Here is a 62,456-nt window from a genome sequence, read left to right as displayed (position 1 = left end):
TACAGGAAGATGTGGTGAGTCTTTCCTATGATCTATTCCCAAGGATCTTGTTACTCTGCTTAGACTCATTATCTTCTGAGTGAGGATTTTTCTCCAAGGGTGAAGGTCAGAAAGTGGAATTTTCTTTCCCTTGTTCCGCGGGATGAATGCACTTTCCTGGCCAGAGAACTAGTATGAAATACCGTGTCATCTTTTGATGTTGTACCCAAATTCATATCAACAGCATTATCACTTTAAAAGCCATAGAAATCACCTTGTATAAAAAGAAAGCCAACAAACAATCCTGAGAATAGCCCCTACCAACAAAACACAAACCAATTTCTCCTACACAGGGAATAGAATCCATTATGGTGTTGTGCTTGTGGGCGTCTTGGTTCTGATCTGAGTGCGTGTAATGAGGTGATGAGTGTCATCTTTGTGCACTCGATTTCCCCTTTTTGTGAATCTTGTATAGATGGTGTGTCCTGTTGTCACACATGGCTTGTTTGCTCTGCAAACCCTGCAGAGCATCTCAGCTCAGGATTTCTACTGTACAAATCCTCCGTGTTGCTGGAGCACTTGTGCTACGTTATTTAGTGTGGTTGTCTTGAAGAAAAAAATCCACACATGCTGATTCCAATGACCTTCTGATCACAGAATCTCGAAGAGCTCTAATGTTCAGCTCTGTGCTGTTTCCATGTGAGATTGCTATAAAGCAGCAAAGTATTCATGGTGAAGCTCATGCAGGTAGGAAGAGCCTGCTGAAGGCTGTGTAATTTTGAGGAGTTTCACGTGTTCTTTGTGGTGATCATGAGGGAAGGTGAAGAAGTGCCAAGGCCTAGATCCTCTGCAGAGTGTGATTTTCAGATGGGGCATATTGCTGGAGTTGAGACATGTTTGATATTTTGTGGTGATTCTTGGAATGGCATCAAGTGTGGCCTGGACCTGTACATTGGGGTGGAGCAGTTAGAGTGGGAAAGAGTGTTGCCTCATGGAAATGCTGAGTAGAACGCAGTCTGTGTCATTGATGAAATGGAGAATGTCTGCTTAGGTGTAGAGCTCTCATTTCCCATAGCGCAGGATAGAGGATGCCAATGGAAAACATTGAGAAAAAGCCCAGCACACAGGGCTGCTCTTCTGGGATCTTCTCAGGATCTCCAGCAGTTCTGCACGTCCTTGATCTCTGTTGTTTTATGTGATGTTACTGCTTTTAAAAGGTACCTGCAGTACCATGTCTTTCATTACTGGTCATGTTGTTTGAATATCGTTGGAGAAACAAAAGGTTTTTGAAATTTTAATTGTGCTAGTCCTCTCAGAATGTTGCCGAGGTAATTTCTCTGATCACGGTGTTACTAGGGAGGGGAAGAAGTGGTCTGTGCATTCCAGATCAAACCTAGCATTTCAGGTACAGTGACACACGTTTCTTTGGTTTCTTCTCTTGTCTAAGAGAGAACACTCACCCTTCATTCTTCTCTGATATTGGAAATGTTTGACAGTGAATGAGATGCAGATGTTGAAATGGTTGGACACTGTCAGGTGGCAGATGTTTAGACAGTAATCCTTTGGTCTTGGGGAAAGTTTTTCCACTCTCTCGAGTTGAGGCTGCCTTTGGGAGATTATCACAAACTTCCAGGCGTCCCTCCTCCTTCCCCAGTGATGGAAGTGCAAAAGGAAGTACTATTCACTCTTCTTGTTTTTCAAAGCTCTTGGTGAATTTAAGTTTGGGGTCTTTTCCTATCCAGCATGCTGCAAAATTACTCATATAATATCATTAGGAGTCCATACTCCTTAAACTCCATGCTCCTGTTCTGAAAAATTTTCTTTTTTTGCGAGATGCTACAGGTGAGTTGCTTGTACCTTAAGAGGCTGTGTATGAGAGACAGGTGTACTTTGGTTGCTGTTCAGTTGTGGTATCTTCATTTTGGATCGACTGAATTGCCTGGATTGAAATGCCTGTAGGTTTGGAGCACCAGTGCCTGCTCTCATTCCTTTCATGTTGCTTCTTTGCATACGGAGAACACGTGGAAGGAGGGAGAGATGGAGAAATTACCTCCATGCCTTTCTTGAATGAGATGTGTTTGGCATAGAGCAGATTTTCTCAGTGACAATGCCGTGGTGTCACACGTTTGGTTTTCAGTTGGCTGTGCAGCTGCAACATGAGTCATGAAGAATAATCCTTGATGGTATTGGAAGAATATATGGGGTATATGAGAGATTGGTATGCTAGGCTGTGACGGCTTTGCGTTCCCAGATGAGAAACTTCCTTGGGTTGTTTGTAATATTTGGTGCACTCTTAAATTTGATCAATTTAATATCCAAATAGTTGGAGTTTGGGATTCTGTTCCAGGTGGTAGGCAGTGACGGGTATAAAGGAAAAAAAAAAAAAACAGAATTAAAGAAATCGAGGAATCAAACCATAGCGGAAGAGAGCCCCTTCAAAAAGGCATTTACATCCTCATTACAAGCAAGCTGCAGATATTTGGAAAGTCTTCTGGTGCACGTAGAAAATATGAATAGAGACAAGGATGAAAATGGAAGAGGATGTGAAGAAAAAAAGAACAGGAAAGAGATGACATAGGGAAGGAGAAGAAGAAAAGATAATAGAAAGAAAGAATGAAAAGGGAACAGGTAAAGAGAATGGCATAAATGAATGAAGATTAAAAAGAATGGAAATAATCCGTGCAAGACCAAACCAAGCAGGCAAGCAAGAAATAAGAGAAAACACTGTAATGGACCAGCACCCACCGAGTTCTGCGCCAGACGCTGAATGGAGCTGGTCCTTAACATCCTCACTGCTGGTGAGAGCAGCGCGTTCTGGAGCTAATGCTCCGTAATTACCTTTACTGATAACTCCGGTTTGATGATCTCAGAAAGGACATCGGAGGCGACCGGAGACTTGCCAGCGAGGGTAGAGACGAGAGAAGAATGGAAAAAGAAAAGAAAGGGAAGAGAAGAAAGACAGTTATAAAAGAGCACAGAGTACAAAGAGCGAAAGATGCAGAAAAGCGAAGGGAAAACAAAAAGGATCCAATAGAGAAAATTGAAGGAAAAAAGAAATATATTGAAGGAAATTCAGTCGAGAAAGAGGAAGATAGAAAGAAAGAAATAAGTATCTACAAGGAAATAGTAGGCGATTAGGAAAACGAAGTAAAAGAAAGAGGAGCACCGTAAGACGGAAAGGCAGAAGAGATTGCCTTCCGCGGGGCGGCGGCGCGGACACTGCCGGGGATCGGGTAAGGCAGAGGAGCAGCGCACGGTGTCGCTGCAGGCTCAGGAACGGCGTGTGGGCGGCTCCGCCCCGGTGCGGCGGAGAGCCCGGCTGTGAGCGCGGGGGGGCGGCGCGGGCCGGGCAGCAGAGCCGGTGCGTCCGGGCGGCGGCGGGGAGCCGTGCGGGACCCGGGCCGGGGCCGGCGGGCACAGCAAGAGCGGCAGAGCTGCAGCGGCGGAGGCGAGAGCAGCGGCGGCAGGGATGGGCGAGCGTTGTTGTGCGGTGCTGCGGGTGCTGGTGCTGCAGGCGGCCTGGGCTCTGGCGGGCGGGCAGGTGCGCTACTCGGTGCCGGAGGAAGCCAAGGCCGGCACGGTGGTGGGCCGTCTGGCGCAGGACCTGGGCCTGGAGGCGGGCGAGGCGGAGGCGCGGCGGCTGCGGCTGGTGGCGCAGGGCCGGCGGGCGAGCGTGGAGGTGAGCGGGGCGAGCGGCGCGCTGCTGGTGAGCTCGCGGCTCGACCGGGAGGAGCTGTGCGGCAAGAGCGCGCCGTGCGCGCTGCGCCTGGAGGTGCTGCTGGAGCGGCCGCTGCGCGTCTTCCATGTGCAGCTGGAGGTCACCGACATCAACGACAATGCCCCCATCTTCCCCGCCGCCCGAAAAAACCTCAGCATCGCAGAACTGACAACTATGCCAGGATCTCGTTTCCCGCTGGAGGGCGCGTCGGATGCGGATATCGGAGCGAACGCGCAGCTCTCCTACACACTCAGCCCCAGCGAGCATTTTAGAATGGAGGAAGATAACAGTAACTCTCGCAGTAAGTCCCTGTTTTTGATACTCACGAAATCTCTGGATCGCGAGACGATTCCCGTGCACCGGTTGGTGCTGACGGCGACTGACGGGGGCCGGCCGTCTCTGACAGGCACCATGGAACTGGTGATCTCGGTGCTGGACGCAAACGACAACGCGCCCCAGTTCAACCAGTCCGTGTATAATGTACATTTGTCCGAGGACGCCATAGAAGGCACGCTAGTTGCGCGAGTGAATGCTACGGACCTGGACGAAGGAATTAACAAAGATATGAAATATGAAATTGATCTAATTATTCCTCCATCTACCTCAGACTTGTTCAGCATTGATGCAAATACGGGGGAGATCAGACTGATGGGCGTCCTGGACTTTGAGGAAGTTAATTTATACGACCTTAATGTTAAGGCGACAGATAAAGGGACGCCCCCCCTGTCGGGTCACTGCCGAGTGTTGCTGGAGGTGCTGGACGTGAACGACAACGCGCCGGAGGTGTGGGTGACGTCGCTGTCGGTGCCGGTGCCGGAGGACGCGTCGGTGGGGACGGTGGTGGCCCTGCTGAGCGTGTCGGACCGAGACTCGGGGGCGAACGGGCGCGTGCGGTGCTGGGTGTGGCCGGCGGCGCCGTTCGGGCTGGAGGCGACGTTCGCGGGCTCGTACTCGCTGGTGCTGCGCGAGGCGCTGGACCGGGAGCGGGTGTCGGAGTACGAGGTGGAGGTGCGTGCGGAAGACGGCGGGGCGCCGGCGCTGGGCGCCAGGCGCGGGCTGCGGGTGCCGGTGTCGGACGTGAACGACAACGCGCCCTTGTTCGCGCAGGCCGTGTACACGGTGCTGGCGCGGGAGAACAACGCGGCGGGCGCGGAGCTGGCGCGGCTGTGGGCGCGGGACCCGGACGAGGCCGGCAACGGGCGCGTGAGCTACTCGGTGTGGGAGGGCGCGGCGGGCGGCGTCGGGGCCGCGGCTGGCAGCGGCTGGCGTGCGGCGTCGAGCTACGTGTCGGTGGACGCGGAGAGCGGGCGCGTGTGGGCGCTGCAGCCCTTGGACTACGAGGAGCTGCAGGTGCTGCAGTTCGAGGTGCGCGCGGTGGACGCGGGGGAGCCGCCGCTGTGCGGCAACGCCACGGTGCAGCTCTTCGTGCTGGACGAGAACGACAACGCGCCGGCGCTGCTGCCGCCCGCGGGCTCGGCGCCGGAGGCGGGCGCCGTGGCGGCCGAGGCAGCCTCCTCATCGTCGTCGTCGTCGTCGTTTGTGGGGCCGGTGTCGGGGTCGGGCACGCTGTGGGCGTGGGCGGCGTGGGGGGCGCCGGCGGGCCAGGTGGTGGCCAAGATCCGCGCCGTGGACGCCGACTCGGGCTACAACGCGTGGCTGCGCTACGAGCTGTGGGAGCCGCGGGCCAAGGGCCCGTTCCGCGTGGGGCTCTACAGCGGCGAGGTGAGCACGGCGCGGCCGCTGGACGAGGCGGACGGCGCTCGCCACACGCTGCTGATCGTCGTGCGCGACCACGGCGAGCCGGCGCGCTCGGCCACGGCCACGCTCAGCGTGTCGCTGCTCGAGGCCAACGAGGCGGCGCTGGCCGCGGGATCTTCATCGGCGTCGTCAGGGTCGCGGTCTGCGTTGGGCGTGGATGTGGGCGGCGGTGCGGCCAGCGCGGCGACCAACGTGTGGCTGGTGGTGGCGATCTGCGCCGTGTCGAGCCTGTTCCTGCTGGCGCTGGTGCTGTACGGGGCGTCGCGCTGGGCGCCGCGGGCGGCCGTGCTCTCGGGGCCCGGGCCCACGACGCTCGTGTGCGCCAGCGAAGTGGGCAGCTGGTCGTACTCGCAGCGCCACAGCCGCAGCCTGTGCGTGGCGGACGGCGCGGCCAAGAGCGACCTCATGGTTTTCAGCCCCAACTTCCCTCCGCTGCCGCCCGGCGCCGCGCCCAAGGACACGCAGCCGGAGCCCTCCGCTCTCCTCCACACGGTCAGTGATCCTTCCTTCGTTCCCTTTTCTGCTCATTCTCATCCGCTCTCTTGGTATTTGCTGTTTGAAGGGGCCTCAGTTCCCGCGGCTTAGGAATGTTGTCTGCTTAGCGGGTGTTTAAGGATGGCAATGGCACCTTTGCGTTTGTCATCGCGTCCTTCACCAAGCCCCCTACTCATTCTGATGGGCCGCAAAATGTGGATGTTTCAGTACCCTCGAGCCGTTAGGCAGATTAGGTTTGGTATTGTAAATGGGTGTTGTTCTGCTTTAGCATTAAATTAGTGTCCTGTGCGACCAGAGGTGCTCGGAGGTGTGAGATTTGCAGACGATAAGGGGGGTCTTATACTGATTTGTGGCATTTCCAGTCACATTGGTGAAGGTGTTTGAGACAGCCGGGCTGTGGTGAGAGACTCGCAGGCGCTCCATACCGCCTCACTGCCTTTGCTGGCAGTTTATCATGCTGGTATTTTTTTGTCTTTTTATTGAAATCTCCCCTCTTCCTCTTTAATTGTGGTCATGTGAAGCTATGATGTGAGGTGAAAAGTGGATATTCAAGGACTAAACTTCTCTATTGTCGTTCTACTATGAGACTCATTTAAAAGATAGGGTAGTTGTGGCAAAGATTTCCTATGCTATACCTGCGATCTTCCAATAATCTTTCTGCAAGTATCATATTGTTCAGGTTAGTAGTAGAAAGAATTCAAGGAGAAAATGTGACCTAAGGTGTGTGTGATTTAAAAGCAAAATTTTTGTGTTGGTTTCTGGCTGGACACATTCTGGTGAATTTACATTTCTGACAGAAACCTGGTATGAAACACACTGGCCTGTTCTCGTGTTCTTTCAAAAGCTGCATCAACGGTGACATCATTGGAAATACCTTGGCAATCTCTTCTGTAAAGAAAAACAAACAACCCCAAAAATCAAAGAACCACCATTTTCCACCATGTCTCATATAATATTCCCTTACACAGTAATTGTCATGTGTTAGATTTGTGCTCTCGCCAGTGCTTCGAGTGTTTTCTCAGAGTGTGACATCAATGGCATCACCGTGTAGAGTTTTCCCAATATCACATTTAGGAAGAGTTTTGCTCCCAGCTCTGCCACGTTTCTATCTGAGATAGCTGCAGCATTACAAACATGAACTGTCAGCATCAGATGTTCTGCTGTAACTGCACTGATGATGTCAACCCTCAGTTTTTTATGGTGGTGTCATTGGTGAGAAGGAGAAGAAAAAGCCATGTTGAGCCTTGAGATGGCAAAGGCAGCTATGGTCTTTGACAATTTTTGACAACTGAGTAGGGCCTGGCAATTTGCATCTGGAGGGTGACCTTGAGAAGCATGAAAATATGGTTTGGGGGAAACTGCAAAGCCATGAGAAGGCCGTGGGTCAGGATGTAAGAAAAGACCATGAGATTATATGTTTGTCTTGAGAACATGTCTCAGAGTGGTGAGTGGAGGATGCCTAAAGAGAAGTGTGAAGCAGGATGGGCACAGAATGCTCTTGCCAAGGATCATTTCCCAGGCCCTAGGGGTGTGGAGTGGGACACCTTCCTGATCATGAGAATATATGATACTGAAATGCTCACAAATGGTGCGTTGAGGTTCTCAGTGTCTTTCATCAGAGACAGACCCTTGTGCTGCTGCCTGCCTGGTGTAGCCATGCCTTGGTGAGAGCTGGTGAGATGGAGAGTGCTGGATGTTGTCTGATGAGCTGCTTGTTTCAGAAATGCTGTTGTGGAAGGGGAATGCTTCAAGCTGCTCTCCTGGTGTCCAGGTGGCATTCACAGTCATTTTCAGAGCCATTGGTGTTGCCACAATGGTTCCTTGCTCCTCCTCAGGTGGGATTTATAAGGACACATGATGAGGCTGTAATCTTTATGTAATCTCAACTTGCCTTGCTTGTGCACTGCACAGGTGGCCTCAGGAGAGATGATTTGTCCTGATGTCACCCAGAGCTCCTTCTGGTATTTGCAGGCACAAACCTGCACTGCAGGCCAGCTCTGGTTTCATGTGGCAAAATTCTCCCTCTGAACTGCCCTTGTGAGTGCTTTTGTGCTTTGGTATTTGCTGTGGTTCTCTTGATGCTATAAAGATGTGTGGACTGGGATCAGAGCTGTCATAGCTCTAGTTACAGAATCTTAATGAATTCTAAATGCAACTTCATGGTCTTTCCAGCTGAGATTGCTAAAAAGGAGCAAAGCCTTGGTGGTGAGCAGGGAGGTGGGGAGAGCCTGCCAGATGCTGGGTGTAGTTGCTGCCCTCAGTGTGTTCTCTATGTCCAGTCAGGAGGGAAGGTGAGGATGTACAAAGAATTGAATCACACACAGGGCAGAATTTACAGCTGGGTCATCTTGCTGGGTTCTAGCAATGTTTGATATTTTGGCAGTGATCCTGCCTGTGGCACTCAACAGGGCCTAGACCCATGAGGTGGGGAGGGTGAGTTTGATTGGAGAAGAGTTGCTGAAAACAAATGTGGGTACTGGGTAGAACACAATGTGTGTCATTGGGGAGGAGTTGTGGAATTCTCATTGCACATGGCATGGGATAAAGAACAGAAGTAGCAAACCTCGTGAAAAGCCCAGGTGCCTAGGGCTGCTCCCCTGCGATCCTGTCAGGACCTCCAGTAGTTCTGCATATTCTTGTGCTGTGTCCTTCCCTGTGACATTGCTGCTTGTTACGCTACATGCCATACATGCCTGATAATGCTTTTATTTTGTGTGGAATGTTGTTGGTCAAACAGAAGGTTTTCCAAATTTGTATCATCATGCCAGCCTGCTTGGAACATTACCTCGCTTACTTCCCTGGTCTTGGTCTTGCTAGGAAGCCAAAGTTTCTGGTAACATGAATGGACACGGTCCCTTACAACCAATACTCCTGGAGTTTCTTGTTCTGACAAAGCGCACATCGATGCTGCAGGTAAGTTGCTGGTAGCTGAAGAAGGCGTGTGTGAGAGGCAAATGTACTTTGGTTCCTGTGCAGCTGTGGTATCTTCATATGGGATCGACTGAATTGCCTGTGGGTTTGGAGCAGCACTGCCTGCTCTCTTTCCTTTCCCGCTACTACCTGGCACAGGGTGAACACGTGGAAGCAAGGCCAGATGGAGAAGTGACATGAATGCATTGTTTGGGGTAGATGTTTTTGGGCTTGCATAGATATTCTCATTGGCAGTACTGTGGTGTTACATTTGTGGCTGTGGGTTGGATTTGCATGTGGAACATGAGCCAGGAGGAAGAGCTCCACGAGGACTGCTCGGTATTTGTGATGTCATTGTGCTTTTGTGACGCTGGAGGAGCGTTGTGCTGGGCTGTGATGGGTTTGAATTCCCGAATGAGAGACTCGTCAGGGCTGTTTGGAATCGTTGGAGCCTCTTTCATTGGATGCTTCAGCAGCTTCTTTGGTTGTTTTGGCAGAGGTTGGTGGAACCTGTTCTGATGTAGCGGAGCTGTTCCTTGCCATCTGGCTGCCTTGCTGTGCTATTGCAGGTTGTTGAGAGGACTGGAGGCTGGAGGGCGTGGCCTTTACTCTGAAGGGAGGGGAATTTGCAGGTGCATGGGCGGGAGGTAAGCAGAAATGTTCCTTGTTCCCTGTACACAGGGATAGGAGGTTGTCGGGATAAGAAATGGGTGCTCTAGGCCAAGGGTATGTCCGTGATAGGTGGCAGGAGTGCTGTAGATAGCTGTAATATATTTTGTTGAAGGTAAAAAATCAACAAAGTTATAAACAGAAAATTTGGAAGGCAATGTCAAGGCGCAAAGAATGAAAAAAGAAAACAAAGAGAAAGCAATATAGAGGGGGAAAAGGGCAAGGAAGTAGAAAGAATGCGATGGAAAAATTAAATATGTAGTTTAAGAAATCAGTGTCAAAAAAAGGAATGAGATCTTTTCCCAAATGACATTGATATTGTTCATTGTGAGAACGTGTAAAACCTTTTGGTTTATGAGAGAAACGAGAAGAACAGACAAGGTGGAATCAGAAGAGGAGGGGGCAAAATAAGACAGGAACGAATATGAAGGAGAAGAAAAGAAAAAAAAGAACAAGGAAATAGAGACAACAGAAAGGAAAAAAGAAGTTGCAAATGGAAGTAAGAAGAAAATGCAAGAGAAAGCAAGGATTTTATGCAAGTATAAATAAGGCCAGAAGGAAATGAAGGAAGAAAAGTACAGGAGAGAACAATAGAAATGACAAAACAGGAGATGACCACAACGCGCCTACCTCTGCCGACAGAGCTGTAGTCGGTACCAAACAGGACTCCATCATGGCCAGAGCATCGGGTTCTGGCGCTGATGACTCCGATTTTGATGGTCTGTGGGGCGGCGCCGAAGGCAAGTGACACCAATCCAGTGAGGCTGAAAATAGTGGAGGATGGATAAAGAAGAGGAAGAGTGTAAAGAATGTAGAACGACAGGACAAAGACGAAGAAGAAAGAAAAGGAAAAGGAAGATAGAGAAGAAGAAAAAGACGGCGGAAAGGACAGGGAAGGGAAACGACACCATGAAAATAAGGGAATTGAATTTTAAAAGAGCAAAATTAAATAAAAACGATGAAATTAGAAGAAGACATGGAGAAGGGTCTGCAAGCGAAGGGCGAGTGATAGGAAAAATGATTAAGAAAGAGAATCAGAGAAGAAAAAAACTGCACAAGAGATGACCATCCACGGAGCAGAGGGAGAGGCGATGTGGCGGATCGTGTGAGGCGGCGGAGCAGCGCACGGTGTCGCTGCAGGCTCAGGAACGGCGTGTGGGCGGCTCCGCCCCGGTGCGGCGGAGAGCCCGGCTGTGAGCGCGGGGGGGCGGCGCGGGCCGGGCAGCAGAGCCGGTGCGTCCGGGCGGCGGCGGGGAGCCGTGCGGGGCCCGGGCCGGGGCCGGCGGGCACAGCAAGAGCGGCAGAGCTGCAGCGGCGGAGGCGAGAGCAGCGGCGGTAGGGATGGGCGAGCGTTGCTGTGCGGTGCTGCGGGTGCTGGTGCTGCAGGCGGCCTGGGCGCTGGCGGGCGGGCAGGTGCGCTACTCGGTGCCGGAGGAAGCCAAGGCCGGCACGGTGGTGGGCCGTCTGGCGCAGGACCTGGGCCTGGAGGCGGGCGAGGCGGAGGCGCGGCGGCTGCAGCTGGTGGCGCAGGGCCGGCGGGCGAGCGTGGAGGTGAGCGGGGCGAGCGGCGCGCTGCTGGTGAGCTCGCGGCTCGACCGGGAGGAGCTGTGCGGCAAGAGCGCGCCGTGCGCGCTGCGCCTGGAGGTGCTGCTGGAGCGGCCGCTGCGCGTCTTCCATGTGCAGCTGGAGGTCACCGACATCAACGACAATGCCCCCATCTTCCCCGCCGCCCGAAAAAACCTCAGCATCGCAGAATTGAACACCCTGCCGGGGTCTCGTTTCCCTCTGGAGGGCGCGTCGGATGCGGATATCGGAGCGAACGCGCAGCTCTCCTACACACTCAGTCCCAGCGAGCATTTTTCTGTGGATTTACAAAAATCCGACGATGGAAATATTGAACCTGAACTGGTATTAACGAAATCTCTGGACCGCGAGACGATTCCCGTGCACCGGTTGGTGCTGACGGCGACTGACGGGGGCCGGCCGTCTCTGACAGGCACCATGGAGCTGGTGATTACGGTGGTGGACGCAAACGACAACGCGCCCCAGTTCAACCAGTCGGTGTATAAAGTGCAGCTGCCGGAGAACGCTACAGAGGGGACGCTGGTGATGCGGGTTAATGCCACAGATGCGGACGAGGGAATTAACAGTGAGGTGACCTATGCCGTGACGAACTTCATTCCTCCGAGTGGAAAAGATGTGATTTCCATCAAACTCAAGACAGGGGAAATCCGCCTCACGGGCGCCCTCGACTTCGAGGAAGTTAATGTATTTAATTTTCGTGTTGAAGCGAGAGACCAAGGAACACCTTCGCTGTCCGGTCACTGCAAGGTGGTACTGGAGGTGCTGGACGTGAACGACAACGCGCCGGAGGTGTGGGTGACGTCGCTGTCGGTGCCGGTGCCGGAGGACGCGTCGGTGGGGACGGTGGTGGCCCTGCTGAGCGTGTCGGACCGAGACTCGGGGGCGAACGGGCGCGTGCGGTGCTGGGTGTGGCCGGCGGCGCCGTTCGGGCTGGAGGCGACGTTCGCGGGCTCGTACTCGCTGGTGCTGCGCGAGGCGCTGGACCGGGAGCGGGTGTCGGAGTACGAGGTGGAGGTGCGTGCGGAGGACGGCGGGGCGCCGGCGCTGGGCGCCAGGCGCGGGCTGCGGGTGCCGGTGTCGGACGTGAACGACAACGCGCCCTTGTTCGCGCAGGCCGTGTACACGGTGCTGGCGCGGGAGAACAACGCGGCGGGCGCGGAGCTGGCGCGGCTGTGGGCGCGAGACCCGGACGAGGCGGGCAACGGGCGCGTGAGCTACTCGGTGTGGGAGGGCGCGGCGGGCGGCGTTGGGGCCGCGGCTGGCAGCGGCTGGCGTGCGGCGTCGAGCTACGTGTCGGTGGACGCGGAGAGCGGGCGCGTGTGGGCGCTGCAGCCCTTGGACTACGAGGAGCTGCAGGTGCTGCAGTTCGAGGTGCGCGCGGTGGACGCGGGGGAGCCGCCGCTGTGCGGCAACGCCACGGTGCAGCTCTTCGTGCTGGACGAGAACGACAACGCGCCGGCGCTGCTGCCGCCCGCGGGCTCGGCGCCGGAGGCGGGCGCCGTGGCGGCCGAGGCAGCCTCCTCATCGTCGTCGTCGTCGTTTGTGGGGCCGGTGTCGGGGTCGGGCACGCTGTGGGCGTGGGCGGCGTGGGGGGCGCCGGCGGGCCAGGTGGTGGCCAAGATCCGCGCCGTGGACGCCGACTCGGGCTACAACGCGTGGCTGCGCTACGAGCTGTGGGAGCCGCGGGCCAAGGGCCCGTTCCGCGTGGGGCTCTACAGCGGCGAGGTGAGCACGGCGCGGCCGCTGGACGAGGCGGACGGCGCTCGCCACACGCTGCTGATCGTCGTGCGCGACCACGGCGAGCCGGCGCGCTCGGCCACGGCCACGCTCAGCGTGTCGCTGCTCGAGGCCAACGAGGCGGCGCTGGCCGCGGGATCCTCGGCGTCGTCGTCACGGTCAGGGTCGCGGTCTGCGTTGGGCGTGGATGTGGGCGTCGGTGCGGCCAGCGCGGCGACCAACGTGTGGCTGGTGGTGGCGATCTGCGCCGTGTCGAGCCTGTTCCTGCTGGCGCTGGTGCTGTACGGGGCGTCGCGCTGGGCGCCGCGGGCGGCCGTGCTCTCGGGGCCCGGGCCCACGACGCTCGTGTGCGCCAGCGAAGTGGGCAGCTGGTCGTACTCGCAGCGCCACAGCCGCAGCCTGTGCGTGGCGGACGGCGCGGCCAAGAGCGACCTCATGGTTTTCAGCCCCAACTTCCCTCCGCCGCCGCCCGGCGCCGCGCCCAAGGACACGCAGCCGGAGCCCTCTGCTCTCCTCCACACGGTCAGTGATCCTTCCTTCGTTCCCTTTTCTGCTCATTCTCATCCGCTCTCTTGGTATTTGCTGTTTGAAGGGGCCTCAGTTCCCGCGGCTTAGGAATGTTGTCTGCTTAGCGGGTGTTTAAGGATGGCAATGGCACCTTTGCGTTTGTCATCGCGTCCTTCACCAAGCCCCCTGCTCATTCTGATGGGCCGCAAAATGTGGATGTTGCAGTACCCTCGAGCCGTTAGGCAGATTTCGGTTTGGTACTGTAAATGGGTGTTGTTCTGCTTTAGCATTAAATTAGTGTCCTGTGCGACCAGAGGTGCTCGGAGGTGTGAGATTTGCAGACGATAAGGGGGGTCTTATACTGATTTGTGGCATTTCCACCACATTGGTGAAGGTGTTTGAGACAGCCGGGCTGTGGTGCTGACAGACTCGCAGGCGCTCCATACCGCCTCACTGCCTTTGCTGGCAGTTTATCATGCTGGTATTTTTTTTGTCTTTTTATTGAAATCTCCCCTCTTCCTCTTTAATTGTGGTCATGTGAAGCTATGATGTGAGGTGAAAAGTGGATATTCAAGGACTAAACTTCTCTATTGTCGTTCTACTATGAGACTCATTTAGAAGATAGGGTAGTTGTGGCAAAGATTTCCTATGCTATACCTGCGATCTTCCAATAATCTTTCTGCAAGTATCATATTGTTCAGGTTAGTAGTAGAAAGTATTCAGGGAGAAAATGTGACCTAAGGTGTGTGTGATTTAAAAGCAAAATTTTTGTGTTGGTTTCTGGCTGGACACATTCTGGTGAATTTACATTTCTGACAGAAACCTAGTATGAAACACAATGGCCTGTTCTCATGTTCTTTCAAAATCTGCATCAACGGTGACATCATTGGAAATACCTTGGCAATCTCTTCTGTAAAGAAAAACAAACAACCCCAAAAATCAAAGAACCACCATTTTCCACCATGTCTCATATAATATTCCCTTACACAGTAATTGTCATGTGTTAGATTTGTGCTCTCGCCAGTGCTTCGAGTGTGACATCAATGGCATCACCATGTAGAATTGTCCCAATATCACGTTTAGGAAGAGGTTTGCTCCCAGCTCTGCCACGTTTCTATCTGAGATAGCTGCAGCATTACAAACATGAACTGTCAGCATCAGATGTTGTGCTGTAATTGCACTGATGATGTCAACCCTCAGTTTTTTATGGTGGTGTCATTGGTGAGAAGGAGAAGAAAAAGCCATGTTGAGCCTTGAGATGGCAAAGGCAGCTATGGTCTTTGACAATTTTTGACAACTGAGTAGGGCCTGGCAATTTGCATCTGGAGGGTGACCTTGAGAAGCATGAAAATATGGTTTGGGGGAAACTGCAAAGCCATGAGAAGGCCGTGGGTCAGGATGTAAGAAAAGACCATGAGATTATATGTTTGTCTTGAGAACATGTCTCAGAGTGGTGAGTGGAGGATGCCTAAAGAGAAGTGTGAAGCAGGATGGGCACAGAATGCTCTTGCCAAGGATTATTTCCCAGGCCCTAGGGGTGTGGAGTGGAAGAGCTTCCTGATCATGAGAGTATATGATACTGAAATGCTCACAAATGGTGCGTTGAGGTTCTCAGTGTCTTTCATCAGAGACAGGCCCTTGTGCTGCTGCCTGCCTGGTGTAGCCATGCCTTGGTGAGAGCTGGTGAGATGGAGAGTGCTGGATGTTGTCTGATGAGCTGCTTGTTTCAGAAATGCTGTTGTGGAAGGGGAATGCTTCAAGCTGCTGTCCTGGTGCCCAGGTGGTCATTCACAGTCATTTTCAGAGCCATTGGTGTTGCCACGATGGTTCCTTGCTCCTCCTCAGGCGGGATTTATAAGGACACATGATGAGGGTGTAATCTTTATGTAATCTCAACTTGCCTTGCTTGTGCACTGCACAGGTGGCCTCAGGAGAGATGATTTGTCCTGATGTCACCCAGAGCTCCTTCTGGTATTTGCAGGCACAAACCTGCACTGCAGGCCAGCTCTGGTTTCATGTGGCAAAATTCTCCCTCTGAACTGCCCTTGTGAGTGCTTTTGTGCTTTGGTATTTGCTGTGGTTCTCTTGATGCTATAAAGATATGTGGACTGGGATCAGAGCTGTCATAGCTCTAATTACAGAATCTTAATGAATTCTAAATGCAACTTCATGGTCTTTCCAGCTGAGATTGCTAAAAAGGAGCAAAGCCTTGGTGGTGAGCAGGCAGGTGGGGAGAGCCTGCCAGATGCTGGGTGTCTTTGCTGCCCTCAGTGTGTTCTCTATGCCCAATCAGGAGGGAAGGTGAGGATGTACAAAGAATTGAATCACACACAGGGCAGAGTTTACAGCTGGGTCATCTTGCTGAGTTCTAGCAATGTTTGATATTTTGGCAGTGATCCTGCATGTGGCACTCAACAGGGCCTAGACCCATGAGGTGGGGAGGGTGAGTTTGGGTAGGGAAGAGTTGCTGAAGACCAATGTGGGTACTGAGTAGAACACAATGTGTGTCATTGGGGAGGAGTTGTGGAATTCTCATTGCACATGGCATGGGATAAAGAACAGAAGTAGCAAACCTCGTGAAAAGCCCAGGTGCCTATGGCTGCTCCTCTGCGATCCTGTCAGGACCTCCAGTATTTCTGCATATTCTTGTGCTGTGTCCTTCCCTGTGACATTGCTGCTTGTTACGCTACATGCCATACATGCCTGATAATGCTTTTATTTTGTGTGGATTGTTGTTGGTCAAACAGAAGGTTTTCCAAATTTGTATCATCATGCCAGCCTGCTTGGAACATTACCTCGCTTACTTCCCTGGTCTTGGTCTTGCTAGGAAGCCAAAGTTTCTGGTAACATGAATGGACACGGTCCCTTACAACCAATACTCCTGGAGTTTCTTGTTCTGACAAAGCGCACATCGATGCTGCAGGTAAGTTGCTGGTAGCTGAAGAAGGCGTGTGTGAGAGGCAAATGTACTTTGGTTCCTGTGCAGCTGTGGTTTCTTCATATGGGATCGACTGAATTGCCTGTGGGTTTGGAGCAGCACTGCCTGCTCTCTTTCCTTTCCTGTAGCTGTGTGGCACGGGGTGAGCACGTGTAGCCAGGCCAGATGGAGAAGTGACATGAATGCATTGTTTGGGGTAGATGATGTTGGGCATGCACAGATATTCTCATTGGCAGTGCTGTGGTGTTACATTTGTGGCTGTGGGTTGGATTTGCATGTGGAACATGAGCCAGGAGAAAGAGCTCCACGAGGACTGCTCGGTATTTGTGATGTCATTGTGCTTTTGTGACGCTGGAGGAGCGTTGTGCTGGGCTGTGATGGGTTTGAATTCCCGAATGAGAGACTCGTCAGGGCTGTTTGGAATCGTTGGAGCCTCTTTCATTGGATGCCTCAGCAGCTTCTTTGGCTTTGTTGCCAGAGGTTGGTGGAACCTGTTCTGATGTAGCGGAGCTGTTCCTTGCCATCTGACTGCCTTGCTGTGCTATTGCAGGTTGTTGAGAGGACTGGAGGCTAAAGAGCATGGCCTTTGCTCTAAAGGGAGGGGAATTTGCAGGTGCATGGGTGGGAGGTAAGCAGAAATGTTCCTTGTTCCCTATGCAAAAGTATTGGAGGTTTTAGGGAAGAGAAATGAGAGCTCTGGGCCAAGGGTGTATCCGTGATATGTGACAGGGGTGCTGTAGATAGCTTTAATATATTTTGTTAAAGGTAAAATATGAACAAAAATATATAGTGATTTCACGAGTACAAGCCGCACTGAGTATAAGCCGCATCTCTGGGTGTTGGCAAATATTTCGTTCTTTGTCCATAAATAAGCCGCACCTTAATATAAGCCGCTCTGTCGTTCGCAGCGAGGACCCGTGTGCAACAAAGTTGCCAAATAGTAACAGAACCGCAGCATGGCGGGGTTTACTGGCTCAACTAAGGCTGTGCAGGCTCGGCCCCCTCGGGGCTGCTGACAGGGCCAGGTGGCCCAGCTCGGTGGGGCCGCTGGGCGCGGCCTCTCGGGGCTGGCCGCTGCCTCTGGGGTCACTCGCCCTGGCCCCGCTCCCACCGTGGTGGCGGTGTGCGAGCACGGAGAACACCCCGCTCCTGCGGCGAGCGGGCACGGAGCACCTCCTGCTCCCGCCACGGTGGTGGAGGGCGGGGGCGGAGTACACGCCCTGCTCCCGCGGCGAACGGGCACGGAGCACATGCCCAGGTTCCGCGGCAGGCGAGCACGGAGCACACGCCCCGGTCCCGCGGCGAGCGGGCACAGAGCACACGCCCCGGTCCCATGGCGGGCGAGCACGGAACGCCCCCTGCTCCCGCCACAGCTGCGGAGGGCGGGGGCGGAACCCCTCGCCTCCTCTCCGAGCCGTGGGGATGTCAGCATAGAGCCCTCTGCCTCTCCCCCGCCTGAAGTAGGGAACTCCCCTGCCTCCCTCCCTCCCCCCACGCTGCCGGCGCTGAGCTGGCCCCACCCGCCGTGCAACACAGCAACCGATTTGTAACAATTGCGAAATCCTGGGTTTTACTGGCAGGCACTCGGCTCAGCACCCTGGCTGGCACTTCTGGGGTTGTAAATGTCAGAAAATTATTAACATATTAGCTGCTCCTGAATATTAGTCGCATTTCCGGTTTGAGAGCAAAATCTAAGTCAAAATGGTGCGGCTTGTATTCGTGAAATTACTGTAAGCAGAAAATTTGGAAGGCAATGTCAAGGTGCAAAAATGAGGAAAGAAAAGTAAGAGAAATGAAGAGAGAGGGGAAGGAGAGCATGAAAGGAGAACGAAAGTAATAAAAAATCAAATATGAGTTTAAGAAATCCGTGTCAAGAAAAGAGGAATGATATCTTTTCCCAAATGACATTGATATTGTTCATTGTGAGAACGTGTTAAAACCTTTTGGCTTATGAGAGAAAGGAGAGGAACAGACAAGTTGGAATCAAAAGAGGAGAGGGCAAAATAAGACAGGAATGAGTATGAAGGAGAAGACAGCAAAAAAAAGAAGAAGGAAAGAGAGACAACAGAAAGGAAAGACGAAGTAGCAAATGGCTGTAATGGAAATTAAATGGAAGAAAATTAAAGAGAAATCAAGGAGTTCATGCAAGTATAAATAAAACCAGAAGGAAATGAAGAAGAAAAGTACAGGAGAGAACAACAGAAGTGACAAAACAGGAGATGACCACAACGCGCCTACCTCTGCCGACAGAGCTGGAGTCTGTACCAAACAGGACTCCACCACGACCAGAGCATCGGGTTCTGGCGCTGATGACTCCGATTTTGATGGTCTGTGCCGCGGCGCTGGAGACAACTGTCACCCTTCCAGTGATGCTAAAGAATAGTGGAGGACGGATAAAGAAGAGGAAGAGAGTAAAGAATGGAGAACGACAGGACAAAGACGGAGAAGAAAGAGAAGGAAAAGGAAGAAAGAGAAGAAGAAAAAGACGGCGGAAAGGACACAGAAGGGAAACAAAACCATTAAATAAGGAATTGAATAAAAAAGCAAAAAGAAATAAGAAAGACGAAGTTAGAAGAAGACATGAAGAAGGGTCTGCAAGGGAGGTGCGAGGGATAAGAAAAATGAATAAGAGAGAGAATCAGAGAAGGAAGAAACTGCACAAGAGATGACCATTCACGGAGCAGAGGCAGAGGCGATGTGGCGGATCGTGTGAGGCGGCAGAGCAGCGCACGGTGTCGCTGCAGGCTCAGGAACGGCGTGTGGGCGGCTCCGCCCCGGTGCGGCGGAGAGCCCGGCTGTGAGCGCGGGGGGGCGGCGCGGGCCGGGCAGCAGAGCCGGTGCGTCCGGGCGGCGGCGGGGAGCCGTGCGGGACCCGGGCCGGGGCCGGCGGGCACAGCAAGAGCGGCAGAGCCGCAGCGGCGGAGGCGAGAGCAGCGGCGGCAGGGATGAGCGAGCGTTGCTGTGCGGTGCTGCGGGTGCTGGTGCTGCAGGCGGCCTGGGCGCTGGCGGGCGGGCAGGTGCGCTACTCGGTGCCGGAGGAAGCCAAGGCCGGCACGGTGGTGGGCCGTCTGGCGCAGGACCTGGGCCTGGAGGCGGGCGAGGCGGAGGCGCGGCGGCTGCGGCTGGTGGCGCAGGGCCGGCGGGCGAGCGTGGAGGTGAGCGGGGCGAGCGGCGCGCTGCTGGTGAGCTCGCGGCTCGACCGGGAGGAGCTGTGCGGCAAGAGCGCGCCGTGCGCGCTGCGCCTGGAGGTGCTGCTGGAGCGGCCGCTGCGCGTCTTCCATGTGCAGCTGGAGGTCACCGACATCAACGACAATGCCCCCATCTTCCCCGCCGCCCGAAAAAACCTCAGCATCGCGGAATTCACCACCTTGCCGGGGTCTCGTTTCCCTCTGGAGGGCGCGTCGGATGCGGATATCGGAGCGAACGCGCAGCTCTCCTACACACTCAGCCCCAGCGAGCATTTTAGAATCGAGGAAGAAAACAGTAAGTCTCGCAGTAAGTCCCTGTTTCTGATACTCGCGAAACCTCTGGACCGCGAGACGATTCCCGTGCACCGGTTGGTGCTGACGGCGACTGACGGGGGCCGGCCGTCTCTGACGGGCACCATGGAACTGGTGATCTCGGTGCTGGATGCGAACGACAACGCGCCGCAGTTCAACCAGTCGGTGTATAATGTACATTTGTCCGAGGACGCAATACAAGGCACGCTAGTTGCGTGGGTGAATGCCACGGACCTGGACGAAGGAAGCAACAAAGATGTAAATTATGAAATCCATACTATTGTTCCTCCATCTGCCTCAGATTTATTCAGCATTAATGCCGACACTGGGGAGATCAGACTGATGGGCGTCCTGGACTTTGAAGAGGTTAATTTATACGAAATAAATATTAAGGTAACAGATGCAGGAACACCTCCGCTCTCCGGTCACTGCAAGGTGGAGCTGGAAGTGCAGGACGTGAACGACAACGCGCCGGAGGTGTGGGTGACGTCGCTGTCGGTGCCGGTGCCGGAGGACGCGTCGGTGGGGACGGTGGTGGCCCTGCTGAGCGTGTCGGACCGAGACTCGGGAGCGAACGGGCGCGTGCGGTGCTGGGTGTGGCCGGCGGCGCCGTTCGGGCTGGAGGCGACGTTCGCGGGCTCGTACTCGCTGGTGCTGCGCGAGGCGCTGGACCGGGAGCGGGTGTCGGAGTACGAGGTGGAGGTGCGTGCGGAGGACGGCGGGGCGCCGGCGCTGGGCGCCAGGCGCGGGCTGCGGGTGCCGGTGTCGGACGTGAACGACAACGCGCCCTTGTTCGCGCAGGCCGTGTACACGGTGCTGGCGCGGGAGAACAACGCGGCGGGCGCGGAGCTGGCGCGGCTGTGGGCGCGGGACCCGGACGAGGCGGGCAACGGGCGCGTGAGCTACTCGGTGTGGGAGGGCGCGGCGGGCGGCGTTGGGGCCGCGGCTGGCAGCGGCTGGCGTGCGGCGTCGAGCTACGTGTCGGTGGACGCGGAGAGCGGGCGCGTGTGGGCGCTGCAGCCCTTGGACTACGAGGAGCTGCAGGTGCTGCAGTTCGAGGTGCGCGCGGTGGACGCGGGGGAGCCGCCGCTGTGCGGCAACGCCACGGTGCAGCTCTTCGTGCTGGACGAGAACGACAACGCGCCGGCGCTGCTGCCGCCCGCGGGCTCGGCGCCGGAGGCGGGCGCCGTGGCGGCCGAGGCAGCCTCCTCATCGTCGTCGTCGTTGGTGGGGCCGGTGTCGGGGTCGGACACGCTGTGGGCGTGGGCGGCGTGGGGGGCGCCGGCGGGCCAGGTGGTGGCCAAGATCCGCGCCGTGGACGCCGACTCGGGCTACAACGCGTGGCTGCGCTACGAGCTGTGGGAGCCGCGGGCCAAGGGCCCGTTCCGCGTGGGGCTCTACAGCGGCGAGGTGAGCACGGCGCGGCCGCTGGACGAGGCGGACGGCGCTCGCCACACGCTGCTGATCGTCGTGCGCGACCACGGCGAGCCGGCGCGCTCGGCCACGGCCACGCTCAGCGTGTCGCTGCTCGAGGCCAACGAGGCGGCTCTGGCCGCAGGATCCTCGGCGGCGTCGTCAGGGTCGCGGTCGGCGTTGGGCGTGGATGTGGGAGTCGGTGCGGCCAGCGCGGCGACCAACGTGTGGCTGGTGGTGGCGATCTGCGCCGTGTCGAGCCTGTTCCTGCTGGCGCTGGTGCTGTACGGGGCGTCGCGCTGGGCGCCGCGGGCGGCCGTGCTCTCGGGGCCCGGGCCCACGACGCTCGTGTGCGCCAGCGAAGTGGGCAGCTGGTCGTACTCGCAGCGCCACAGCCGCAGCCTGTGCGTGGCGGACGGCGCGGCCAAGAGCGACCTCATGGTTTTCAGCCCCAACTTCCCTCCGCCGCCGCCCGGCGCCGCGCCCAAGGACACGCAGCCGGAGCCCTCCGCTCTCCTCCACACGGTCAGTGACACTGCCTTATTTAAATCTGTCCCTTTCCTCCGCCTCCTCTGTTCTCCTCTGCTCGTTCTCTCCTACCCCCTGCCTAGTTCTTCCTCGTGACGAGGCTCCGCCCCTGCTATCTGAAGGCAATGTGTGTTTAAGGGTATAAAGGGACATTTGCATCTACCGTCGTGTCCTCCCGGATTTCGCTATTTCTTACTTTGTGGAAGCAGAAATAAAGTACCGTGGCATCCCAGAGCACTCACCATGCACAGCTGTGTGTAACTGCGTTGGGCAAGAGTTGTACTCTAGAATGAAATCAGTGCCAGTTTCAGTGAGGGGTGCCCCGAGGTGTCAGATTTGCTAGCAACTTTATTGTATGTATTGTTTCACTGTGAGCTTGATACAGGAATACGAAACACGTTGTTGTGTTAACAGTCCCCCGATCACTTCGTATTGACTTAATGGCTTTGCTGACTTCTGATCATGTTGGTATTAGGTGTGGATTCATATTGAAATCTGTCCTGTTTCATTTTCCTTGCATGAGATGAGACAGAAAATTACACTTGGGACTTCAAATACTTGGTTCCCTGTGGAACCAACAATTCTGCATTTAGGTTCTATCATCAGACTCATTAAGAAAATATGAAATGCAATATGGACCTTTAGTGTCATCTTTTTCCTTCCATCTTTTTTGCCTCTGTTTGCGAGAGGGAAACTACAGCATGCTTATTAAAGTGACTGAGGCAGTAGCAGAATAAGGATTTTTTAATGTGACCTTGAGCAGAGGGGAAAGTTACCCAAGGAAGTAGAGATTCTTGGTGAAGTCCATGGGCCATATCTTTAGACGGGAATGAGTGATGGTGTGGTTGTCTTGAGAACTCATAAAGGATACCTATGATGAATGAAAGACACCTGCAGAAAACTGTGAGGCAGGAGGAGTGCAGATTCCTTCTGCTGGGATCCATTGCAAGGCTTAATGTTGTGCAGTTGGAGGCTTTGTGGACTTTGAGATGCTGTGCAGTATTGAAATGGCAACAAATCCTTTGGGTGATGAGAACCTCCCTCCACAGGATGTAATTTGTACTTCTGCATCACTACTGTACCAAATGTGTTGGTCAGAGGAAACGCAATACTGAATATTGTTTGATGAAGCATTTCCCTCTTCTTTTGAGAAGGGCATTGTTGGAGGGCAGGACTTCAGCTCGCTGGAGTTCCTGTGTAGGGGTGCACATCTGTAGCAGTTTCCTCATGTCTTGGTTTTGAGATGATGGCTCCTTTCTCCTTGTCAAGTGGCATTGGCAGGAGGATGTGATGGGGAGGAGGATATAATGCGTGTGTGCCACATTTCTTCAGCCTGAGCCTTGCAGGATCAGCCTCAGTAGAAATGGGGTGTCCCCTTGTTATGCTCAACCCTGATACCTGCACAAGCACAGCAAACCTCCGAGAGCAGCCCAGCTCTGATATTGTCATAGAAATTCTACTGCCACATTCTCCCCCATAATTGATATTGTGAGTGTGCTTGTGCTTCAGCATTTGGTGTGGTTCTCTCAAGACCAAATTACCCTGGACCAGGATCAGAGCTTTCACTCTGATCACAGAGTTTTAAACATCTCTCATGTGCAGTTCTATGATGAGAACGCATCAGTTCGATCTGAGATTGCTGAAAAAGCATAGAACATTTAGTGTGAATGTCACGGAGACATTCTGCCAGACATTTTGTGGTTTTGCATCCATTTTTAACTTCTTTGTGCAGATTGTGATGGAAGGTGGGGATGTGTGAAGGCTGGACCGTGCTCAGCAGTGAGTTTTATTGCTGGGCCAAGGAGTTGTGGTGGGGCAGTTTGGCTGCTGTAGCTGGAATTTTCCAAGTGTATTGGGGTATTGCTTGGGTCTTCTGTCATGGGGAGGGTGAGTTTGAGTAGAGTTTCTTTGCTGAGGAAATGCTGATGCTGTGTAGCATTAGCCCGATCACTGGGGAAGAAAGCTCCAGATGCTCAGCTGGAGATTCATTTCCCAGAGCTTGGGATAGAGGATTCCACTGGAAAACCTTGAGAATTCCCCTCTGTCCCTTGAGGTTGCTGGCCTGGGATCCTCTGAGGTCCTTCTGCAGTCCTGTGTATCCTTGGTATTCTCCTTACTCTTCCTGCCAGATGTGAGGATATCTACCATACATAACTCAGAGCACTTGCTTTTGAAAATACAATGTTGGTGAAACAGCAGCATTTCCACATATAAGTATTGCTTGGTCAGCCTTTTGTAAAACTCTCCTTGTTTACATCTCTGCTCTGGTCTTGATAGGGAATGGGAAAATTTCTCTCCATAATCAGCAAGTCTGCAGACCTGGTATTTTGAAATGGTGGAATGGGATCTTCTAGATTTCTTCTCGTATTTTACCAAAAAGATTCTTCTTTTGCATTGTCAATGTGCTGGTAACAGTGGATAAAATGTAAAGTGGTGAATTTTTGCAGCTGTCAGGTTGCAGAGGTTGCATATGTTGACCATCATTATGAGGGATGGATTTTCCAGTCTTCTAAGCTGAGTTTGACGTTGTGAGAATGTCCTTAGATTTGCAGGATCTCTCCTGTTTCACATGTGATAAAAGTGCATGAAATGCATTGTGCTCTGTACAATGATTTAGTGGTTTCTGCTGAATGTGGGTCATTTTCCCCTATTCATCTTCCTCCGAAATCTCTGATAACATTAAAAGGAATGCTCCAGAACCAGTTCACTCCCTTGAAAGTAAATGTTTTCTGAAGAAGGAGCCCGGGATGCTTCAGGTAAGTTGCTGTTCCCGAAGGATGAGTCTGAAGGACAGTTGTACCTGTTTTATGTCTTTGGTCATGGATTCTTCATTTTGGATTGACCAAGCGTACCTGGATTTGGAGTTGGACTTGATGATCCTTATGATTGCCTCCCAGTTTAAAAAGTTCTACGATTCCTTTACTGGACCAGCAGAGCACCACTGCCTCCTCTCCTTTCTATCTTCTTTGTCCAGACACAGCAGAAATAAATACCAGAAGCACGGATGCAAAAGTGACCCTAAAACATTTCTCAGAGTGGATGTGTTGGGAGTCGGGAGTGTGTTCCCAGAGCAAATGACACAGATAAAACGACTTTGTTGCTTTTACACTGTGGATCTGGGTACACAGAGGCATTTCAAGGGGGAAATGCTGGACATGGTTGCTGTGTGTTTCTGACTGGCCTGCCTGCAGTATGAAGACAGAAATTTCCATTCATCATGCAGGTTGCAAATGAGGCATCATATGAAGTGTGTTTGCGAGCTGTGGTTGTTCTGTATTTTTTCACCATTCAGGAAGGGTTGTTGTGCTTGAACAGGATGGTTTCATCCCTGAAGAACAGATTGTTCTGTGTTGTTTGTGCTTGGTGAATTCTATTTGCACTAATGTCAAAGTACCTAGGGATTTGGCCTGTTTTCAGAGAGCTGTGAATTCTTTCCCTGGAGAGAGTGGGACCTGAAGACTGTGGTTTCCTTGCAGAAGGTGAGGTGAAAGACCACTGTGTCAGCCTGGCATAGACTGAAAATGAGCAGGAAGTTTGTTCCTTGAGTGTAGAGATGAAAGAACACAGCAGAGAGGAACGGGAACTGTTCCCCAAGGCATGTTCGTGCTTCATGGGGAGGGTGATGTAATCACTTGTAACGATCCATTGATTAGTGAGACAAAGAAGAAGGAAAGAGAGAAGACGAGTGTGCGTGGTAAAAGGACAGTGAAGAGAAGGAAGGAAGGATTCCAGGAAGGACGGGAGAGTTTACTGATATGCCACCGATGCTCTCACTATACACAAGGAAGAACGGACAACAAGAAAGGAGGACATAAGTTGAGTCAGAGAATAGAAGAGAAATACAGAAGATGCTATGAAGGAAGTAAGTAAGAATGGAAGAAGAGAAAGAGGAGATAGAAAATAAGAGCAAAGTAAATAAGCGGTACGCAAGGAGCATACCTGTAATCGCTGGGTGAAGCTGGTTCTCAAGAGCCTCTGCCTGGATTAGAATATTCAGTGGTCTGACAATAAACCACGTAAATCAAATTGGTGCATCAGCTTGCTTTTTCTGCTGTCTGGAACCGGAGGCTTCATGCGAGTTATCAGAAGGGGTAAAGAAGAGGAAAACGAGGGAAAAATGAATAAACAAATGGAAGAATAAAATGAAAGCCGAGAAAGGTTAGAAGAGAAAAAGCAGAGGAGCTGGCCATGACAGTCACGAATCGTGTGAGGCGGAGGAGCAGCGCACGGTGTCGCTGCAGGCTCAGGAACGGCGTGTGGGCGGCTCCGCCCCGGTGCGGCGGAGAGCCCGGCTGTGAGCGCGGGGGGGCGGCGCGGGCCGGGCAGCAGAACCGGTGCGACCGGGCGGCGGCGGGGAGCCGTGCGGGGCCCGGGCCGGGGCCGGCGGGCACAGCAAGAGCGGCAGAGCTGCAGCGGCGGAGGCGAGAGCAGCGGCGGCAGGGATGGGCGAGCGTTGTTGTGCGGTGCTGCGGGTGCTGGTGCTGCAGGCGGCCTGGGCGCTGGCGGGCGGGCAGGTGCGCTACTCGGTGCCGGAGGAAGCCAAGGCCGGCACGGTGGTGGGCCGTCTGGCGCAGGACCTGGGCCTGGAGGCGGGCGAGGCGGAGGCGCGGCGGCTGCGGCTGGTGGCGCAGGGCCGGCGGGCGAGCGTGGAGGTGAGCGGGGCGAGCGGCGCGCTGCTGGTGAGCTCGCGGCTCGACCGGGAGGAGCTGTGCGGCAAGAGCGCGCCGTGCGCGCTGCGCCTGGAGGTGCTGCTGGAGCGGCCGCTGCGCGTCTTCCATGTGCAGCTGGAGGTCACCGACATCAACGACAATGCCCCCATCTTCCCCGCCGCCCGAAAAAACCTCAGCATCGCGGAATTCACCACCTTGCCGGGGTCTCGTTTCCCTCTGGAGGGCGCGTCGGATGCGGATATCGGAGCGAACGCGCAGCTCTCCTACACACTCAGCCCCAGCGAGCACTTTTCTCTGGATTTACAAAAGTCCGGTGAGCGAAATATTGAACCTGAACTAGTATTAACGAAATCTCTGGACCGCGAGACGATTCCCGTGCACCGGTTGGTGCTGACGGCGACTGACGGGGGCCGGCCGTCTCTGACAGGCACCATGGAGCTGTTGATCTCAGTGCTGGATGCAAACGACAACGCGCCCCACTTCAACCAGTCGGTGTATAAAGTGCAGTTGCCGGAGAACGCTACAGAGGGGACGCTGGTGACTCGCGTGAACGCCACGGACCCAGACGAGGGAATTAACAGTGAGGTGACCTATGCCCTTACGAACTTCATTCCGCCGAGCGGACGTGATGTGATATCCATCAATCCCAAGACAGGGGAGATTCACCTCACAGCAACTCTGGACTACGAAGAAGTCAGTGTATTTGATTTTCGTATTGAGGTGAGAGACCAAGGGATACCCCCGCTCTCCGGTCACTGCAAGTTGGAGCTGGAAGTGCTGGACGTGAACGACAACGCGCCAGAGGTGTGGGTGACGTCGCTGTCGGTGCCGGTGCCGGAGGACGCGTCGGTGGGGACGGTGGTGGCCCTGCTGAGCGTGTCGGACCGAGACTCGGGGGCGAACGGGCGCGTGCGGTGCTGGGTGTGGCCGGCGGCGCCGTTCGGGCTGGAGGCGACGTTCGCGGGCTCGTACTCGCTGGTGCTGCGCGAGGCGCTGGACCGGGAGCGGGTGTCGGAGTACGAGGTGGAGGTGCGTGCGGAGGACGGCGGGGCGCCGGCGCTGGGCGCCAGGCGCGGGCTGCGGGTGCCGGTGTCGGACGTGAACGACAACGCGCCCTTGTTCGCGCAGGCCGTGTACACGGTGCTGGCGCGGGAGAACAACGCGGCGGGCGCGGAGCTGGCGCGGCTGTGGGCGCGGGACCCGGACGAGGCGGGCAACGGGCGCGTGAGCTACTCGGTGTGGGAGGGCGCGGCGGGCGGCGTTGGGGCCGCGGCTGGCAGCGGCTGGCGTGCGGCGTCGAGCTACGTGTCGGTGGACGCGGAGAGCGGGCGCGTGTGGGCGCTGCAGCCCTTGGACTACGAGGAGCTGCAGGTGCTGCAGTTCGAGGTGCGCGCGGTGGACGCGGGGGAGCCGCCGCTGTGCGGCAACGCCACGGTGCAGCTCTTCGTGCTGGACGAGAACGACAACGCGCCGGCGCTGCTGCCGCCCGCGGGCTCGGCGCCGGAGGCGGGCGCCGTGGCGGCCGAGGCAGCCTCCTCATCGTCGTCGTCGTCGTTTGTGGGGCCGGTGTCGGGGTCGGGCACGCTGTGGGCGTGGGCGGCGTGGGGGGCGCCGGCGGGCCAGGTGGTGGCCAAGATCCGCGCCGTGGACGCCGACTCGGGCTACAACGCGTGGCTGCGCTACGAGCTGTGGGAGCCGCGGGCCAAGGGCCCGTTCCGCGTGGGGCTCTACAGCGGCGAGGTGAGCACGGCGCGGCCGCTCGACGAGGCGGACGGCGCTCGCCACACGCTGCTGATCGTCGTGCGCGACCACGGCGAGCCGGCGCGCTCGGCCACGGCCACGCTCAGCGTGTCGCTGCTCGAGGCCAACGAGGCGGCGCTGGCCGCGGGATCCTCGGCGTCGTCGTCAGGGTCGCGGTCGGCGGTGGGCGTGGATGTGGGCGGCGCTGCGGCCAGCGCGGCGACCAACGTGTGGCTGGTGGTGGCGATCTGCGCCGTGTCGAGCCTGTTCCTGCTGGCGCTGGTGCTGTACGGGGCGTCGCGCTGGGCGCCGCGGGCGGCCGTGCTCTCGGGGCCCGGGCCCACGACGCTCGTGTGCGCCAGCGAAGTGGGCAGCTGGTCGTACTCGCAGCGCCACAGCCGCAGCCTGTGCGTGGCGGACGGCGCGGCCAAGAGCGACCTCATGGTTTTCAGCCCCAACTTCCCTCCGCCGCCGCCCGGCGCCGCGCCCAAGGACACGCAGCCGGAGCCCTCCGCTCTCCTCCACACGGTCAGTGCTTCTTCCTTCGTTTCCTCTGCTCTTTCTCATCCGCCCTCTGGGTAGTTGCTGTGTGAGGGGGGTTCAGTTCCCACGGTTGAAGGACGTTGGTACTTAGCGGGTGTTTAAGGATGGCAGTGGCACCTTTTCATCTGTCTCCGCGTCCTTGCCCGAGCGTCGAGAGCTTACTGAGGGGTTCAGGAATGTTGATATGGCAGCAGCCGAGAGCAGTTACTGTAGGCAGATGAGGTTTGGCTCTGTAAATCAGAGTTCTTCTGCTTTAGAATTAAATTAGTTTCCTGTGCGACCAGAGGTGCTCGGAGGTTTGAGATTTGCAGACGACAAGGGGGATCTTATGCTGATGTGTAGCATTTCCACCACGTCGGGTGAAGGAGTTCAAGACAGCCAGCCTGTGGTAGTGACAGACTCGCAGGCGATCTGTATCGCCTCATTGCCTTTGCTGGCACTTTATTGTGCTGGTATTCATTTGCCTTTTTATTGGAATTTCTCCTCCTCCTCTTTAATTGTTGTCATGTGAAGCTACGACGCAAGGTGAAAAGTAGATATTCAAGGATAAAACTTCTCTATTGTCGTTCTACTATGAGACTCATTTAGAAGATTAGGTTGTTGTGGCAAAGATTTCCTATGATCTTCCTACGATCTTCCAATCATCTTTCTGCAAGTACCGTGTTGTTCTGGTTAGTAGTAGAAAGAATTCAGGGACTAAAGTGTCATCTGAGGTATGTGTTGGAAAAGGGAAATTTTTGTGTTGTTTTCTGGCTAGACACATTCTGGAGGATTTGCATTTCTGACCAGAGACCTCGCATGAAACACACTGGCTTGTATTGATGTTCATTCAAAATCTGCATCAACGGTGGCATCATTGGAAATACCTTGGCAATCTCTTCTGTAATGAAAAAAACAAAGCAACAACCCCAAAAATTCAAAGAACCACCCCTCCCCACCGTGTCTCAAATAACATTCTCCTACACAGTAACTATCACGTGTTAGACTTGTGCTCTCGCCAGTGCTTCGGGTTTTTTCTCATAGTGTGACATCAATGGCATCCCCGTGTAGAGTTGTCCCAATATCACCTTTAGAAAGAGTTTTGCTCCCAGGTCTGCCACGTTTCTATCTGAGATAGCTGCAGCATTACAAAACATGAACTGCCAGCATCAGAGGTTCTGATGTAACTGCACTGATGATGCCATCCCTGAATTTTTTATGCTGCTGTCATTGCTGAGAAGGAGAAGCAAAAGCCATGTTAACCATAGAGATAGTAGTAACTGTGGTCTGTGGTGCCTGGGTAGGGCCTGGCCATCTCCTTATGTGGAGGGTGACCTTGAGAAGTGGGAAAACATGGTGTTGGGGAAGCTACATGGGAAGGCCATGGGTCAGGACATAAGAAAAGTAGATGAGATTATATGTTTGTCTTGAGAACATATCTCAGAGTGGTGAGTGGAGGATGCCTGAAGAGAAGTGTGAAGCAGGATGGGCACAGAATGCTCTTGCCAAGGATCATTTCCCAGACCCTAGGGATGTGGAGTGGGACACCTTCCTGATCAAGAAACGGTGTGTGATGTTGAAATGCTCACAAATGTTGCATTGAGGTTCTCAGTGTCTTTCATCTGAGACAGGCCCTTGTGCTGCTGCCTGCCTGGTGTAACCATGCCTTGGTGAGAGCTGGTGAGATGGAGAGTGCTGGATGTTGTCTGATGAGCTGCTTGTTTCAGAAATGCTGTTGTGGAAGGGGAATGCTTCAAGCTGCTCTCCTGGTGTTCAGGTGGCATTCACAGTTGTTTTCAGAGCCATTGGTGTTGCCACGATGGTTCCTTGCTCCTCCTCAGGTGGGATTTATAAGGATACATGATGAGACTGTAATCTTTATGTAATCTCAACTTGCCCTGCTTGTGCACTGCACAGGTGGCCTCAGGAGAGATGATTTGTCCTGATGTTACATAGATCTCCTTCTGGTATTTGCAGACACAAACCTGCACTGCAGCCCAGCTCTGGTTTCTCCCTCTGAACTGCCCTTGTGAGTGCTTTTGTGGTTTGGTATTTGCTGTGGTTCTCTTGATGCTATAAAGATGTGTGGACTGGGATCAGAGTGGTCACAGCTGTAGTCACAGAATCTTCATGAACTCTAAATGCAACTTTGTGGTGTTTGCAGCTGAGATTGCTGAAAAGGAGCAAAGCCCTGGTGGTGAGCAGGCAGGTGGGGAGAGCCTGCCAGATGCTGGGTGTCTTTGCTGCCCTCAGTGTGCTCTCTATGCCCAATCAGGAGGGAAGGTGGGGATGTACAAAGAATCAAATCACACACTGAGCAGAGTTTACAGCTGGGTTCTAGCAATGTTTGATATTTTGGCAGTGATCCTGCCTGTGGCACTCGACAGGGCCTAGACCCGTTAGGTGGGGAGGGTGAGTTTGATTGGAGAAGAGTTGCTGAAGACAAGTATGGGTACTGGGTAGAAGACAATGTGTGTCATTGGGGCGAAGTTGTGGAGTTCCTATTTCACATGGCATGGGATAAAGAACAGAAGTAGTAATCCTCGTGAAAATCCCATGTGCCTAGGGCTGCTCCCCAGGGATCCTGTCAGGATCTCCAGTAGTTCTGCATATTCTTGTACTCTCTCCTTCCCTGTGACATTGCTGCTTTTTGACATTACATGCCGTACATGCCTGGTAATGCATGTATTTTGCGTGGAATGTTGTTGGTCAAACAGGTTTTTCAAATTCGTATCATCACGCCAGGCTGCTTGGAACATTACCTCGATTACTTCCCTGGTCTTGGTCTTGCTAGGGAGATGGAGTTGCTGGTAACATGAAGGGACACCGTCCCTTACAACCAATACTCCTGGAGTTTCTTGTTCTGACAAAGCGAACAGCGATGCTGCAGGTGAGTTGCTGGTAGCTGAAGAAGGCGTGTGTGAGAGGCAAATGTACTTTGGTTCCTGTGCAGCTGTGGTTTCTTCATATGGGATCGACTGAATTGCCTGTGGGTTTGGAGCAGTACTGCCTGCTTTCTTTCCTTTCCTGTTGCTGCCTGGCTCGAGGTGCACACGTGGAAGCAAGGCCAGATGGAGAAGTGACATGAATGCATTGTTTGGGGTAGATGATGTTGGGCATGCACAGATATTCTCATTGGCAGTGCTGTGGTGTTACATTTGTGGCTTTGGGTCGGATTTGCATTTGGAACATGAGTCAGGAGGAAGAGCTCCACGAGGACTGCTTTGTATTTGTGATGTCATTGTGCTTTTGTGACGCTGGAGGAGCGTTGTGCTGGGCTGTGATGGGTTTGAGTTCCCGAATGAGAGACTCGTCAGGGCTGTTTGGAATCGTTGGAGCCTCTTTCATTGGATGCCTCAGCAACTTCTTTGGTTTTCTTGGCAGAGGTTGGGGGAACCTGTTGTGATGTAGCAGAGCTGTTCCTTGCCATCTGACTGCCTTGCTGTGCTATTGCAGGTTGTTAAGAGGACTGGAGCCTGAAAAGCTTGACCTTTACTCTAATGGGCGGGGAATTTGCAGGTGCATGGGCGGGAGGTAAGCAGAAATGTTCCTTGTTCCCTATGCAAAAGGATCGGTGGTTGTAGGGGAGAGAAAATGAGAGCTCTGGGCCAAGGGTATATCAGTGATATGTGACAGGAGTGCTGTATATACCTTTAATATATTTTGTTGAAGGTAAAAATGAACAAAGTTACAAGCAGAAAATTTGGAAGGGAATGTCAAGGCGCAAGGAATGAAAAAAGAAAACAAAGAGAAAGGAAGACAGAGGGGAAAAAGAGCAAGGAAGTAGAAAGAAAGTAATATGAAAATTAAATATGGAGTTTAAGAAATCAGTGTTAAAAAAGAGGAATGAAATCTTTTCCCAAATGACATTGACATAGTTCATTGTGAGAACGTGTAAAACCTTTTGGTTTATGAGAGAAAGGAGTAGAACAGACAAGGTGGAATCAAAAGAGGAGGGGGCAAAATACGGCAGGAATGAGTAGGAAGGAGAAGACAGGGAAAAAAAAGAACAAGGCAAGAGAGACAACAGAAGGGAAAAAAGAAGTAGCAAATGGAAGTAATGGAAATTAAATGGAAGAAAAGGAAAGAGAAATCAAGGAGTTCATGCAAGTATAAATAAAAACAGAAGGAAATGAAGGAAGAAAAGTACAGGAGAGAACAACAGAAGTGACAAAACAGGAGATGACCACAACGCGCCTACCTCTGCCGACAGAGCTGGAGTCGGTACCAAACAGGACTCCACCACGACCAGAGCATCGGGTTCTGGCGCTGATGACTCTGATTTTGATGGTCTGTGCCGCGGCGCTGGAGACAACTGTCAACCTTCCAGTGATGCTAAAGAATAGTGGAGGATGGATAAAGAAGAGGAAGAGAGTAAAGAATGGAGAACGACAGGACAAAGACGGAGAAGAAAGAGAAGAAGAAAAAGACGGTGGAAAGGACAGAGCAGGCAAACGACACCATTAAAAAGAGCGAATTGAATTTTAAAAAAGCAAAATGAAATAAGAAAGATGAAATTAGAAGAAGACACGGAGAAAGGTCTCCAAGCGAAGGGCGAGTGATAGGAAAAATGAATAAGAAAGAAAATCAGAGAAGGAAAAAACTGCACAAGAGATGACCATCCACGGAACAGAGGCAGAGGCGATGTGGCGGATCGTGTGAGGCGGCAGAGCAGCGCACGGTGTCGCTGCAGGCTCAGGAACGGCGTGTGGGCGGCTCCGCCCCGGTGCGGCGGAGAGCCCGGCTGTGAGCGCGGGGGGGCGGCGCGGGCCGGGCAGCAGAGCCGGTGCGTCCGGGCGGCGGCGGGGAGCCGTGCGGGGCCCGGGCCGGGGCCGGCGGGCACAGCAAGAGTGGCAGAGCTGCAGCGGCGGAGGCGAGAGCAGCGGCGGCAGGGATGGGCGAGCGTTGTTGTGCGGTGCTGCGGCTGCTGGTGCTGCAGGCGGCCTGGGCTCTGGCGGGAGGGCAGGTGCGCTACTCGGTGCCGGAGGAAGCCAAGGCCGGCACGGTGGTGGGCCGTCTGGCGCAGGACCTGGGCCTGGAGGCGGGCGAGGCGGAGGCGCGGCGGCTGCGGCTGGTGGCGCAGGGCCGGCGGGCGAGCGTGGAGGTGAGCGGGGCGAGCGGCGCGCTGCTGGTGAGCTCGCGGCTCGACCGGGAGGAGCTGTGCGGCAAGAGCGCGCCGTGCGCGCTGCGCCTGGAGGTGCTGCTGGAGCGGCCGCTGCGCGTCTTCCATGTGCAGCTGGAGGTCACCGACATCAACGACAATGCCCCCATCTTCCCCGCCGCACGGAAAAACCTCAGCATCGCGGAATTGTCTGTGCCGGGGTCTCGTTTCCCTCTGGAGGGCGCGTCGGATGCGGATATCGGAGCGAACGCGCAGCTCTCCTACACACTCAGCACCAGCGAACATTTTACAATAGAGGAAGAAAACAGTAACTCTCGTATTAAGTCCCTGTATCTGATCATCACGAAAGTCTTGGACCGCGAGACGATTCCCGTGCACCGGTTGGTGCTGACGGCGACTGACGGGGGCCGGCCGTCTCTGACGGGCACCATGGAACTGGTGATCTCGGTGCTGGACGTAAATGACAACGCGCCCCAATTCAACCAATCAGTCTATAATGTAGTTTTACCAGAAAACGCTACAGAGGGGACGCTTGTAGAGCGGGTGAACGCCACGGATTCCGACACAGGAATATATAGTGAAATCATATATGAAATTGATTCTATTGTTCCTTCCTCAATAGCAGATTTATTCAGCATCGATGCAAATACTGGAGACATCAGACTGACAGGCGCCTTGGACTTCGAGACAGTTACTTTATACGAATTGCACATTAAAGGAGCAGATAAAGGAACACCACCGCTGTCCGGTCACTGCAAGGTGGTGCTGGAGGTGCTAGACGTGAACGACAACGCGCCAGAGGTGTGGGTGACGTCGCTGTCGGTGCCGGTGCCGGAGGACGCGTCGGTGGGGACGGTGGTGGCCCTGCTGAGCGTGTCGGACCGAGACTCGGGAGCGAACGGGCGCGTGCGGTGCTGGGTGTGGCCGGCGGCGCCGTTCGGGCTGGAGGCGACGTTCGCGGGCTCGTACTCGCTGGTGCTGCGCGAGGCGCTGGACCGGGAGCGGGTGTCGGAGTACGAGGTGGAGGTGCGTGCGGAGGACGGCGGGGCGCCGGCTCTGGGCGCCAGGCGCGGGCTGCGGGTGCCGGTGTCGGACGTGAACGACAACGCGCCCTTGTTCGCGCAGGCCGTGTACACGGTGCTGGCGCGGGAGAACAACGCGGCGGGCGCGGAGCTGGCGCGGCTGTGGGCGCGGGACCCGGACGAGGCGGGCAACGGGCGCGTGAGCTACTCGGTGTGGGAGGGCGCGGCGGGCGGCGTTGGGGCCGCGGCTGGCAGCGGCTGGCGTGCGGCGTCGAGCTACGTGTCGGTGGACGCGGAGAGCGGGCGCGTGTGGGCGCTGCAGCCCTTGGACTACGAGGAGCTGCAGGTGCTGCAGTTCGAGGTGCGCGCGGTGGACGCGGGGGAGCCGCCGCTGTGCGGCAACGCCACGGTGCAGCTCTTCGTGCTGGACGAGAACGACAACGCGCCGGCGCTGCTGCCGCCCGCGGGCTCGGCGCCGGAGGCGGGCGCCGTGGCGGCCGAGGCAGCCTCCTCGTCGTCGTCGTCGTTTGTGGGGCCGGTGTCGGGGTCGGGCACGCTGTGGGCGTGGGCGGCGTGGGGGGCGCCGGCGGGCCAGGTGGTGGCCAAGATCCGCGCCGTGGACGCCGACTCGGGCTACAACGCGTGGCTGCGCTACGAGCTGTGGGAGCCGCGGGCCAAGGGCCCGTTCCGCGTGGGGCTCTACAGCGGCGAGGTGAGCACGGCGCGGCCGCTGGACGAGGCGGACGGCGCTCGCCACACGCTGCTGATCGTCGTGCGCGACCACGGCGAGCCGGCGCGCTCGGCCACGGCCACGCTCAGCGTGTCGCTGCTCGAGGCCAACGAGGCGGCGCTGGCCGCGGGATCTTCCTTGGCGTCGTCAGGGTCAGGGTCGCGGTCGGCGGTGGGCGTGGATGTGGGCGGCGCTGCGGCCAGCGCGGCGACCAACGTGTGGCTGGTGGTGGCGATCTGCGCCGTGTCGAGCCTGTTCCTGCTGGCGCTGGTGCTGTACGGGGCGTCGCGCTGGGCGCCGCGGGCGGCCGTGCTCTCGGGGCCCGGGCCCACGACGCTCGTGTGCGCCAGCGAAGTGGGCAGCTGGTCGTACTCGCAGCGCCACAGCCGCAGCCTGTGCGTGGCGGACGGCGCGGCCAAGAGCGACCTCATGGTTTTCAGCCCCAACTTCCCTCCGCCGCCGCCCGGCGCAGCGCCCAAGGACACGCAGCCGGAGCCCTCTGCTCTCCTCCACACGGTCAGTGCCACTGCCTTGCTCATCTCTCTCCCCCTTCGCCGCCTAGTTCGTCTTCTGCTCATTGTCTGTCGCCCCCTGGGTAGTTCTTGCTCGTAATAATGCTCCGCCCCCGCAGTCTGAGGGCGGTGGGTGTATAAGAATGTTAAAGGGACTTTGCTCTCTACCGCTGTGTCCTTCCCGGATTTCGCAATTTCTGGTTATGTAGAAGCAGAAATTAAGTATCATGGTATCCCGGAGCACTCAGCATGCACAGCTGAGTGTAGCTGCGTTGGGCAGGAGTTGTGTCCTAGAATGAAATCAGTGCCAGTTTCAGTGAGAGGTGCCCCGAGCTGCTGCTTTGCAGGCAACCCTCCTCATTGTGTGTAGTGTTTCAGTGTGAGTTTGTTGTAGGAATACAAAATACGTTGTGTTGGAAACAGTCCCCCGATCACTTTGTATTGACTTTACGGCTTTGCTGACTTCTGACCATGTTGGTTTTAGCTCTGGATTTTTATTAAAACCTCTCCTCTTTCATTTTCCTTGTAAGAGAAATGACACAAATTTACACTTGGAACTTGAAATACTTGGTTCCCTGTGCAACCAACAACTCTGCATTTAGGTTCTATCATCAGACTCCTCAAGAAAGTAGGAAAGGCAGTATTGGCTTTTACTATAATCTTTTTCATTGCATCTTTTTATTCCCGTAAATGTAGGAATCTGTAGCATGTTTATTGAAGTGATTTTGGCAGTGACAGAGGAAGGCATTGATTTATTCTTTTTATGTGACCTTGAGCAGAGGGATGAGTTAGCTAATGAAGGTGGGATTCATTGGGAAGGCCATGGGCCATGTTTAAGACAGGAATGAGTGAGGATGTGCTTGTCTTGAGAATTCATGAAGGATACCTGTGATGAATCAGGGATACCTGGAAAAAACTGTGAGGCAGGAGGGGCACAGGGTGCTTCTGCATGGGATCCATTGCAAGGCTCTCAGGTTCTGGAGTTGGAGGCTTTGTGGACCTTGAGATGCTGTGTGGTATTGAAATGGCCAGAAATGCTTTGAGGTGATGAAGATCTCTCTCCAAAGGATGTAATTTTTGCTGCTGCATCATTACTGTGCAAAATGTGATGGTCAGAGGAAACACAATGCTGAATATTGTTTGATGAAGCACTTCCCTCTTCTGTTGAGAAAGGCATTGTTGGAGGGCAGGACTTCAGCTCGCTGGAGTTCCTGTGTAGGGGTGCACATCTGGAGCAGCTTCCTCATGACTTGGTTTTGAGATGATGGCTCCTTTCTCCTTGTCAAGCGGCATTGGCAGGAGGATGTAATGGGGAGGAGGTTACAATGTGTTTGCACCACATTTTTCCAACCTGTGCATTGCAGGATCAGCCTCAGTAGAAATGGGGTGTCCCCTTGTCATGTTCAACGCTTATACCTGCACAAGCACAGCAAACCTCCCAGAGCAGCCCAGCTCTGATATTGTCATAGAAATTCTACTGCCGCATTCTCCCCCATAATTCATATTGTGAGTGTGCTTGTGCTTCAGCATTTGGTGTGGTTCTCTCAAGACCAAATTAATCTGGACCAGGATCAGAGCTTTCACTCTGATCACAGAGTTTTAAACATCTCTCATGTGTAGTTCTGTGGTGCCAACACATCTGTTCCTTCTGAGATTGCTGAAAAAGCATAGAACATTCAGAGCGAATTTCATGGAGACATTCTGCTGGACATTTTGTGATTTTTGTATCCCTTCTTAACTTCTTTCTGCCAATTGTGGGGGAAGGTGGGAATGTGTGAAAGCCTGGATCGAACTCAGAGTGGGTTTTATTGCTGAGCCAAGCTGTTGTGTTGCAGTTTGGCTGCTGTAGCTGCAATTCTCTGAGTGGCATGGAGTGTTGCTTGGGTCTTCTGTCATGCGGAGAGTGAATTTGAGTGGAGAAGTTTCTTTACTGAGGAAATGTTGATGCTGTGTAGCATATGCATGATCACTGGTGAAGAAAACTCCAGCTGCTGAGCTGGAGATTCATTTCCCAGAGCTTGGGATAGAGGATTCCACTGGAAAACCTTGAGAATTCCCCTCTGTCCCTTGAGGTTGCTGGCCTGGGATCCTCTGAGATCTTTCCGAAGTCCTGTGTATCCTTGGTATTCTCTGTGCTCTTCCTGCCAGATGTCAGGACATCTGCCATACACAACTCAGAGCACTTGCTTTTGAAAATACAATGTTGGTGAAACAGCAGCATTTCCAAATATCAGTCTTGCTTGGTCAGCCTTTTGTAAAACTCTCCTTGTTTACATCTCTGCTCTGGTCTTGATAGGGAATGGGAAAACTTCTGTCCATAGTCAGCAAGTCTGCAGACTTGGTATTTTGATATTGTGGAATGGGATCTTCCAGTTTTCTTCTCGTATTTTACCAAAAAGATTCCTCTTTTTCAATGTCAATGTGTTGGTAACATTGGACAAAATGTAAAGTGGTGAATTTTTGCAGCTGTCAGGTTGCAGAGTTCGTAGCTGTTGACCATCAGTATGAGGGATAGATTTTCGAGTCTTCTAAGCTGAGTTTGACGTTGTGAGAATGTCCTTAGATTTGCAGGATCTCTCCTGTTTCCCATGTGATAAAAGTGCATGAAATGCATTATGCTCTGTACAGTGATTTAGTGGTTTTTGCTGGATGTGGGGCATTTTCCCCTATTCATCTTCCTCCGAAATCTCTGATAACATAAAAAAAAATGTTCCAGAACCGATTCCCTCCCTTGAAAGTAAATCTTATCTGAAGAAGGAGCCCGGGATGCTTCAGGTAAGTTGCTGCTCCCGAAGGATGAGTCTGAAGGACAGTTGTACCTGTTTTATGTCTTTGGTCATGGATTCTTCATTTTGGATTGACCAAGTGTACTTGGATTTGGAGTTGTACTGAACGATCCTTATGGATGCCTCCCAGTTTAAGAAGTTCTATGATTCCTTTACTGGACCAGCAGAGCACCACTGCCTCCTCTCCTTTCTATCATCTTTGTCCAGACACAGCACAAATAAATACCAGAAGCACGGATGAAAAAGTGACCCTAAAACATTTCTCAGAGTGGATGTGTAGGGAGTCGGGAGTGTGTTACCAGAGGAAACGACACAGATAAAATGACTTAGTTGCCTTTATCCTGTGGATCTTGGGTACACAGAGGCATTTCAAGGGGGTAATGCCCCTGGGGCTGGGCATTCTTGCTGTGTTTTTTTGACTGGCGCGCCTGTTGTACGAAGACAGAAATTTCCATTCATCATGCATGTTGCAAATGAGGCATCATATGAAGAGTATTTGGGAGCTGTGGTTGTTCTGTATTTTTTCACCATTCAGGAAGGATTGTTGTTCTTAGCCATGATGGTTTCACCCCTGAAGAACAGATTGTCCTGTGTTGTTTGTGCATGGTGAATTCTATTTGCACTAATGTCAAAGTACCTAAGGATTTGGCCTGGTTTTCAGAGAGCTGTGAATTCTCTCTCCGGAGACGATGGGACCTGAAGACTGTGGTTTCCATGCAGAAGGTGAGGTGAAAGATCACTGTGTCAGCCTGGCATAGACTGGAAATGAGCAGGAAGTTTGTTCCTTGAGTGTAGAGATGAAACAACACAGCAGAGAGGAACGGGAACTGTTCCCCATGGCGTGTTCGTGCTTCATGGGGAGGGTGATGTAATCACTTGGAACGATACATTGATTACTGAGACACAGAAGGGAAGATAGAAGATGAGTGTGCGTGGTATAAGGACAGTGAAGAGAAGGAAGGAAAGATTCCAGGAAGGACTGGAGTGTTTACTGGTATGCCACAGATGCTCTCACTATACACAAGAAAGGAAGGAGAACAAGTAAGGAGGACCTAAGTTGACAGAGAGGAGAAAGACAGAAGATGCTATGAAGGAAGTAATTAAGAATGGAAGATGAGAAAGAGGAGAAAGAAAACAAGAGTAAAGGAGATGAGCGGTATGCAATGAGCTTACCTGTAATCGCTGGGTGAAGCTGGTTCACAAGAGCCTTTGCCTGAATTAGAATATTCTGTGGTCTTACAATAGTGCCATGTAAATCGAGTTGGTGCATCCGGCTGGTTTTTTTCTGCTGTCTGGTTCCGAATGCTTCATGCGAGTTATCAGAATAGGTAAAGAGGAGGGAAAAGAAGGGGGGGAAAAAGAAAGCAATAATCGGAGGAATAAACTGAAAGACGAGCACGGTTGGAAGAGAAAAAGCAGAGGAGCTGGCCGTGACGGTCGCGGAGTGTGTGAGGCGGCGGAGCAGCGCACGGTGTCGCTGCAGGCTCAGGAACGGCGTGTGGGCGGCTCCGCCCCGGTGCGGCGGAGAGCCCGGCTGTGAGCGCGGGGGGGCGGCGCGGGCCGGGCAGCAGAGCCGGTGCGTCCGGGCGGCGGCGGGGAGCCGTGCGGGGCCCGGGCCGGGGCCGGCGGGCACAGCAAGAGCGGCAGAGCTGCAGCGGCGGAGGCGAGAGCAGCGGCGGCAGGGATGGGCGAGCGTTGTTGTGCGGTGCTGCGGGTGCTGGTGCTGCAGGCGGCCTGGGCGCTGGCGGGCGGGCAGGTGCGCTACTCGGTGCCGGAGGAAGCCAAGGCCGGCACGATGGTGGGCCGTCTGGCGCAGGACCTGGGCCTGGAGGCGGGCGAGGCGGAGGCGCGGCGGCTGCGGCTGGTGGCGCAGGGCCGGCGGGCGAGCGTGGAGGTGAGCGGGGCGAGCGGCGCGCTGCTGGTGAGCTCGCGGCTCGACCGGGAGGAGCTGTGCGGCAAGAGCGCGCCGTGCGCGCTGCGCCTGGAGGTGCTGCTGGAGCGGCCGCTGCGCGTCTTCCATGTGCAGCTGGAGGTCACCGACATCAACGACAATGCCCCCATCTTCCCCGCCGCCCGAAAAAACCTCAGCATCGCGGAATTGTCTGTGCCGGGGTCTCGTTTCCCTCTGGAGGGCGCGTCTGATGCGGATATAGGAGCGAATGCACAGCTCTCCTACACACTCAGCCCCAGCGAGCACTTCGCTCTGGATTTACAAAAAACCGATGAGGACGGTGAATCCTTATTCTTGGTGCTTAGGAAATCTCTGGATCGCGAGACGATTCCCGTGCACCGGTTGGTGCTGACGGCGACTGACGGGGGCCGGCCGTCAGAGACGGGCACGATGGAGCTGCTGATCTCGGTGGTGGACGCTAATGACAACGCGCCCCAGTTCAACCAGTCGGTGTATAAAGTGCAGCTGCCGGAAAACGCAGAACGCGGCACTTTGGTGATCAAACTAAATGCCACAGATTTGGATGAGGGGTCGAACAGTAATATTTACTACTCGCTGCAAATCCTTTCCCCGCAGGAAGGAAAAGACGTTTTCGGACTTGAAAGAAACAGCGGAGAGATTCGTCTGACGGGTGACATAGACTTTGAGGAAGTTAATCTCTATCGCCTGCAAGTGGACGCGACAGATAAGGGGACACCGTCGCTCTCGGGTCACTGCAAGGTGGTGCTGGAGGTGCTAGACGTGAACGACAACGCGCCAGAGGTGTGGGTGACGTCGCTGTCGGTGCCGGTGCCGGAGGACGCGTCGGTGGGGACGGTGGTGGCCCTGCTGAGCGTGTCGGACCGAGACTCGGGGGCGAACGGGCGCGTGCGGTGCTGGGTGTGGCCGGCGGCGCCGTTCGGGCTGGAGGCGACGTTCGCGGGCTCGTACTCGCTGGTGCTGCGCGAGGCGCTGGACCGGGAGCGGGTGTCGGAGTACGAGGTGGAGGTGCGTGCGGAGGACGGCGGGGCGCCGGCTCTGGGCGCCAGGCGCGGGCTGCGGGTGCCGGTGTCGGACGTGAACGACAACGCGCCCTTGTTCGCGCAGGCCGTGTACACGGTGCTGGCGCGGGAGAACAACGCGGCGGGCGCGGAGCTGGCGCGGCTGTGGGCGCGGGACCCGGACGAGGCGGGCAACGGGCGCGTGAGCTACTCGGTGTGGGAAGGCGCGGCGGGCGGCGTCGGGGCCGCGGCTGGCAGCGGCTGGCGTGCGGCGTCGAGCTACGTGTCGGTGGACGCGGAGAGCGGGCGCGTGTGGGCGCTGCAGCCCTTGGACTACGAGGAGCTGCAGGTGCTGCAGTTCGAGGTGCGCGCGGTGGACGCGGGGGAGCCGCCGCTGTGCGGCAACGCCACGGTGCAGCTCTTCGTGCTGGACGAGAACGACAACGCGCCGGCGCTGCTGCCGCCCGCGGGCTCGGCACCGGAGGCGGGCGCCGTGGCGGCCGAGGCAGCTTCGTCGTCGTCGTCGTCGTCGTTTGTGGGGCCGGTGTCGGGGTCGGGCACGCTGTGGGCGTGGGCGGCGTGGGGGGCGCCGGCGGGCCAGGTGGTGGCCAAGATCCGCGCCGTGGACGCCGACTCGGGCTACAACGCGTGGCTGCGCTACGAGCTGTGGGAGCCGCGGGCCAAGGGCCCGTTCCGCGTGGGGCTCTACAGCGGCGAGGTGAGCACGGCGCGGCCGCTGGACGAGGCGGACGGCGCTCGCCACACGCTGCTGATCGTCGTGCGCGACCACGGCGAGCCGGCGCGCTCGGCCACGGCCACGCTCAGCGTGTCGCTGCTCGAGGCCAACGAGGCGGCGCTGGCCGCGGGATCTTCCTTGGCGTCGTCAGGGTCAGGGTCGCGGTCGGCGGTGGGCGTGGATGTGGGCGGCGCTGCGGCCAGCGCGGCGACCAACGTGTGGCTGGTGGTGGCGATCTGCGCCGTGTCGAGCCTGTTCCTGCTGGCGCTGGTGCTGTACGGGGCGTCGCGCTGGGCGCCGCGGGCGGCCGTGCTCTCGGGGCCCGGGCCCACGACGCTCGTGTGCGCCAGCGAAGTGGGCAGCTGGTCGTACTCGCAGCGCCACAGCCGCAGCCTGTGCGTGGCGGACGGCGCGGCCAAGAGCGACCTCATGGTTTTCAGCCCCAACTTCCCTCCGCCGCCGCCCGGCGCCGCGCCCAAGGACACGCAGCCGGAGCCCTCCGCTCTCCTCCACACGGTCAGTGCGTCTTCCTTCGTTTCCTCTGCTCTTTCTCATCCGCCCTCTTGGTATTTGCTGTGTGAGGGGGCGTTCAGTTCCCACGGTTGAAGGACGTTGGTACTTAGCGGGTGTTTAAGGATGGCAGTGACACCTTTTCATCTGTCTCCGCGTCCTTGCTCGAGCGTCGAGAGCTTACTGAGGGGTTCGGGAATGTTGATATGGCAGCAGCCGAGAGCAGTTACTGTAGGCAGATGAGGTTCGGCTCTGTAAATCAGAGTTGTTCTGCTTTAGAATTAAATTAGTTTCCTGTGCGACCAGAGGTGCTCGGAGGTTTGAGATTTGCAGACGACAAGGGGGATCTTATGCTGATGTGTAGCATTTCCACCACGTCGGGTGAAGGAGTTCAAGACAGCCAGCCTGTGGTGGTGACAGACTCGCAGGCGATCTGTAGCGCCTCATTGCCTTTGCTGGCAGTTTGTCGTGCTGGTATTCATTTGCCTTTTTATTGGAATTTTTCCTCCTCTTTTTTAATTGTGGTCATGCACAGGTATGCTGCAAGGTGAAAAATAGATATTCAAGGACAAAACTTCTTTATTGTCGTTTTACTATGAGACTTATTTAGAAGATAGGGTAGTTGTGGCAAAGATTTCATATGATCTTCCTACGATCTTCCAATCATCTTTCTGCAAGTATCGTGTTGTTCTGGTTAGCAGTAGAAAGAATTCAGGGAGTAAATTTTCATCTGAGGTATGTGCTTGAAAAGCGAAATTTTTGTGTTGTTTTCTGGCTGGACGTATTCTGGAGGATTTGCATTTCTGACCAGAGACCTCGCATGAAACACACTGGCTTGTATTGATATTCTTTCAAAATCTGCATCAGCGGTGGCATCATTGGAAATACCTTGGCCATCTCTTCTGTACTGAAAAAAACAAAGCAACAACCCCAAAAATCAAAGAACCACAATACCCCACCAAGTCTCAAATAGCATTCCCCTACACAGTAACTATCACGTGTTAGCCTTGTGCTCTCGCCAGTGCTTCGGGTTTTTTCTCAGAGCATGACATCAATGGCATCACCGTGTAGAGTTGTCCCAATATCACCTTTAGAAAGAGTTTGTCTCCCAGGTCTGCCACGTTTCTATCTGAGATAGCTGCAGCATTACAAAACATGAACTGCCAGCATCAGAGGTTCTGCTGTAATTGCACTGATGATGCCATCCCTGAATTTTTTATGGTGCTGTCACTGCAGAGAGGAGAGGAAAAAACCATTTTGAGCCTTGAGATTGGAAAGGCGGCCGTGGTCTTTGACAAGTGAGTAGGCCCTCACTATTTCCATCTGGAAGGTGACCTTGAGAAGTGGGAAAATATGGTTTTGAGGAAACTGCAAATCCATGGGAAGGCCATGGGTCAGGATGTAAGAAAATACTACGAGATTATTTATATGTTTGTCTTGAGAACATGTCTCAGAGTAGTGAGTGGAGGATGCCTAAAGAGAAGTGTGAAGCAGGATGGGCACAGAATGTTCTTGCCAAGGATCATTTCCCAGGCCCTAGGGATGTGGAGTGGGACACCTTCCTAATCAAGAGACAGTGTGTGATGTTGAAATGCTCACAAATGTTGCATTGAGGTTCTCGGTGTCTTTCATCAGAGACAGTCCCTTGTGCTGCTGCCTGCCTGGTGTAGCCATGCCTTGGTGAGAGCTGGTGAGATGGAGAGTGCTGGATGTTGTCTGATGAGCTGCTTGTTTCAGAAATGCTGTTGTGGAAGGGGAATGCTTCAAGCTGCTCTCCTGGTGTCCAGGTGGCATTCACAGTCATTTTCAGAGCCATTGGTGTTGCCACGATGGTTCCTTGCTCCTCCTCAGGTGGGATTTATAAGGACACATGATGAGACTTGTAATCTTTATGTAATCTCAATTTGCCCTGCTTGTGCACTGCACAGGTGGCCTCAGGAGAGATGATTTGTCCTGATGTCACATAGATCTCCTTCTGGTATTTGCAGGCACAAACCTGCACTGCAGCCCAGCTCTGGTTTCATGTGGAAAATTCTCCCTCTGAACTGCCCTTGTGAGTGCTTTTGTGCTTTGGTATTTGCTGTGGTTCTCTTGATGCTATAAAGATGCGTGGACTGGAATCAGAGTGGTCACAGCTGTAGTCACAGAATCTTCATGAACTCTAAATGCAACTTTGTGGTGTTTGCAGCTGAGATTGCTGAAAAGGAGCAAAGCCCTGGTGGTGAGCAGGCAGGTGGGGAGAGCCTGCCAGATGCTGGGCGTCTTTGCTGCTCTCAGTGTGCTCTCTATGCCCAATCAGGAGGGAAGGTGAGGATGTACAAGGATCAAATCACACACAGGGCAGAGTTTACAGCTGGGTCATCTTGCTTGGTTCTAGCAATGTTTGATATTTTGGCAGTGATCCTGCCTGTGGCACTAAACAGGGCCTAGACCCATGAGGTGGGGAGGGTGAGTTTGGGTGGGGAAGAGTTGCAGAAGACAAATGTGGGTACTGGGTAGAACAAAATGTGTCCCCTTGGGGAGGAGTTGTGGGGTTCTCATTTCACCTGGGATGGGATAAAGAATAGAGGCAGCAAACCTCGTGAAAATCCCATGTGCCTAGGTCTGCTCCTCTGCGATTTTGTCAGGACGTCCAGTAGTTCTGCACATTCTTGTGCTCTCTCCTTCCCTGTAACATTGCTGCTTGTGACACTACGTGGCATTCATGCCTGATAATGCTTGTATTTTGTGGACTGTTGTTGGTCAAACAGAAGGTTATTGAAATTTGTACCACCACGCCAGCCTGCTTGGAACATTACCTCGATTACTTCCCTGGTCTTGGTCTTGCTAGGGAGATGGAGTTGCTGGTAACATGAAGGGACACCGTCCCTTACAACCAATACTCCTGGAGTTTCTTGTTCTGACAAAGCGAACAGCGATGCTGCAGGTAAGTTGCTGGTAGCTGAAGAAGGCGTGTGTGAGAGGCAAATGTACTTTGGTTCTTGTGCAGCTGTGGTATCTTCATATGGGATCGACTAAATTGCCTGTGGGTTCGGAGCAGCACTGCCTGCTCTCTTTCCTTTCCCGTTGCTGCCTGGCTCGAGGTGCACACGTGGAAGCAAGGCCAGATGGAGAAGTGACATGAATGCATTGTTTGGGGTAGATGTTGTTGGGCATGCACAGATATTCTCATTGGCAGTACTGTGGTGTTACATTTGTGGCTTTGGGTCGGATTTGCATGTGGAACATGAGTCAGGAGGAAGAGCTCCACGAGGACTGCTTTGTATTTGTGATGTCATTGTGCTTTTGTGACGCTGGAGGAGCGTTGTGCTGGGCTGTGATGGGTTTGAGTTCCCGAATGAGAGACTCGTCAGGGCTGTTTGGAATCGTTGGAGCCTCTTTCATTGGATGCCTCAGCAACTTCTTTGGTTTTCTTGGCAGAGGTTGGGGGAACCTGTTGTGATGTAGCAGAGCTGTTCCTTGCCATCTGACTTCCTTACTGTGCTATTGCAGCTTGTTGAGAGGACTGGAAGCTGGTGAATGTGGCCTTTACTCTAATGGGCGGCGAATTTGCAGGTGCATGGGCGGGAGGTAAGCAGAAATGTTCTTTGTTCCCTATGCAAAAGGATCGGTGGTTGTAGGGGAGAGAAATGAGTGCTCTGGTTCAAGTGTATATCCGTGATATGTGACAGGGGTGCTGTAGACAGCTTTAATATATTTTGTTGAAGGTAAAAAATGAACAACGTTATAAGCAGAAAATTTGGAAGGGAATGTCAAGGCGCAAGGAATGAAAAAAGAAAAGAAAGAGAAAGGAAGACAGAGGGGGAAAAGAGCAAGGAAGTAGAAAGAAAGTGATACAAAATTTAAATATAGAATTTAAGAAATCAGTGTCAAAAAAAAGAATGAAATCTTTTCCCAAATGACATTGACATAGTTCATTGTGAGAACGTGTAAAACCTTTTGGCTTATGAGAGAAAGCAGTAGAACAGTGTGGAATCAGAAGAGGAGGGGGCAAAATAAGACAGGAAGGAGTAAGAAGGTGAAGATAGGAATAAAATTAAGAAGGAAAGAGAGACAACAGAAGGGAAAAAAGAAGTAGCAAATGGAAGTAATGGAAATGAAATGGTAGAAAATGAAAAAAAGAAAGCAGGAATTTTATGCAAGTATAAATAAAAACAGAAGGAAATGAAGGAAGAAAAGTACAGGAGAGAACAATAGAAATGACAAAACAGGAGATGACCACAACGCGGCTACCTCTGCCGACAGAGGTGGAGTCGGTACCAAACAAGACTCCATCATGGCCAGAGCATCACGTTCTGGCGCTGAAGACTCCGATTTTGATGGTCTGTGCCGCGGCGCCGAGATTACTGACACCATTCAGGTAAGGATAAAAAAGTGGAGGATGGATAAAGAAGAGGAAGAGAGTAAACAATGGGGAACGACAGGACAATGATGAAGAAGAAAGAGAAGAAGAAAAAAGACGGTGGAAAGAACAGAAAAAGGAAACGAAACGACTAAAAAGAGGGAATTGAATGAAAAAAAGCAAAATGAAATCAGAAAGAAAAAGTTAGAACAACACATGAAGAATGGTCTGCAAGGGAACAGCGAGCGATACGAAAAATGAATGAGAAAGAATCAGAAATGGAAGAAACTGCGCAGTAGATGACCATCCACGGAGCAGAGGCAGAGGTGATGTGGCGGATCGTGTGAGGCGGCAGAGCAGCGCACGGTGTCGCTGCAGGCTCAGGAACGGCGTGTGGGCGGCTCCGCCCCGGTGCGGCGGAGAGCCCGGCTGTGAGCGCGGGGGGGCGGCGCGGGCCGGGCAGCAGAGCCGGTGCGACCGGGCGGCGGCGGGGAGCCGTGCGGGGCCCGGGCCGGGGCCGGCGGGCACAGCAAGAGCGGCAGAGCTGCAGCGGCGGAGGCGAGAGCAGCGGCGGCAGGGATGGGCGAGCGTTGCTGTGCGGTGCTGCGGGTGCTGGTGCTGCAGGCGGCCTGGGCGCTGGCGGGCGGGCAGGTGCGCTACTCGGTGCCGGAGGAAGCCAAGGCCGGCACGGTGGTGGGCCGTCTGGCGCAGGACCTGGGCCTGGAGGCGGGCGAGGCGGAGGCGCGGCGGCTGCGGCTGGTGGCGCAGGGCCGGCGGGCGAGCGTGGAGGTGAGCGGGGCGAGCGGCGCGCTGCTGGTGAGCTCGCGGCTCGACCGGGAGGAGCTGTGCGGCAAGAGCGCGCCGTGCGCGCTGCGCCTGGAGGTGCTGCTGGAGCGGCCGCTGCGCGTCTTCCATGTGCAGCTGGAGGTCACCGACATCAACGACAATGCCCCCATCTTCCCCGCCGCCCGAAAAAACCTCAGCATCGCGGAATTGTCTGTGCCGGGGTCTCGTTTCCCTCTGGAGGGCGCGTCGGATGCGGATATCGGAGCGAACGCGCAGCTCTCCTACACACTCAGCCCCAGCGAATATTTTAGCTTGGAAATGAAATCCAAAGATGAAAATAAGATCGCCGTACTACTGGTACTCACAAAAGCGTTGGACCGCGAGACGATTCCCGTGCACCGGTTGGTGCTGACGGCGACTGACGGGGGCCGGCCGTCTCTGACAGGCACCATGGAGCTGGTGATCTCGGTGGTGGACGCAAACGACAATGCGCCCCAGTTTAACCAGTCGGTGTACAAAGTGCAGCTGCCGGAAAATACGGTCCCAGGAACCGTATTTTTCCAGCTAACAGCTACAGACAAAGATGAGGGAATTAATCGAGAAATATACTATGCTTTTAGCGACGGGATTTCTGCTAAAATTCAGGACCTTTTCAAAATTGACGAGAAGCTCGGGGAAATACGGACTGTCGGAGAACTGGACTTCGAGGATATTCAATCGTATGACCTGGAGATCGAAGCGAGAGATAAAGGGACGCCTCCGCTTTCGGGTCACTGCAGCCTGGTGCTAGAAGTTGTGGACGTGAACGACAACGCGCCGGAGGTGTGGGTGACGTCGCTGTCGGTGCCGGTGCCGGAGGACGCGTCGGTGGGGACGGTGGTGGCCCTGCTGAGCGTGTCGGACCGAGACTCGGGGGCGAACGGGCGCGTGCGGTGCTGGGTGTGGCCGGCGGCGCCGTTCGGGCTGGAGGCGACGTTCGCGGGCTCGTACTCGCTGGTGCTGCGCGAGGCGCTGGACCGGGAGCGGGTGTCGGAGTACGAGGTGGAGGTGCGTGCGGAGGACGGCGGGGCGCCGGCGCTGGGCGCCAGGCGCGGGCTGCGGGTGCCGGTGTCGGACGTGAACGACAACGCGCCCTTGTTCGCGCAGGCCGTGTACACGGTGCTGGCGCGGGAGAACAACGCGGCGGGCGCGGAGCTGGCGCGGCTGTGGGCGCGAGACCCGGACGAGGCGGGCAACGGGCGCGTGAGCTACTCGGTGTGGGAGGGCGCGGCGGGCGGCGTTGGGGCCGCGGCTGGCAGCGGCTGGCGTGCGGCGTCGAGCTACGTGTCGGTGGACGCGGAGAGCGGGCGCGTGTGGGCGCTGCAGCCCTTGGACTACGAGGAGCTGCAGGTGCTGCAGTTCGAGGTGCGCGCGGTGGACGCGGGGGAGCCGCCGCTGTGCGGCAACGCCACGGTGCAGCTCTTCGTGCTGGACGAGAACGACAACGCGCCGGCGCTGCTGCCGCCCGCGGGCTCGGCGCCGGAGGCGGGCGCCGTGGCGGCCGAGGCAGCCTCCTCATCGTCGTCGTCGTCGTTTGTGGGGCCGGTGTCGGGGTCGGGCACGCTGTGGGCGTGGGCGGCGTGGGGGGCGCCGGCGGGCCAGGTGGTGGCCAAGATCCGCGCCGTGGACGCCGACTCGGGCTACAACGCGTGGCTGCGCTACGAGCTGTGGGAGCCGCGGGCCAAGGGCCCGTTCCGCGTGGGGCTCTACAGCGGCGAGGTGAGCACGGCGCGGCCGCTCGACGAGGCGGACGGCGCTCGCCACACGCTGCTGATCGTCGTGCGCGACCACGGCGAGCCGGCGCGCTCGGCCACGGCCACGCTCAGCGTGTCGCTGCTCGAGGCCAACGAGGCGGCGCTGGCCGCGGGATCCTCGGCGTCGTCGTCAGGGTCAGGGTCGCGGTCGGCGGTGGGCGTGGATGTGGGCGGCGCTGCGGCCAGCGCGGCGACCAACGTGTGGCTGGTGGTGGCGATCTGCGCCGTGTCGAGCCTGTTCCTGCTGGCGCTGGTGCTGTACGGGGCGTCGCGCTGGGCGCCGCGGGCGGCCGTGCTCTCGGGGCCCGGGCCCACGACGCTCGTGTGCGCCAGCGAAGTGGGCAGCTGGTCGTACTCGCAGCGCCACAGCCGCAGCCTGTGCGTGGCGGACGGCGCGGCCAAGAGCGACCTCATGGTTTTCAGCCCCAACTTCCCTCCGCCGCCGCCCGGCGCCGCGCCCAAGGACACGCAGCCGGAGCCCTCCGCTCTCCTTCTCACGGTCAGTGACACTGCCTTGCTCATCTGTCTCCCCCTTCGCCGTCTGTTTCGTCCTAGGCTCATTATTTCCTGCCCCCTTGGTAATTCCTCCTTGTAACGAGGCTCCGCCCCCCCAGTCTGAGGGCGGTGGGTGTATAAGAATATTAAAGGGATTTTGCCATCTATCTCTGTGTCCTTCCCGAATTTCGCAATTTGTTGTTATGTGGAAGCAGAAATAAAGTACCGTTGCATCCCAGTGCACTCACCATGCACAGCTGAGTGTAACTGCGTTGGGCAGGAGTTGTGTCCTAGAATGAAATCAGTGGCAGTTTCAGTGAGAGGTGCCCCGAGTTGCAGCTTTGCAGGCAACCCTCCTCATTGTGTGTAGTGTTTCAGTGTGAGCTTGGGGTAGGAATACAAAACACGTTGTTGTGGAAACAGTCCCCCGATCATTTTGTATTGACTTTACGGCTTTGCTGACTTCTGACCACGTTGTTATTAGTTCTGGATCTTTATTAAAACCTCTCCTCTTTCATTTTCCTTGTAAGAAAAATGACACAAATTTACACTTGGAACTTGAAATACTTGGTTCCCTGTGCAACCAACAACTCTGCATTTAGGTTCTATCATCAGACTCATCAAGAAAGTAGGAAAGTCAGTATTGGCTTCTACTATAATCTTTTTCCTTGCATCTTTTTATTCCCGTAAAGGTAGGAAACTGTAGCATGCTTTTTTGAAGTGATTGTGGCAGTGGCAGAGGAAGGCATTGATTTATTTTTTTAAATGTGACCTTGAGCAGAGGGATGAGTTAGCTAATGAAGGTGGGATTCATTGGGAAGGCCATGGGCTATGTCTTAAGACAGGAATGAATTCGGATATTTTTGTTTTGAGAACTCATAAAGGACACCTATAATGAATGAGGGATACCTGGAAAAAACTGTGAGGCAGGAGGGGCACAGGGTGCTTCTGCATGGGATCCATTGCAAGGCTCTCAGGTTCTGGAGTTGGAGGCTCTGTGGACCTTGAGGTGCTGTGTGGTATTGAAGTGGCAACAAATGCTTTGAGGTGATGAAGATCTCCTTCCAAATGATGTAATTTGTGCTGCTGCATCGTTACTGTGCAAAATGTGTTGGTCAGAGGGAAGTCAATGCTGAATATTGTTTGATGAAGCACTTCCCTCTTCTGTTGAGAAAGGCATTGTTGGAGGGCAGGACGTCAGCTCGCTGGAGTTCCTGTGTAGGGGTGCACGTCTGGAGCAGCTTCCTCATGTCTTGGTTTTGAGATGATGGCTCCTTTCTCCTTCTCAAGTGGCATTTGCAGGAGGATGTGATGGGGAGGAGGATATAATGCATGTGTGCCACATTTCTTCAACCTGTGCCTTGCTGGATCAGCCTCAGTAGAAATGGGGTGTCCCCTTGTCATGTTCAATGCTTATACCTGCACAAGCACAGCAAACCTTCCAGAGCAGCCCAGCTCTGATATTATCATAGAAATTCTACTGCCACATTCTCCCCCAAAACTGATATTGTGAATGTGCTTTTGCTTCAGCATTTGGTGTGGTTCTCTCAAGACCAAATTACCCTGGACCAGGATCAGAGCTTTCACTCTGATCATAGAGTTTTTAACATCTCTCATGTGTAGTTCTGTGGTGCAAAAACATCAGTTCCATCTGAGATTGCTGAAAAAGCATAGAACATTCAGAGCAAATTTCATGGAGACATTCTGCTGGACATTTTGCCATTTGTTTATCCCTTCTTAATTTCTTTCTGCCAATTGTGGGGGAAGATGGGGATGTATGAAAGCCTGGATCGAGCTCAGAATGGGTTTTATTGCTCAACCAAGCTGTTGTGTTGCAGTTTGGCTGCTGCAGCTGCAATTCTCTGAGTGGCATGGAGTGTTGCTTGGGTCTTCTGTCATGGGGAGGGTGAGTTTGAGTAGAGAAGTTTCTTTACTGAGGAAATGTTGATGCTGTGTAGCATATGCACGATCACTGGGGAAGAAAGCTCCAACTGCTGATCTGGAGATTAATTTCCCAGAGCATGGGATAGAGGATTCCACTGGAAACCCTTAGAATTCCCCTCTGTCCCTTGAGGTTGCTGGCCTGGGATCCTCTGAGGTCCTTCTGCATTCCTGTGTGTCCTTGGTATTCCCTGTGCTCTTCCAGCCAGATGTCAGGACATCTACCATACACAACTCAGAGCACTTGCTTTTGGAAATACAATATTGGTGAAACAGCAGCATTTCCAAATATCAGTCTTGCTTGGTCAGCCTTCTTTGAAGCTCTCTTTTCTACATCTGTCCTGTTGTCTTGATCGAGAGTGGGGAAAGTTCTGACCATAATTAAGAAGTTGCCAGACGTGATATTTTGATATGGTGGAATGGGATGTTCTAGTTTTCTTCTCATGCTCTACCAAAAAGATTCTTCTTTTGCATTGGCAAGTTGTTGATAAAAGTGGGTGAAATATAAACGGCTGAATATTGGCAGCGGTCAGTTAGCAGAGTTTGCAGCAGTTGACCATCAGTATGAGGGATGGATTTTCCAGTCTTCTAAACTGAGTTTGAAGTTGTGAGAATGTCCTTACATTTGCCGGATCTTTCCGGTTTCACATGTGATAAAAGTGCATGAAATGCATTGTGCTCTGTTCAGTGATTTAGAGACTCAGAATATGGGTCATTTTCACCTATTCATCTTTCCAATAAATCTCTGAAGAGATTTCTCTAGAAGAAAATATGCTTCAGAACTAGTTCACTCCCTTGAAAGTAAACCTTTTCTGAAGAAGGAGCCCGGGATGCTTCAGGTAAGTTGCTGTTCCCGAAGGATGAGTCTGAAGGACAGTTGTACCGTTTTTATATCTTTGGTCATGGATTCTTCATTTTGGATTGACCAAGTGTACTTGGATTTGGTGTTGGACTGAATGATCGTAATGGATGCCTCCCAGTTTGAAAAGTTCTGTGATTCCTTTTCTGGATCAGCAGAGCACCACTACCTCCTCTCCTTTCTATCTTCTTTGTCCAGACACAGCATAAATACATAACAGAAGCACGGATGCAAAACTGACCCTAAAACATTTCTTAGAGTGGATGTGTTGGGAGTCGGGCGTCTGTTCCGAGAGCAAACGACACAGATAAAATGACTTTGTTGCCTTTACCCTGTGGATCAGGCTACACAGAGGCATTCCACGGGGGAGATGCCCCTGGGGCTGGGCATTCTTGCTGTGTGTTTCTGACAGTTATGGCCTGCCTGCAGTATGAAGACAGAAATTTCCATTCATCGTGCAGGTGGAAAATGAGGTCTGAAGAATAGTTCTTCATCGAGGCATATGAAGAGTGTTTGGGAGCTGTGCTTGTTCTGTATTTTTTTATCGTTCAGGAAGTATTGGTGTGCTTGGCCATGATGGTTTCACCCCTGAAGAACAGATTGCCCTGTGTTGTTTGTGCTTAGTGAAGCCTGTTTGCACTAAGGTAAAAGTGCCTAGGGATTTGGCTTGGTTTTCAGAGAGCTGTGAATTCTCTCCCCGGAGACGATGGGGCCTGATGAGTGTGGTTTCCTTGCAGAAGGTGAGGTGAAAGATCACTGTGTCAGCCTGGCATAGACTGGAAATGAGCAGGAAGTCTGTTCCTTGAGTGGAGAGATGAAAGAACACAGCAGAGAGGAAGGGGAACTGTTCCCCAAGGCGTGTTGGTGCTCCATGGAGAGGGTGATGTAATCCACGGAAGAATCCATTCATTAATGAGAGAAAGAAGAAGCAAAGAGAGAAGAGACGTTTGTGTGCGTAAGGACACTGAAGAGAAGGAAGGAAAGATTCCAGGAAGAACGGACGAGTTTAGTGGTATGCCACAGATGCTCTCACTGTACACAGGAAGGAAGGAGAACAAGAAAGGAGGATATAAAGGGAGTGAGAGAAGAGAAAGACAGATGCTGATATGAAGGAAGCATTTAAGAATGGAAGATGACAAAGAGGAGAAAGAAAACAGCAAAGGAATAAGCGGTACGCAAGGAGCTTACCTATAATGGCTGGGTGAAGATAGATCTCAAGAGCATTTGCCGGGATTAGAATATTCTGTGGTCTGACAATCATGGAACGTCAGTCGAGTTGGTGGAGCCGAGTAGTTTTTCCTGCTGATTGGCAGCGGAGGCTTCATGCGAGTTACGAGAAGGGGTAAAGAAGAGGGAAAAGAAGAAGAAAAAAAGTAAACAAACAAACGGAGGGATAAAATGAAAGACGAGCACGGTTGGAAGAAAAAAGCAGAGGAGCTGGCCGTAAGGGTCGCGGATCGTATGAGACGGCGGAGCAGCGCACGGTGTCGCTGCAGGCTCAGGAACGGCGTGTGGGCGGCTCCGCCCCGGTGCGGCGGAGAGCCCGGCTGTGAGCGCGGGGGGGCGGCGCGGGCCGGGCAGCAGAGCCGGTGCGTCCGGGCGGCGGCGGGGAGCCGTGCGGGGCCCGGGCCGGGGCCGGCGGGCACAGCAAGAGCGGCAGAGCTGCAGCGGCGGAGGCGAGAGCAGCGGCGGCAGGGATGGGCGAGCGTTGCTGTGCGGTGCTGCGGGTGCTGGTGCTGCAGGCGGCCTGGGCGCTGGCGGGCGGGCAGGTGCGCTACTCGGTGCCGGAGGAAGCCAAGGCCGGCACGGTGGTGGGCCGTCTGGCGCAGGACCTGGGCCTGGAGGCGGGCGAGGCGGAGGCGCGGCGGCTGCGGCTGGTGGCGCAGGGCCGGCGGGCGAGCGTGGAGGTGAGCGGGGCGAGCGGCGCGCTGCTGGTGAGCTCGCGGCTCGACCGGGAGGAGCTGTGCGGCAAGAGCGCGCCGTGCGCGCTGCGCCTGGAGGTGCTGCTGGAGCGGCCGCTGCGCGTCTTCCATGTGCAGCTGGAGGTCACCGACATCAACGACAATGCCCCCATCTTCCCCGCCGCCCGAAAAAACCTCAGCATCGCGGAATTCAACACCTTGCCGGGGTCTCGTTTCCCTCTGGAGAGCGCGTCGGATGCGGATATCGGAACGAACGCGCAGTTCTCCTACACACTCAGCCCCAGCGAGCATTTTTCTGTGGATTTGCAAAAATCCAACGATGGAAATATTGAACTTGAACTCGTATTAACGAAATCTCTGGACCGTGAGACGATTCCCGTGCACCGGTTGGTGCTAACGGCGACTGACGGGGGCCGGCCGTCTTTGACGGGGACAATGGAGCTGGTGATCTCGGTGGTGGACGCAAACGACAACGCGCCCCAGTTCAACCAGTCGGTGTATAAAGTGGCGCTGCCGGAGAACGCTACAGAGGGGACGCTGGTGACGCGGGTTAATGCCACAGATGCGGACGAGGGAATTAACAGTGAGGTGACATATGCCGTGACGAACATCATTCCTCCGAGTGGAAGAGATGTGATTTCCATCAATGCCAAGACAGGGGAAATCCGCCTCACTGGCGCTCTCGACTTCGAGGAAGTTAGTGTATTTAATTTTCGTATTGAAGCGAGAGACCAAGGAACACCATCGCTGTCGGGTCACTGCAAGGTGGTACTGGAAGTGCTGGATGTGAACGACAACACGCCGGAGGTGTGGGTGACGTCGCTGTCGGTGCCGGTGCCGGAGGACGCGTCGGTGGGGACGGTGGTGGCTCTGCTGAGCGTGTCGGACCGAGACTCGGGGGTGAACGGGCGCGTGCGGTGCTGGGTGTGGCCGGCGGCGCCGTTCGGGCTGGAGGCGACGTTCGCGGGCTCGTACTCGCTGGTGCTGCGCGAGGCGCTGGACCGGGAGCGGGTGTCGGAGTACGAGGTGGAGGTGCGTGCGGAGGACGGCGGGGCGCCGGCGCTGGGCGCCAGGCGCGGGCTGCGGGTGCCGGTGTCGGACGTGAACGACAACGCGCCCTTGTTCGCGCAGGCCGTGTACACGGTGCTGGCACGGGAGAACAACGCGGCGGGCGCGGAGCTGGCGCGGCTGTGGGCGCGGGACCCGGACGAGGCGGGCAACGGGCGCGTGAGCTACTCGGTGTGGGAGGGCGCGGCGGGCGGCGTTGGGGCCGCGGCTGGCAGCGGCTGGCGTGCGGCGTCGAGCTACGTGTCGGTGGACGCGGAGAGCGGGCGCGTGTGGGCGCTGCAGCCCTTGGACTACGAGGAGCTGCAGGTGCTGCAGTTCGAGGTGCGCGCGGTGGACGCGGGGGAGCCGCCGCTGTGCGGCAACGCCACGGTGCAGCTCTTCGTGCTGGACGAGAACGACAACGCGCCGGCGCTGCTGCCGCCCGCGGGCTCGGCGCCGGAGGCGGGCGCCGTGGCGGCCGAGGCAGCCTCGTCATCGTCGTCGTCGTCGTTGGTGGGGCCGGTGTCGGGGTCGGGCACGCTGTGGGCGTGGGCGGCGTGGGGGGGCGCCGGCGGGCCAGGTGGTGGCCAAGATCCGTGCCGTGGACGCCGACTCGGGCTACAACGCGTGGCTGCGCTACGAGCTGTGGGAGCCGCGGGCCAAGGGCCCGTTCCGCGTGGGGCTCTACAGCGGCGAGGTGAGCACGGCGCGGCCGCTCGACGAGGCGGACGGCGCTCGCCACACGCTGCTGATCGTCGTGCGCGACCACGGCGAGCCGGCGCGCTCGGCCACGGCCACGCTCAGCGTGTCGCTGCTCGAGGCCAACGAGGCGGCGCTGGCCGCGGGATCTTCCTTGGCGTCGTCAGGGTCAGGGTCGCGGTCGGCGGTGGGCGTGGATGTGGGCGGCGCTGCGGCCAGCGCGGCGACCAACGTGTGGCTGGTGGTGGCGATCTGCGCCGTGTCGAGCCTGTTCCTGCTGGCGCTGGTGCTGTACGGGGCGTCGCGCTGGGCGCCGCGGGCGGCCGTGCTCTCGGGGCCCGGGCCCACGACGCTCGTGTGCGCCAGCGAAGTGGGCAGCTGGTCGTACTCGCAGCGCCACAGCCGCAGCCTGTGCGTGGCGGACGGCGCGGCCAAGAGCGACCTCATGGTTTTCAGCCCCAACTTCCCTCCGCCGCCGCCCGGCGCCGCGCCCAAGGACACGCAGCCGGAGCCCTCCGCTCTCCTCCACACGGTCAGTGACACTGCCTTGCTCATCTCTCTCCCCCTTCGCCGCCTAGTTCGTCTTCTGCTCATTGTCTGTCGCCCCCTGGGTAGTTCTTGCTCGTAATAATGCTCCGCCCCCGCAGTCTGAGGGCGGTGGGTGTATAAGAATGTTAAAGGGACTTTGCTCTCTACCGCTGTGTCCATCCCGAATTTCGCAATTTGTTGTTATGTAGAAGCAGAAATAAAGTATCATGGCATCCCAGAGCACTCAGCATGCACAGCTGAGTGTAACTGCGTTGGGCAGGAGTTGTGTCCTAGAATGAAATCAGTGGCAGTTTCAGTGAGAGGTGCCCCGAGCTGCTGCTTTGCAGGCAGCTCTCTTCATTGTGTGTAGTGTTTCAGTGTGAGCTTGGGGTAGGAATACAAAACACGTTGTTGTGGAAACAGTCCCCCGATCACTTTGTATTGACTTTACGGCTTTGCTGACTTCTGACCATGTTGTTATTAGTTCTGGATCTTTATTAAAACCTCTCCTCTTTCATTTTCCTTGTAAGAGAAATGACACAAATTTACACTTGGAACTTGAAATACTTGGTTCCCTGTGGAACCAACAACTCTGCATTTAGGTTCTATCATCAGACTCATCAAGAAAGTAGGAAAGTCAGTATTGGCTTTTACTATAATCTTTTTCATTGCATCTTTTTATTCCCGTAAAGGCACGAATCTGTAGCATGTTTATTGAAGTGATTTTGGCAGTGACAGAGGAAGGCATTGATTTATTTTTTTTTATGTGACCTTGAGCAGAGGGATGAGTCGCCTAAGGAAGGTGGGATTCATTGGGAAGGCCATGGGCCATGTTTAAGACAGGAATGAGTGAGGATGTGCTTGTCTTGAGAATTCATGAAGGATACCTGTGATGAATCAGGGATACCTGGAGAAAACTGTGAGGCAGCAGGGGCACAGGGTGCTTCTGCATGGGATCCATTGCAAGGCTCTCAGGTTCTGGAGTTGGAGTCTTTGTGGACCTTGAGGTGCTGTGTGGTATTGAAGTGGCAACAAATGCTTTGAGGTGATGAAGATCTCCTTCCAAAGGATGTAATTTTTGCTGCTGCATCGTTACTGTGCAAAATGTGTTGGTCAGAGGAAACGCAATGCTGAATATTGTTTGATGAAGCATTTCCCTCTTCTTTTGAGATGGGCATTGATGGAGGGCAGGACTTCAGCTCGCTGGAGTTCCTGTGTAGGGGTGCACGTCTGGAGCAGCTTCCTCATGACTTGGTTTTGAGATGATGGCTCCTTTCTCCTTCTCAAGTGGCATTTGCAGGATGTGATGGGGAGGAGGTTATAATGTGTTTGCGCCACATTTTTCCAACCTGAGCATTGCAGGATCAGCCTCAGTAGAAATGGGGTGTCCCCTTGTCATGCTCAACGCTGATACCTGCACAAGCACAGCAAACCTTCCAGAGCAGCCCAGCTCTGATATTATGATAGAAATTCTACTGCCACATTCTCCCTCACAATTGATATTGTGAGTGTGCTTGTGCTTCAGCATTTGGTGTGGTTCTCTCAAGACCAAATTAATCTGGACTAGGATCAGAGCTTTCACTCTGATTATAGAGTTTTAAACATCTCTCATGTGCACTTCTGTGGTGAGAAGACACCAGTTCCGTCTGCAGTTGCTGAAAAAGCATAGAACATTCAGAGCGAATTTCATGGAGACATTCTGCTGGACATTTTGCGATTTGTTTATCCCTTCTTAACTTCTTTGTGTCGATTCTAAGGGATGGTGGGGATGTGTGAAGGCCTGGATCGAGCTCAGAGTGGGTTTTATTGCTGGGCCAAGCTGTTGTGGTGGAGCTTTCGGTTACTGCAGCTGCAATTCTCCAATTGCATGGAGCCCTCTGTTATGGAGAGGGTGAGTTCGAGTGGAGAAGTTTCTTTACTGAGGAAATGGAGCTGCTGTGTAGCATAAGCACAATCACTGGGGAAGAAAGCTCCAGCTGCTGATCTGGAGATTCATTTGCCAGAGTTTGGAATTGAGGATTCCACTGGAAAAGCTTGTGAAGACCTTAAAGGTTGCTTGCCTGAGATCCTCTGAGGTCTTTCTGAAGTCCTGTGTATCCTTGGTATTCTCCGTGATCTTCCTGCCAGATGTGAGGACATCTACCATACACAACTCAGAGCACTTGCTTTTGAAAATATGGTGTTGGTGAAACAGCATCATTTCCAAATATCAGTCGTGCTTGGTCAGCCTTCTTTGAAGCACTCTTTTCTGCATCTCTCCTCTTGTCTTGATAGGGAGTGGAGAAAGTTCTGACCATAATTAAGAAGTTGCTAGACCTGGCATTTTGATACGGTGAAATGGGATCTTCTAGTTTTCGTCTCGTATTTTACCAAAAAGATTCTTCTTTTGCATTGGCAATTTGTTGATAAAACTGGGTGAAATGTAAACGGCTGAATATTGACAGCTGTCAGGTTGCAGAGTTTGCAGCTGTTGACCATCAGTATGAGGGATGGATTTTCCAGTCTTCTAAACTGAGTTTGAAGTTGTGAGAATGTCCTTAGATTTGCGAGATCTCTCCTGTTTCACATGTGATAAAAGTGCATGAAGTGCATTGTGTTCTGTTCAGTGATTTAGTGTTTTTTGTTGAATGTGGGCCATTTTTGCCTAATCATCTTCCCCGAAATCTCTGATAACATTAAAAGAAATGTTCCAGAACCGATTCCCTCCCTTGAAAGTAAATGTTTTCTGAAGAAGGAGCCCGGGATGCTTCAGGTAAGTTGCTGTTCCTGAAGAATGAGTCTGAAGGACAGTTGTACCTTTATATGTCTTTGGTCCTGGATTCTTCATTTTGGATTGACCAAGTGTACCTGGATTTGGAGTTGTACTGAATGATCCTTATGGATGCCTCCCAGTTAAAAAAGTTCTTTGATTCCTTTACTGGATCAGCAGAGCACCACTGCCTCCTCTCCTTTCTATCTTCTTTGTCCAGACACAGCACAAATAAATACCAGAAGCACGGATGCAAAAGTGACCCTAAAACATTTCTCAGAGTGGATGTGTAGGGAGTCGGGAGTGTGTTCTCAGAGCAAACAACACAGATAAAATGACTTTGTTGCTTTTACCCTGTGGATCAGGCTACACAGAGGCATTCCACTGGGGAAACGCCCCTGAGGCTGGACATTTTTTCTGTGTGTTTCTGACTGGCCTGCCTGCAGTATGAAGACAGAAATTTCCATTCATCATGTATGTTGCAAATGAGGCATCATATGAAGTGTGTTTGCGAGCTGTGATTGTTCTGTATTTTTTCACCATTCAGGAAGGATTGTTGTGCTTGGCCATGATGGTTTCACCCCTGAAGAACAGATTGCCCTGTGTTGTTTGTGCTTAGTGAAGCCTGTTTGCACTAAGGTAAAAGTACCTAGGGATTTGGCTTTGTTTTCAGAGAGCTGTGAATTCGTTCCCTGGAAAGGATGGGACCTGAAGACTGTGGTTTCCTTGCAGAAGATGAGGTGAAAGATCACTGTGTCAGCCTGGCATAGACCGGAAAGGAGCAGGAAGTGTTTTCCTTGAGTGGAGAAATGAAAGAAACACAGAAGAGAGGAACGGGAACTGTTCCCCAAGGCGTGTTCGTGCTTCATGGGCAGGGTGATGTAATCACTTGTAACGATCCATTGATTAGTGAGACAAAGAAGAAGGAAAGAGAGAAGACGAGTGTACGTGGTATAAGGACAGTGAAGAGAAGGAAGGAAAGATTCCAGGAAGGACGGGAGAGTTTGCTGATATGCCACCGATGCTCTCACTGTACACAAGGAAGGAAGGAGAACAAGTAAGGAGGACCTAAGTTGACTGAGAGAAGAGAAATACAGAAGATGCTATGAAGGAAGTAATTAAGAATGGAAGAAGAGAAAGAGGAGAAAGAAAGCAAGAGCAAAGGAGATGAGCGGTATGCAATGAGCTTACCTGTAATCGCTGGGTGAAGCTGGTTCACAAGAGCCTTTGCCTGAATTAGAATATTCTGTGGTCTGACAATAGTGCCATGTAAATCGAGTTGGTGCATCCGTGTTGTTTTTTCTGCTGTCTGGATCCGAATGCTTCATGCGAGTTATCAGAAGGGGTAAAGAAGAAGGAATAGAAGGGGGGAAAAAAGAAACAAATAATCGGAGGAATAAACTGAAAGACGAGCACGGTTGGAAGAGAAAAAGCAGAGGAGCTGGCCGTGACGGTCGCGGAGTGTGTGAGGCGGCGGAGCAGCGCACGGTGTCGCTGCAGGCTCAGGAACGGCGTGTGGGCGGCTCCGCCCCGGTGCGGCGGAGAGCCCGGCTGTGAGCGCCCGGGTGCGGCGCGGATCGGGCAGCAGAGCCGGTGCGTCCGGGCGGCGGCGGGGAGCCGTGCGGGACCCGGGCCGGGGCCGGCGGGCACAGCAAGAGCGGCAGAGCTGCAGCGGCGGAGGCGAGAGCAGCGGCGGCAGGGATGGGCGAGCGTTGCCGTGCGGTGCTGCGGGTGCTGGTGCTGCAGGCGGCCTGGGCGCTGGCGGGCGGGCAGGTGCGCTACTCGGTGCCGGAGGAAGCCAAGGCCGGCACGGTGGTGGGCCGTCTGGCGCAGGACCTGGGCCTGGAGGCGGGCGAGGCGGAGGCGCGGCGGCTGCGGCTGGTGGCGCAGGGCCGGCGGGCGAGCGTGGAGGTGAGCGGGGCGAGCGGCGCGCTGCTGGTGAGCTCGCGGCTCGACCGGGAGGAGCTGTGCGGCAAGAGCGCGCCGTGCGCGCTGCGCCTGGAGGTGCTGCTGGAGCGGCCGCTGCGCGTCTTCCATGTGCAGCTGGAGGTCACCGACATCAACGACAATGCCCCCATCTTCCGTGTGGACGAGGAAACCCTGAACATCGCGGAATCGTCTTTGCCGGGGTCTCGTTTCCCTCTGGAGGGCGCGTCGGATGCGGATATCGGAGCGAACGCGCAGCTCTCCTACACACTCAGCCCCAGCGAGCACTTTTCTCTGGATTTACAAAAAACCGATGAGGACGGTGAATCCTTATTCTTCGTGCTCACGAAAT

General features: G+C 54.6%; 8 protein-coding genes across 9 annotated transcripts in view; all 8 read left to right on the top strand.

Moving 5' to 3' along the window:
* Nucleotides 1-3,404: 3,404 nt before the first annotated feature.
* LOC117003530 (protocadherin alpha-6-like) lies at nucleotides 3,405-6,174 on the top strand. The gene is made up of 2 exons (XM_033073498.2): nucleotides 3,405-5,947; nucleotides 6,058-6,174. Exons 1-2 carry the CDS (start codon nucleotides 3,449-3,451, stop codon nucleotides 6,172-6,174), a joined length of 2,616 nt encoding a protein of 871 aa, XP_032929389.1. The 5' UTR covers nucleotides 3,405-3,448.
* A 4,623-nt stretch (nucleotides 6,175-10,797) lies between these two features.
* On the top strand, nucleotides 10,798-13,599 carry LOC117003529 (protocadherin alpha-6-like). The gene is made up of 2 exons (XM_033073496.2): nucleotides 10,798-13,372; nucleotides 13,483-13,599. The coding sequence occupies exons 1-2, from the start codon at nucleotides 10,871-10,873 to the stop codon at nucleotides 13,597-13,599; spliced, it is 2,619 nt and encodes an 872-aa protein (XP_032929387.1). The 5' UTR covers nucleotides 10,798-10,870.
* Nucleotides 13,600-19,240: 5,641 nt separating this feature from the next.
* LOC117003528 (protocadherin alpha-13-like) lies at nucleotides 19,241-21,832 on the top strand. The gene has a single exon (XM_033073495.1). The coding sequence runs from the start codon at nucleotides 19,241-19,243 to the stop codon at nucleotides 21,830-21,832; it is 2,592 nt and encodes an 863-aa protein (XP_032929386.1).
* Nucleotides 21,833-26,093: 4,261 nt separating this feature from the next.
* On the top strand, nucleotides 26,094-28,749 carry LOC117003315 (protocadherin alpha-13-like). The gene has a single exon (XM_033073172.2). It carries the CDS (start codon nucleotides 26,179-26,181, stop codon nucleotides 28,726-28,728), a length of 2,550 nt encoding a protein of 849 aa, XP_032929063.1. The 5' UTR covers nucleotides 26,094-26,178; the 3' UTR covers nucleotides 28,729-28,749.
* Nucleotides 28,750-33,529: 4,780 nt separating this feature from the next.
* On the top strand, nucleotides 33,530-36,154 carry LOC117003527 (protocadherin alpha-6-like). The gene has a single exon (XM_033073494.1). It carries the CDS (start codon nucleotides 33,563-33,565, stop codon nucleotides 36,152-36,154), a length of 2,592 nt encoding a protein of 863 aa, XP_032929385.1. The 5' UTR covers nucleotides 33,530-33,562.
* A 4,285-nt stretch (nucleotides 36,155-40,439) lies between these two features.
* On the top strand, nucleotides 40,440-43,128 carry LOC117003309 (protocadherin alpha-6-like). Its single transcript, XM_033073168.1, has one exon. The coding sequence runs from the start codon at nucleotides 40,525-40,527 to the stop codon at nucleotides 43,111-43,113; it is 2,589 nt and encodes an 862-aa protein (XP_032929059.1). The 5' UTR covers nucleotides 40,440-40,524; the 3' UTR covers nucleotides 43,114-43,128.
* Nucleotides 43,129-54,845: 11,717 nt separating this feature from the next.
* LOC117003491 (protocadherin alpha-6-like) lies at nucleotides 54,846-57,529 on the top strand. Its single transcript, XM_033073460.1, has 2 exons — nucleotides 54,846-56,715; nucleotides 56,783-57,529. The coding sequence occupies exons 1-2, from the start codon at nucleotides 54,931-54,933 to the stop codon at nucleotides 57,527-57,529; spliced, it is 2,532 nt and encodes an 843-aa protein (XP_032929351.1). The 5' UTR covers nucleotides 54,846-54,930.
* Nucleotides 57,530-61,879: 4,350 nt separating this feature from the next.
* Nucleotides 61,880-62,456, top strand: part of LOC117003308 (protocadherin alpha-C1-like) — a 94,911-nt gene continuing 94,334 nt past the window's right edge. For both annotated transcript variants that reach the window (XM_033073166.2, XM_033073165.2), the window contains exon 1: nucleotides 61,880-62,456. This exon is cut by the window's right edge and continues 1,913 nt beyond it. In XM_033073166.2, the coding sequence (XP_032929057.1) occupies nucleotides 61,880-62,456 (577 nt within the window).

Source organism: Catharus ustulatus, chromosome 15 (genome assembly GCF_009819885.2).
Source record: "Catharus ustulatus isolate bCatUst1 chromosome 15, bCatUst1.pri.v2, whole genome shotgun sequence".
Classification (NCBI taxonomy): Eukaryota; Metazoa; Chordata; class Aves; order Passeriformes; family Turdidae; genus Catharus; species Catharus ustulatus.
This window is presented reverse-complemented; position numbering and strand designations above follow the sequence as displayed.

Coding starts and splice junctions, on each gene's coding strand:
- LOC117003530 (XM_033073498.2), top strand. CDS start 3,449: ATGGGCGAGCGTTGTTGTGCGGTGCTGCGGGTGCTGGTGCTGCAGGCG. Junction 5,948..6,057: donor CCTCCGCTCTCCTCCACACG/GTCAGTGATCCT, acceptor TTGTCTGCTTAG/CGGGTGTTTAAGGATGGCAA.
- LOC117003529 (XM_033073496.2), top strand. CDS start 10,871: ATGGGCGAGCGTTGCTGTGCGGTGCTGCGGGTGCTGGTGCTGCAGGCG. Junction 13,373..13,482: donor CCTCTGCTCTCCTCCACACG/GTCAGTGATCCT, acceptor TTGTCTGCTTAG/CGGGTGTTTAAGGATGGCAA.
- LOC117003528 (XM_033073495.1), top strand. CDS start 19,241: ATGAGCGAGCGTTGCTGTGCGGTGCTGCGGGTGCTGGTGCTGCAGGCG.
- LOC117003315 (XM_033073172.2), top strand. CDS start 26,179: ATGGGCGAGCGTTGTTGTGCGGTGCTGCGGGTGCTGGTGCTGCAGGCG.
- LOC117003527 (XM_033073494.1), top strand. CDS start 33,563: ATGGGCGAGCGTTGTTGTGCGGTGCTGCGGCTGCTGGTGCTGCAGGCG.
- LOC117003309 (XM_033073168.1), top strand. CDS start 40,525: ATGGGCGAGCGTTGTTGTGCGGTGCTGCGGGTGCTGGTGCTGCAGGCG.
- LOC117003491 (XM_033073460.1), top strand. CDS start 54,931: ATGGGCGAGCGTTGCTGTGCGGTGCTGCGGGTGCTGGTGCTGCAGGCG. Junction 56,716..56,782: donor CATCGTCGTCGTCGTCGTTG/GTGGGGCCGGTG, acceptor CCGGCGGGCCAG/GTGGTGGCCAAGATCCGTGC.